At 43.3% G+C, this 70,228-nt stretch overlaps 3 protein-coding genes across 7 annotated transcripts; 2 read left to right on the plus strand and 1 right to left on the minus strand.

Annotated features, from left to right (window-relative positions):
* Positions 1-10,860: 10,860 nt before the first annotated feature.
* On the minus strand, positions 10,861-37,835 carry HEPH (hephaestin). 3 transcript variants are annotated; one of them, XM_084294161.1, is made up of 22 exons: positions 37,703-37,738; positions 37,309-37,391; positions 34,701-34,894; positions 32,236-32,480; positions 31,353-31,565; positions 30,597-30,776; positions 29,921-30,175; positions 29,176-29,344; positions 27,904-28,043; positions 26,706-26,837; positions 25,807-26,018; positions 24,010-24,160; positions 23,483-23,695; positions 22,447-22,657; positions 22,057-22,196; positions 21,133-21,264; positions 20,066-20,172; positions 18,983-19,208; positions 17,364-17,503; positions 16,821-16,983; positions 15,651-15,683; positions 10,861-14,317 (listed from the first exon to the last, which is right to left on the minus strand). In XM_084294161.1, the coding sequence occupies exons 3-22, from the start codon at positions 34,859-34,861 to the stop codon at positions 14,073-14,075; spliced, it is 3,468 nt and encodes a 1,155-aa protein (XP_084150287.1). In that variant the 5' UTR covers positions 34,862-34,894; positions 37,309-37,391; positions 37,703-37,738; the 3' UTR covers positions 10,861-14,072. The 3 variants fall into 3 exon arrangements, with proteins under 3 accessions (XP_084150287.1, XP_084150285.1, XP_084150286.1); XM_084294159.1 differs by lacking the exon at positions 37,309-37,391 and having other exon boundaries at positions 37,703-37,835; XM_084294160.1 differs by lacking the exons at positions 37,309-37,391; positions 37,703-37,738 and adding an exon at positions 36,888-37,009.
* Positions 37,836-38,187: 352 nt separating this feature from the next.
* On the plus strand, positions 38,188-53,496 carry LOC311213775 (heat shock factor protein 3). 2 transcript variants are annotated; one of them, XM_084294001.1, is made up of 13 exons: positions 38,188-38,402; positions 39,285-39,393; positions 41,014-41,141; positions 43,705-43,829; positions 44,675-44,750; positions 45,459-45,520; positions 45,918-45,999; positions 46,283-46,416; positions 47,521-47,766; positions 48,826-48,931; positions 49,313-49,378; positions 50,526-50,592; positions 51,157-53,496. In XM_084294001.1, the coding sequence occupies exons 1-13, from the start codon at positions 38,283-38,285 to the stop codon at positions 51,486-51,488; spliced, it is 1,653 nt and encodes a 550-aa protein (XP_084150127.1). In that variant the 5' UTR covers positions 38,188-38,282; the 3' UTR covers positions 51,489-53,496. The 2 variants fall into 2 exon arrangements, with proteins under 2 accessions (XP_084150127.1, XP_084150128.1); XM_084294002.1 differs by lacking the exon at positions 49,313-49,378.
* Positions 53,497-58,276: 4,780 nt separating this feature from the next.
* Positions 58,277-68,415, plus strand: LOC311213871 (V-set and immunoglobulin domain-containing protein 4-like). Of its 2 annotated transcripts, XM_084294173.1 has the most exons (9): positions 58,277-58,403; positions 60,279-60,635; positions 61,244-61,525; positions 61,749-61,844; positions 62,625-62,690; positions 63,206-63,274; positions 64,024-64,137; positions 65,390-65,411; positions 66,559-68,415. In XM_084294173.1, exons 1-9 carry the CDS (start codon positions 58,349-58,351, stop codon positions 66,668-66,670), a joined length of 1,173 nt encoding a protein of 390 aa, XP_084150299.1. In that variant the 5' UTR covers positions 58,277-58,348; the 3' UTR covers positions 66,671-68,415. The 2 variants fall into 2 exon arrangements, with proteins under 2 accessions (XP_084150299.1, XP_084150300.1); XM_084294174.1 differs by lacking the exon at positions 65,390-65,411.
* Positions 68,416-70,228: the final 1,813 nt, after the last annotated feature.

Raw genomic sequence — 70,228 nt, forward strand, 5'->3', positions numbered from 1 at the left:
AGCCTCCAGCTTGGTCAATCTGTTACTAATTAACATCTCAGACAACAATGATTTTTTCCTCTGTTTTCTATGCAAACAGTTTCTCATAGTTGAAACACAGGGCTCAGAAGGTGTGCTGATGTCTATTCTGAATGCTTTGAAAGCAAAGAAAAGCATGTTGCGGAGTGTTAGTGAGGAATATCTGTGCAAACTGAGATGTTTGATAGCATATTGGAAATGGCTGGACAGGGGTTATCCAAGGCTGGAACAACAGTTGGACCAGAAGCCCCAGACTGAGGTAATCTGCCACAAATGTCTGACAAACAGGAGAGAAGGTTAATGCTTCCAGGCCAGCAGATGTTGGCTTGGAGCCTGGGTGCAGAAAGTCAGGAGTGAGATGCAATTGAAGAGCTTTTGTGGACGACGCTCAGCCAGAATAATGGGGGCTCTTCCTGGTCCACATGGAGTCTACTTGGCAGAGTTGCAACATGGACCAGAGTCCTTTATTACTGATGCCTTTGGATGACTTTTCCTAAATGCTATTTGAAGGGTTAGTAATGATGTTGAAAGTTATGGTATCTGGCTGAGTGTCTGGGGTGAACTCCAGTTTTCTTTTCCATGCTGGCTACTTGAATGAAATAATGTAGATAATGTTTATATAATTATGGGGGAAAAATAAGTAAAAAGAAGATTGCCTGGTCTAGAAACTCAGGGCTTATATTTGATAGTGCTCAGAGAATCAAAAGTATCTCCTCCATGCTACTGCAGCTCTAAAATTAACAGGTTTGTGGGCTTTTCAGTGACATTTGTCACCGCATGCAAAGCTCAGCTCCCACTGTCTTGGGCTGCAGCTGTGCAGATTCTGGAAAGCAGCCCCAGCACCAGGGGCTTGCAGAGAAGGCCGGGCTGGTGGCAGGCTGCTCGCCTGGCCAGGCAGAGCACCCCGGTGGGAGTGGGACTGGAGGCCAGCCCTGGGCAGCAGTGGGGATAGGGAGGCTCTGCTGGCGGCTGGACTCCATCTGAGCCCTGAGCCTTGTCCTGTCCAGCCACCAGGCAGCAGTCACACCCCAAGGGCAGCTGCCACCTCCAGCAGCCAGCCAGGTCAGTAGGGAGCTGCTTTCTATGCCAGGAACATGAGTAGGGGTAATGCTACAGAAACCAAGAGCTAACATGGACATTTTCCATTCTTCTGTTTCTTGTAGCACAATGCACAAGAGAAACACTTCATTGTAAGCAACAACTTAGTACTGTCCAGTTTTGTGTGGCATGGGAATTTTTCCCTCCCAGTCCTGCCTTTCTGCAGCTGAGCTACCTCCCCATCAACATGACTGTGCCTGATAAAACACACTTGCCAGGAAATAGCTTGCAGTTGCCCATACAGAGTGACATATGAGACACCTTATCTCTGCCAGACTTGAATTTTATTTATATATTAGAGAAGTTAGAAAATATATGTAGGAAAAAGATAAAACAGCAATCTGGTAGACCTTGGAATACACGATAAATTGTATCAAAAACACCTTATCTAAGCTATGTTTTTTTCTTCTTGTGATATTTATCGAGATGCTGCCACCCATCATGACACAGGGAATCAGTGTTTGGGTTTCACTCAGTGCCACAAGAAATGCAAGTTGGAGAATTCAGCAGTTTCCCTTAACTCTGTTCTGAGAAAGCTCCCTGGAGCCTAGGAATAGGATAAAACAGTTTTTCTAGAGCACATCCCTCAATATTTCAGTTAATATGATGATAAGTTTTATTCTGTTCCTTGACAACTGTGAACAAACATATATTTGTAAAGTGATGGCACATTTTGACTAGCTGCAAGAATCCATAATTTTTTCTTTTTTCTCTAATCACAATCTTAGTTAAGTAGAAACAGTCTACTCTTGATAAGTGAAATGAATGCTCCCCACTTGCCATACCTAGAAGACTCTTCAGGCACAGGTTGAATACCAACCCATGTTGGTAGGTGAAGGTCTTGTCTTTCCCAAGCCACTCACTGGTGTCTGACTACTATCTAGGAGTATAGTTTTGAAGAGGAATCCTTGGCTCCCTCCATGCATGGTTTGTTATAAGTTTTGGGTACTTGCATCTGGCAGCTCACCACAGTTTGCCAGCAGACAATGGAAGCATGGGTCATCATGTAGGTCTCCCATAGAGGCGTGAGATAAACTAGGATCACTGCTTAAGAGATGTCTACTTGGAAACCACTCAGATGAACTGCAATTCTGATTTATGACTAGGTTTGTTCTGGGAACCTCCTTCCCTGTCAAAGCCCCTGAAAACTTTCATTTGGGTAATTCTGTGTTGCCTCACTAAACTATGCTCTGCAAGTTTAGCTAACCACATTTTGTCATAGCCAGCTGAGTAGTGCTATAACACATAACTGAGGGAATACCAGGGAGGAGCTTCCTCAGTGACAGTTAAACATGTCATTTTTGTATTTTCAGGATGTTTTCGCTACAAAAAAAAATAAATGCCACAGGTAGATGACCTGTTGGAAAGATTCTTTATCACCTAAAACAAATTATTTCTTTTCCAATCTGTTTTCCATTACTTTAAAACAAAATACTCATGAATCAGCTGACTTTCCTCCATTCAGTTTAGTAATTTGTTTATCTTTAGCTTGCAGAAAACTGGGCAACTGCCTTCATCTTGCAGTCTAATTATAGACCCCAGAAAGGTGCGAATGAACATATGTAAACCTTCAGGTGGTGTTCATCAGACTTTAAAATGCCTTATTTCCTTCTCCCCTAAACTACACTTCAAAGCATAATCTCCTGCGTGAGCTTTCATTTAAATTATTTTGGGTAGAGCATTCATATCCATGGCTGGTTTCACAGGAGGTAAATACATGCTAGTTTGTGCAAGTAAGAGGATTCCAGGTAGGCCTTAACATGAGGATCATTTTTAATGTAATGGAACAGAAAATTCCAACCACATGGTTATCTTTTTGGTAGCAAGTATTTTCTACATGTGTTTTTACAGACAAGCAGAGTGAAATCTCAGCTGCCATCAGACCCTGGAAGTCTGTACAATGCTTGTTAGAACATGTGCCTTACAGTCACAGCCCAATTATACAGCACCTGGAAATGGTACGGGCTGAGCAGACAGGGAAGTCTCAGAAGCCATTGCTTTTTGAACTTTTAAAAGACTCCTTAACAGCAAAGAAAGAGCTCATAGCTTGTTGCATAGCTCTTAGCAAAAGAAATTATTTCTGACATACTCATTTGCAGAGTTACCCTTGGGCTGAAATGTCTGAGAACAAGCTGAAGGGTCCCAGGCTTCTCTGAACATTTATAAATGACGTTGGTTTCTGCATGGAGGGAAAGTAATCTAAAAGCAAGTGCCAGAATAAATATATATGGTTTCCAGGTGAGCCGACGAACACTCACAAGGCTTGCAAAGCAGTGAGAAACATGTGAGAAAAATGGCTGATAATACATCCAGTACTGTGGGAGAGAGATAAAAAGGGATGAGTGAATGAATCTGGGGCTTCATTAATCCAATCTAGATTTAAAACTTTCAGTTTAAGTAATAGCTAGATAAGAACTGAGAGCTTAGACATCAAGAGGTGACAAACGGTCTACTTTGCAGACACAGGAAACAGAATCTGTATCAGCAATGGTTTCAGGAATTGTTAGAAGAGTTGGTTGTTCAGACAGAAAGTGGTTCTTCCCTAAAGCAGCTGCGGCACCGTTCTGGAGTACAGGTGTGGGTGTAGGACAGTCCAGCCAGGTACGCAATCAAGTAATGCTGGTAGAGTGCTCACAGACCTTTAGATAGAAAGCACTTAATTAAATGTTATCACTCTAAAAATCACCACAAATATGACCACAGTGCTCTTCTGAAACATGAGAGGGTTGACATTATCTTCAACACATGGCCTGGGCTCCTGGCAAAATGGGGCTGAGGTGACTGCGTATTGCATATATGCTGAAGTTGGCCAAATCTGACAGTAAAGTGGGAGACTCAAAGCCATGCTTTTCTTACCAGCATTGTGAAAATAAGGCAGTGGGCAGTGGAGAGTAACCCTCTTCACAGGAGCACTAAGGAGAGGCCAGGTCTACTTGCCTGCTGCCTGCCGGGCTGTGCCAGGGTGGGGAGCGCCAGAGGGGCTTCATGGAGGAATGGATGCTGGGGTGTGTGAGGGATGGTGTCCCTGGAGGGTCTGTGTGCCTGAGAGAAGCTGGAGGGGCATGCTCTCGGCAGAAGAAACGTCAGGGGAGGCAAGCAGGATGCTGGGCAAGGTGCATTTCCTGGGAAACTGCCCCCTTCTGTTCACACTGCAGGTGCCAACTTCCAAAAAAGGCTGGACACTGAGCCAAAAAATTCAGTAGAAAACTCAGTAGAAGGTGGTCAGAAAGAGAGGCTTGTACTTTTTCATAATTTAGTTGGTTTCTTCAGAGTTGGCAGTATTCATGGCATAAATCAACGATCCTGATTCTTCTGGACATGTGCTTTAACCACTTCCTGGACACCACGGCAGCACACGAGCATGACCTGTTCCATCCAAGCATCATCCCACGCCACTCACTGCAAACCCTCTCAGTTATATGAGGGTGTCTAGTTATGACAGGCACCTAATACATAACTGAGGTCAGCCTCATTTTCCCCTGATAATAACATACACTTCCCAAATATTTACAAGACCCAGATGCAGCATTGTCATGGCAACACACCTTTAAAACAAATACACCATTTTTCTAAGATTCACAGTTTAGAGAGAATAGGCTTTAAAGCTTGACATTACAAATCACCCAAAGGGACAGTTCAAGGTGGAGAACAGGGAGAAGGAGAGGGAGGGAGGACTAGAGAAGCAGGATACCCTAGGAGCAGTGGTCAGTGAAATGAGTCCTGGTGAGTATGCAGGGATGGACCCAACAAACAGCTGCACTCATGAAGCAGTACTGGCACAATGTGGGGTTGGAGAGTCAGATAAATAAAGCAGTAGAAAGCAGCCTAAGAGAAAAGGATTAATAAGAAAGCCATAGTACAGCATCTTTGCATAGCAAGAGAGCTGACAGAGGCCACAGACCTATTGAAGTGGTTGTACGGATCAGGATATGGGCATTAGATTATTGCTGAACTGTTTGCAAGACTGATTAAAGACGGGCAAAATCTGAGAAGGTGTTTGGTTTGCTCAGGTTCTATTTGGGCAAAATGGAATTTTGAAAAATTTGGAATTAAGAATGAAATTCCTGTGTGTAACTGAAAAGCCAACATCACCTATTTCTATTTAAATTCTTAGAAAATCATATAGCTAGTAGCAATTCATACCTGAAGCCTTCTGTAAGCTCTCAAAATGATGACTGCTTCCTTATAGTGCCTTAGGCTACGGTATGTAGGCATTAACTATTATATCTCAACTGGTGCCCTTGAATCTTTCCACCTATTGTATTACCTTGGCTGAGCTGAATAATTCAAGACTCCTTTCCCCACAAACCCTCTAATTCTAATGTGAGCTTTGTAAACAGTCTGCAGTTTTCTAACACAGCTCTGAACACAGTGACTTACCTTCACAGTGATTTATCTGAGTTTCTCAAATAGGTGAAATATGCAGCCGCGTCTCACATCCTGAATCATTGCTGACAATGATTGGATGGTATGATGGATGATGGGCCTTCTGGGAATGTGTTGGCTAATGAAACATGGCAATCAGTTTTATCAAACCTTTGTACAGCTTCACCCGAGGGAAATCACATAACTCAGCCGTGACACCAGCAGCAGATTTCCCAGAGGGCTGCTTATAAAACAACAGTAAAACCTGATATTTATTACATCTACAATTTGCAATTTCACACTGAACCCTCTAGCCTGTGGAACCCATTCATCCCAGGAAAAGAGCACCCATGAGGAAGCCATTTCTGAGCTATGCATCTGCAATGGCATCGAAAGCATCAGAGCCACAATTACAATAGCTGGAGGCATCTCGTCACACGCTGGGCTGCTCAGGCTGGCCATTAGCATTGCCAAGGGATCCTGGCTGGTTCTTCCAGCCTGACTCACAAAACACCTGCAAGCTGAGGATCTCTAAAGTTTGCAGAGAGAAAAACAAGAGCTATGAACTATTCCATTAAAAAGCTTGCAGCCAAGTCTTTAGACGGAGTATAGAAGGACAAGGAGGCCTGTAGAAGCCAGAGGAGGTTTGGGCTCAGGAGAAAGTGGAAGCTGTTGTGCTAAAACTTCAGGATGTTCCTTGGCACTTTGCAGAAGGCTGTCTTGATTCACTACCAATGGCTGCAGAAAAAGGACCAACTCCAAGTCACTGTGGGTTCTAGTCCTGGCCTGACGAGTTCACTGCCTCTTTGACCTCGAGCAAGTCAGGCATTTGTTCCTTTGTAATCTTAGCTATTCAGATTGCTGGCATTTTATAATAACAGACACGCTTACTCTGTAAGTCACAGATGACAGGAGGGATTGGGTAAATCTCCTTAAACGCAAAGGAGTAAGAGATGGTGCAAAGAACTTGCATCAAGACTGTATGATACCGTTTGTTGAAAAAGACAGTTTCAGTTATACCTTGTAAAAAATAAATTAAACATTCTGGTAGCATCAAAACATCTATTTCCTATTGTGAACAGCTCTTGAAAGAGATTTGATGGTTGTGACATAAAATTATCTTTTTTTTTTTTTTTTTCAGAAATCAGAACTGAAATGCATGTTTCAGTTTTATTGAAGCAAAAACTTTCACTCTTTTTTTTTTTTTTTTTTTTTGGGGGGGGGGTGGTGTGAAGCAAAAGGATTACAACTTAAAAGTTTGGCATGTCCCAAGAAACAGATAATGGTCAATGGTCACCATTTTTCAGCTTTACACATAGCTGCTTTTGTAACAGCATGGCAAGACAGAAGTTGGGACCTTTTCATAAGAAAACTGTACAGTCCTCATGCAGGGTGGGAGATCCTCCAGCGGACATGGGGCTGGCAGAAACTCAGAGGACGATGAGAATCCCCCTGTGTGGCTACACAACTGCTTTAATAACATATGCTGTGCAAATGTTGAATGGGCTGCTGCAAAATGTGTATTCATCTGTACATTCATTTACAGATACAATGTTGAATGTTTAGGACAAATTGCAGATTAAAATAAAATAAATAAATAAATAATAACAACAACAACAACAATAATAATAAAGATCTATCCTCCAAAGGATTATTTCTTTTGCAGTGGGAAGAAGAAGCAGAAGGGCAGCTTTCTGGGGTCACGTGCCAGTCGTAACCTAATTATTGTCTGTTCACAAAGTATTGACGAAAGGAGATTGACAAATACTTCAGTTCAATGCACCACAAATGAGTTGCTCTGGATGAGCCAGCACTGCGGTGCTTTCAGTGAGGTGTAATCCAGCTAACAAGTCACACATTTTTAAAACCCATGTCACTATTACACTTTATGTGGTTTTGTTTTTTAACAAATTCAGAGTCTTTAGTCTGTTTAGTCTTGTTCAACACATTAATGTTTGAACTGAAAACTCAAATTTAACTCTAAATCATTCAGCCACCCATCTTCCAGCCATGGCAATAGCTGAGATCTGCAGAACAGCTGACCTGTACACACCAGAGATGAAGCTACCAGAGGGGACATGCAAGCGGCCCCTCCAGCGTGGCAGTGTATGACATGGGCCCTTTCCACACCTTGCTCTGAGCAGAGGCAAGGCGCCGGTGGCCCCAGGCAGGCAGCCCCTTCACGCAGCACTGCTGCTGCCCCTGCGAAGGAGCACAGAGGGAGGTGGATGCCTCACACTCTGCCAGCATCCTGACCTTGTTAGCTGCTTTTTTTTTTTTTTTTTTCTTGGAACAAACCAGTCTGACCAAAAACAGGCAGCTGCTCTGTGCTTACCCCCAAAATGCAAGCTTTCGTTTGAATAAAATGAGCCCTAAATATGAAAAATAGGGAAAGGAAAGTGCCACAGGCAGGCTGTTCTGGAAGCTCCTTATTACAGATTCCAAAACTTCCTGCTACATCAATGGTCTTCTGTACTGGTAGAGATGCATTTTCTGTTATTCTTGATGACGCTGAATAACTTGAAAACTGTTCTTTCCTGTGCCCATCAGGCACGCTGCCAGCAGCAACATCAAAGCCATTTAACTGTCCCTTATCCAACATCCCATACCTTCTCCCACTAGGCTTATTCCTTTACTATTCCTTTCTGGCTTATCACAGAGCAGGTGATCATTTTTTCTCTCTCCCTTCCCATGGATTAAGAATGCAGAATTAAAGCCATCTCTCAAGAACACCAGAGGATTTGAGGTTTATAAAGAACACCTGCTGAGTAATAGATTTACCTTCTCCAAAATAGGAACACATTAACAAATTGATTTCCAAGACAGGCTGTATTTGGATTTTAACACCACAAATGCTAATTCCCTATAAAAGCTGTTTCATCAGTCACACGCCCAGTCCTGCTGTTCTCACACTGCCAGAATAGTCTGTGACTAAATTCATCATTTCTGAGACCGCTGCTTTGGCAGGTTTGGTACCTTGTGTACGCATATTGCTTCTCCCTTTTTCTCCCTTCTTCCTTCTGCAACTCTATTTAGCAAGAAGAAGTGCATGTTCAAGCAAGTTCAGGTGCTTTTTTGCACACTTTGGACATTGTGCTCCTCCACACAGTTCTCACACAGACTCTACCACATTCTTTCAAAGGCAGCTTCTCCACTGAAGCTGAAGAATAAACTTAAGACCTACCATGCATTTTCATGGCATCTCCCTGCTTCACTGCGGTGTTAGTGTGCTTGTTCTGCCTTCTCAGCTGATCCCAGGCAGCTTCATTCTGCATATAGCACCTTGGTTCACAGCAAGAGATTGGTTCAATGAAAGTTCTTGCAAAGCCATAAGAAACATGAGTTTCACCTACAGTCTGTAGCAAAAGGCTTTTTTAAGTATGGGGAGTCTCTGTGTAACCTGCTGGTTATATCCAAGAAAATGTATCCTCCTTATAGTAAGGACAGACAGATCACCCAAAGCTGGACATTCTGGTGATTAGCCCCAACTTGTACCAAAAAAGACCGCATGAATATGGGAACAGAGAGAAAAAACTCCCTGATGTAAAAATAAGTGAGCTATGCAATTCAAAAATGACAACAAACAACAACAACAACAAAACAAAGCACAGTTCAGGTCAGTTTATTTTTAATGGTCACACGCTACAAAATGAAAAGATACAACATTACGTTATCTGAAAAACTAAAGAAATTAATATTCCTTTAGGCATCGAGTTTTAATTCTATGCCAATAGAGTATAGAATGCTTCCCAAAACAAAAGCTGTGCAAGTCATCACAATCAGTGACACAAACCTTGGCAAGCCCCATGCACACATGGCTGTGTCCAAGATGACATCCAGGACTACACTTACGGTACTGAACATTTCTGAGAGGTCTGAAACTCTTTTCCAGAGAAGCTGAAGAGCTTGGAAGGGCTGCCAGCAGGAGAGGTGGGCAGCACAACAGCTCCCTGCCCCACTCCTCCAGCAGCTCTGCGCCTGCTGCACCCACTCAGGCTGACCACAACCCCCACGCCCCAGGCGATTGGGTGCTGCACGTCATCAAGACCATCATTTGCCAGGTGTCCCCCAAGAGGACGTTGTAGAGCCCAGAAAAACTCAAGGGAGCACCAGCTGAAAGAAGAAAGGCACCATCACGATGGTCTTGGTCAACACTTTCTTCTATTTCTGCTTTTCAACCAACAGTCCTAGCTGCCATCCTCCCTTGCTGCTGAATTTTCTTTTTCAAGCTAAGCTTTCTTGGAGGTGCTGTCTTTGATCCAAATGCATTGCTATTCTAGAACTCTTCCTCCTCTGGATTTGCATGGACAGGTAACTACAGCTCTTGAACTTCCCACTGAGCAATAGACAAGTACAAGGGAAGATTTAAGAAGTGGTTACAAGAGAAGATGACACTAAAGATGCAATTTGAAGATAGTTTTGTTAAATCCTCTGCTGGCAGTTATAAGATTGAATAGAAATAAGCTGAAGGCCAGCTTTTACCTTTACTCAGATCCATCCTCTGATCATAATCTTGCAGATCGCTTTCTTTTGGCAGCTACTGTGCTCGAATCCCTTCCCCCAGGCTTTATATATGCACATAGCTCTAGGCTCACAATTGCTCCTATAATTTGCTGTGCCAACAAAATTATAACCACTGCAAACAGTCCACATGATGATTATATATTACAAAGCAACTGCATGTTAAGCCACATGTTATTTATTTCAGAACCAAAGACTGCATTACAACTGAAAGACACTCAAATATTTCTCAGACAATTACCACTGTTAGTCTTATTTTTTATGGTGTGTCACAGGTTAATTTGACATTGACTTCTGTGTTTTGAGAAAAAAAAAATCAAGACAGCACTTAATATTTCCATTTGCAAATCCCAAAGGTATTCTGCTCTTTGACTTGCATATCTCTCATGTTTGTAGTGTAAGTGGGAGTATAAAGGAAAGTCAGCTGGAACATCGGCCCTGGCACTGATGTGGAACACGGCAATAATTGTCCTCCCACTAAAGTACCATAGGGTTGATTATGCCTCTTACTGAGCAAGATGACAGCACTAACACAGGGCTTTTCATTTCAGCCCTCCTGCAAACATCCAGCAGCTGCCATGTAAATGAGTAACTCTGCTTTGCAGTCACCTAAGACTGCCTGGAAGGGGGTCAGTGACTTTAACAGGTGAGTGGTCATACACGTAAATGTCTGAAAAGTTTATCAAGCCTAACTGGGGCCTAGGAATATTACCCTAAGAAGGGTAATATTAGAGCTGCAGACAAAAAGCACTAGTTAGTGAATACAATATCGACTGCTTCTCATGCTTATCCCATACAAAACTTGAGACCAGCTCTTTCACAAAGCTAGAACTGCACTGTTCTCGTATTGGCAAAATGGTATGATGGGGGGGTTGCTTTTTTATTTTTTTTTTATTTTTTTATTTTTGTTGTTGTTGTTGCTGCTGCCTGTTTGTAGTAAGCTCCCTAAAGCACAGTATTTCATTCTGTGCTCACAAGGTAACAGATTACATGAGCACTTCTAATGCTTTTTCGTGTGTATTATCTCAAACTGTGTGTGTCGTCTCCCTCCATGGAGACATTAAACACATGCCTGGACACGGCCCTGGGCAACCAACTCTAGGTGGCCCTACTTAAGCAGGGGATGGACCAGATAATTCCCAGAGGTCCCTTCCAACCTCAACCATCCTATGATTCTGTGATTTATGTCAAACCACTACAGAACAGTTTTCCTTAGCAAGTTTATTTTACACTGGTAAAAGCAGTGGGAGCACCCCCAAGATTACTGCCTCAGCTCAGCAGGGGAACTATTGCAGAGCAATGGTGCCTTACAACTCTGTCACCATTTTTAGGAAGGCCACACCTGCAGGTCATGCCAGGTGCTTCAGGTTTAACCACCATTCGCACCCAGAACACTTTGTGGAGTCACCTACACATGCTCTGCACAGTCATGGAAGGAAAGACAAAACTACAGAGAGCATTTCTCTCGTATTCTTAAAGAGCTCAGAACCCATTAAATGCTACGTTTTGTTAACTTGTGCAGAAGTAGAGAAAAAGAGGAATGTCATCACAGTGTCTCTCCATGGAACAACAGTGCTGAGACTCTGTTCCTGCCCTCCATGCTGTCTTCTAGAGAAGATGACTCCTGGGTAGTCATATGGGCATCAAGGATAAGCATAAACAAGATGCTGTAGGGTGCTCAGATAGAAGGCTTGCTGCCAAAAAAACATTTGCTCACGGGCTGCAGCTCACAGTCACCAGAACTGTGAAACATCTCTCCTCCTCCTCATCCTCCCACCAGATGGAAGAACCAACTTACGATCAGGGGCAGTTGTGAAGCTGCTTATAAACTGTTCTTCATCACATCAGGTTTCGTTCTGACCTCTCCTCCCTCCATCCCTCAACAAAAAGCTTTGTCAAAATGATGGTGTTTGTCCAAGCTTTCTCTTGAGTTTTCTCAGTCTGGGGTGGAATTGCTTGTCAGAGGACACAGTCCTCTTCAGAAGAGCCACGCAGCTGAGGCCCCCTCTAGGGTGTGGGCTCAAGCCCGCCCTACCGGCCAAGGCTGGAGAAGAGACCTCCACCACTCATGGTCCACAAGGCCCAAAGCCCCCTGTTCACTGGAGAAGCTCTGACAGGCCCCTGTTCAGGACGCACGTGCAAGTCCAGATATCCTGCCCCAGTCCCCACGCTTCCCTGCTTCAGAGCCAGCAGGGACCCCCAGGCCTACTGCTGTCCAGCCTAGTGGCCTGGCGCTGGTGCCGGCCTGAGGAAAGGGAAACTTCCTCTTTTCTGCTTTCCTTGAGGAAAGTGAACGGCCTTTAAAACAACTCCTTTATCTCAGAGTGGGCTGAGAATATTTTATCTATTTTTTCCACAAGATGGGATAGAGGTGGAAGGCAGGGGGGCAATAAAGGGTTCCTGCCCAGTTCTTACCTGTGAGCTTCTGAAATTTGCCTAGGAGTGGGGAGCTTGAAGACCTCTGGTCTGCAGCAGCAGCTGAACCAGGGCTGACAATGAGCAGAGTGCCCATGTTCAGAGCATTCAACAGCCCTCCAGCTCTTCACCATTCTTAATGAAGTGTAATGAAAGGAAATTAATGAGCTTTCTCCCCCTTTGCCAAAGTAAAGAGCAGCTGGAAATACGCAGGGATGCAATATGAATTGAGCATGATTAAGCACGTTATAACCATTGCTCTGAATAAAACAGAGCTGATACACCTAAAGAGCCTACAGCAGTCTCTTGTCATTAGAGCCATTTAGCTAGCTCTGCTTTAATTGCCTTTGAAAGCCACACAGGAAGGATTTCTTTTCTACCCTTTCCAACTTAAAACCAGGGACAGAAATATGTAAGCACCAACCCGCACCCATTTAGACAACAGGGATTCAGGGGGAGAGGCAGGCAGATGGGTACTTCACGAGGAACTGCTTGGTGCCTGATGTGCAGGGTAGCATGCCTGCGGTGTGTGGGCACGGCTGCAGCTGGAGGACACGATGAGTGGGGAGCTCTGGGCTCCTGGGGGCTGTGCCACCCCCTGCAGCACTCTGGCTCTCACCAGCCCCAGCCCCCAGCCCCTCTCCCACAGAGACCAGCAGCAGCAGCATGCCACTGCTGTCCTTCACCTTTGGGGGAAGCATTCCTACTTTTCTGCCCAAACACGAACTGCAGATCACACAAGACTTTAGCTCGGCTCATGGCATTAACTTGGCAACAGCTGAACTCCTTAGATAATTTCAGTAAAATGTATTTGAGAGAACAAACCACATCACAGAACACCACAGAACTCTTGCTCCTGCTGCACAAGGAGCTGTACAGATGCTGAGGTGCAGCACTTCACTGGCAGAACTGCAACACAGGAAGGTCACCACGATGCTCTGCAGCACTGGCAAAGCTTTATCTCCCAGCACAAGACACAGGACACCCGGCATCAGAACCCATCGCCCAAGGTACTGAGAGCACAAGGATGCATCAGTGAGGCTGATGGTGAGGCACAGCTGTTGTCACGCTCCCCACTGGAGTGCTCGCAGACACTGACGTGCACTGCTCTGAATTTACATCTGTCCAATTACTCATCAAAAACCAGCAATTCAACTCTAAATTAACATTTTCTCTTCTGCATTCTTACTTGATTCACAAAAAAAAAAAATCACAGATTATGTTCCCCCTTCAGGTTAATTAATTTAAAGTCTCACAGGTCTGTTGGGAGACAATATCCGACTCATCTTTGGCAAAGGAGCAATACTGGAATCTAGACTAAGCTCTTCTGCTGAGAAAGACCAAGTGGAGTTGTTCTGGAGTGAAGAAAATACGGGAAATATTTCCTCTCTTTCTTGTGGATAAGTGTTTTAGAAGGACCTTTTTACTCCTGTTGCTTGTCTTGAGCTGATTGAAAGGGTCCTCATTTCTCTCCTGGACGGATATTTTCATTACAGAGCAGAGTGATGAGGAAGATAAAGAGGCCAGGGCGCCAGCTTTCCCTCCTTAGCTCCTAGAAGCCTAGTGTACAATGGAAATGATGCCCCAAAATCTTTGCTGTAGACAATGATCCAGTCTCTGCTCCAAGCACACAGCCAGGAGTTTGTACAAAGCTTTTATAGCCCTGAATTCTTTTGAGACATGAGTTTGAATCCATCATCCAGGATAGACCTCCTGTTGCGTCTTAGCTTCTTTTGTCTCTCAAGGTAGATGACAACTCCCAGGAGGACAGCAGCAATCAGGAGGAGGACCAAGCCTGCAACAGCTAGACAGATGACTGCAGCTTCTACCTGCCCTACAGGCAACTTTGCTCCAAAAAGCCTGACCTTCTGGGACTCATCCACAGTCTCCGGTGGTGTCACTGAGAGAAATAACAAAAAGAGATGAGAATGCCAATGAGAATGGTGCCAATGAGAACCAGAAATAATACAACTGAAAAGAAGCTAAAGAAAGATGCAACACAATCAAAGGAAGTCAAAGCAGACCCAATCACTGTCCATCCAACAGACCCTCATCCCTCAGGTCACACAAATTTGAGAATAAATGGTTCTTTCCCTAACTCACTCCACCTCAAGATCTCGGAGCTGTTCAGCCCTATCAACTAACCACTGCTAAACCCACTATAAAGGAGGTGGTCTAAGGTTGTGTGAGGAGTCAGTGGCTGAGCTAGGAAAAGAACTGAGAAGAAAACATGCATCCAGACTGAGGCTGCTGCGAGCTTCCCACCCTGCTCCAAGCTCCCCCATGGCTTCTGCAGTTGCCCAGGCCACCACTTTCCAGATTGCACTTGCTCAGCCACGCCAGCAGTGAGTCACTTCAGATCCTGAGTTCTTACTCTTCCACAGTGAGGCAGCAGAAACCTTTTGAGAAAGGCAGCCTGGATAACAGCTGTCAGTCAAGGTTTTTGCTTCATGAGCACACATGAAGATGCATGAAGATGTTCGAGTGTAAAACCAAATTATTTAAATATTGTCAGTACTGCTGTGACATTTCCTACTCCTCTTATTTACACTCATTTTGAGTGAGGAAAACACTGCTGAGAAGAACATGGCAGAACTATCAGTGGAGAGGGACTGAAGACTTGTAGATAGATGGTTGTGCTTTCAGCTGGTGTAAGCTGCCTCTGAAATCAGCTCAGATGGATTTATTCAAAGCAGTTAAAAAAAAAAAAAAAAAAAAGAAGCATTTGTGGAGAGAGATGAAAAGTCATGGGAAGAAATCACCACTATGATCTCTTCAGACTTCTACCTCCAGGAAATAATCTAAGACACTCCATAAGTTTTGATTGAAAAGCATAAGAAAAAATCATCTCCTTTGCAACATTCTCCTTTAAGACCCTTTGAATCTCTGCTTGTATGATAAATCCATACACAGAAGCACAGCAGGATGTGAGGACACTAAACTTTTTGACCTAACAAGGTCAAACAAGCCTAACAAGTCTGTCTTAGTTTTATCATCAGAGCACAGACATTTAGAGGACAGATAAATAAATTCACCTGGAACCTCCCTGTTACCCATCAGTAGCCAGGCCTCAGGCTAACACCCTGCCCAGCATGGCTGAGGAGAAGCTGTAAATAGTGTTTGTGCTTCTCCCTCCTCCTCCTCCAAATCCAGATCTCCACACCGACAAGAGTTCTCTTCCTCCTTTGCCACGCACACACACACACTTTTTAGCAATACAAGGTATACTATACCTTCATCGTAGTTTAGCACTTGAAGCACTGGCTCTGAAAGGAAACAAAAAATGAGTGACAAAGTGTTGGGCCAAACAAATCAAGTCTAGAACATGGCACTTCTGGCAAGGATCAGATCCAGATGCAACATGGTTTTCCAAGGCTTGTATGTTTTCGTTTCTCCTGTCAATGTTTTCCCTCTCCACATCACACCAAGAGGGTTTTTTGCATTACCTGCTTCAAGAGCAGACTCCCTCCCACTGCACAACCCTTTGAGAAAAAAGCACAGTGTCTTTAAGTGTGGGCTTATCCTGGCTGGCAGGGTCATTTGGTCCCCCCACAGCAGGATGGGGGAGAGGACTGGAAAAGCAAAAGTGAGAAGAAAACTTGTAGGTCAAGATAAAGAGAGTTTAATAAGTGAAAGGGAAAACAAAACAAAGCAAACAAAACACAACAAAAAAATCCCCACAAGTGGTGCAAAAGCCATCACTCACCACAAGCAGACTAATGGCCAACCAGACCCTAGGTAATGGCTACTTTGGAAAAAATTCCCCTTCGTTTTATTACTGAGCATGATGTGATACAGCCTGGAATATCCCTTTGGTCAATTTGGGTCAGCTGTCCCAGCTGTGCCCTCTCCCAGTCTCTTGCCCACCCCAAGCTACTGAGAAGTAGAGAAGACCTTGATGCAGTGTAAGCACTGCTCACCAACAGTTAGACATCAGTGTGTTATCAGTGCTGTTCTGCTAACAGCGTAGTACAGGCTGCTACAAAGAAAATTAACTCCAGTGCAGCCAAACCCAGAACAGTGTCACTCATCTTTGAACACCTTCCACTGTTTCCTGATGAAATGAGAAGCCTTAGGACATGCATTCAGATCACATGTAATATTCTTAATAACAACAGTTGCTAGCTGATGGCTGAACATTGCTTCCCAAACTCAAGCTAAAATAAAACTTATAACACCACCCTAGGCAAAGTAATAACAAATTGGTTTGCAGAGTTTAACTCCAGCTGAAGGTGTTACCATATTCCAACGGAATATCTTAAATTAATAGCAATTATCCACTCAATTAACCGGCAGTTTATGGTACGAAACCGTTGCTAAGTATGATGCAAACACAGGATTTAGTGGCATTAGTGCAAAGTGCTGTCATACATTTCGCGGTAACAAACAGCAATATTTCCAACCTGGTTTAGGCAAGACTTCGAAGAGTATCTCCATGCCAGCATGAATATGATCAGATACATGACAATGAAGTAGCCATGTCCCAGGGTTCCCAGCCAACATCTCCACCATTTCAAAGGTCCCAGGGAACAGATCCACGACATCTGCTCTGTAGCTTTTGCCATTCTGTCAAAGGGAAGGGAGACTCAGCAAGCAGCGCTCTGTACGTCTCTTTAGTAATGAAGGATTCTGTCGGTGTCACTAGAGATCACATCAGTCCTATTACAGCTTATAAAAGCTCTACATAAGATTCACAGAGTAGCTCCAGGGCTGCAACTGTGAAAACAAATACAATCTGGTAATGCCTAATCCTGAGAAGGGTTTAGCTAGACGTATCAGCACAATACAGAGGCTCAGTCAGTTGGATCTGGATGTGTAAAACCACATTCCTTTCCTAGTTGGGTGAAGGTGCTGTGAAATCATTCAAGAAGTTCAAATCAGAGTCTCACAAAAAGTGATGATATCAGTGGCCAGTCCCCATTTCGTTATCTACAGGATATTCTTACCTTGTATATGAAGGTTTCAGCATGAAAATGGACTGTGTGGACATCAATCTCCTGACCCATTCCCAGCAGGTACCAGTTCACCCACTCTCCTTGGAGCATGGTCAGCCCAGGCAAGTTTGCATAGAGCCTCCCATTGATCGCTGTGCAGTGAATAACATATGCAGAAAGTAGAAAAGGCTGTTATTGAAATGGTAAAGATCCCAAACCATCTCAGAAGAAGAACATGCTCGACAAGTTAGATGCTTCAAAGCTCATCAAGGAACTACGGCATTGGTGTTTCATGTCTTCCATATGACAGTCTCCCAAGAAGTTTGGTGGTCTTTCTACAGCTCAGCTACTTATCCACTCTGTTAACAGAAGACATGACTTGCATATAAAGCCATACTGTAAGCTCATCTCAAATAAGTCTCAAAAGCTACTTGCTGAAAACCTGGAGTCAGCCAGCAGGGGTAGTTGCTTCTAGAAGTCTGGATGCATAAACTAGATTTGGCTTAGCGCTAGGGAAATATAGGTATATACATATATACACATAAATCTCTGAACCATTTGCTTACTGAACAATGAAAACAGGTAATTTCTGCCAACAAGCAACCCTGTCATTATATACATCTCATGCTGGTTGCACACACTATGTGCTGATCATTTGAAAAATCACTACATAGTACAGCTTTGTTTCATAATTAGCACAGCAAGAAGGAATACTGCTTTGGCTGCAAATGCAGGAAAAGAACCAAAACAGTGAGTGGGTTGAATGAGAGAGTACACAGTGAAACTCCCATGCATAGATGACAGAGGGAAAAAGATGGAAAGAGACATGATCTGAGGACAGGAACACCTGTGTTTAATTCCCAGGTGTGCCATAGGCACTTTCTGCAGCCCAAAACAAACATTCAACTTCAGTGTTGCTTTTGCTAGCTATAATAATTGAGTTGACAATTATAACTTAATGGACATGAGTATTTGGGGATTCTTTGTATCACCTACACAAAATAAGTAGTAATAATAGCATATATAACGGAACTCTGTTATTCTCATCTCATCAAGATGAACCCCTTGGCATTTGCAGAGCATATTTTAGGTAGATCCACACATAATATGTAGGAAAATCAAATACAACATAAATTTAGAGAAATCTGTTCATTCTACTATTGTAGGAATAGTTTTCTTGAAAATCAGCTAAAAGAACTAGCCCGTGTATTGCAACCACACAGCCTGGTCAATTAACTTGAAACCTAACATATTGTTATGGTCCTAAGATGAACAGAACGAAATCAGTCTGACATATTAATTTCACATTTAATACTATTTCCTCTCTGGAGTCACTCAGACACATCAGATATTAACCTCTCTGGCCCATGTCTTGCTATTCCTCCTGAGGAGGACAGCCATAATGATCAGCCTTCATTGTAGATCAAACATCTGTGTCGTGTATGTGCTATAATACTGAGAAATACAGAATTTAATTATGTTTTTGCTGCTGATGAGGGAAAAGAGTGAGGGCATTTATTTTGAGTCAGGCTCTTGTTTTCTGTGCTTTTCTGACAACTTATGAAGGTCACAGAGTCAAGTTCAACTTTGCATAGACAGCAATTAGTGCGTAGGTGCCTAATAAACATTACCATGCATTTTGTTGCTTTCCACAAATCTTTCATCCAGTAGGTCAATATCCTTGTGATTTCCCTTACTGTAACGTTGCACATTCTCTTCCAAGTACCAGGACTGATTTTCATCAAAAACCAGGAACAGCAGAGCAAACTCCCTCTTTATATCCTTTCTGAGCCCGTCAGTTTGCAGTGCCCCTTTCCGGCAGACCTTCAGGGGTCCAATCAGACCACTGTACATATCCTAATCCAAACAAAGGATAAAAATCTGAGGCAAGGATCTTCTCACCCTGACTTTTGTACACAGATCTTTACCATTCAGCAACCATGTTCACTGTTCCCTGCATCACCCCACTTAAAATAAACTGTGCTACTGCATAAGTACTCTCACTGGTGAAAATCAGCTAGCAGAGCACAAGAGCAGTGACTATACATGCTCTTATGAATGCAAAAAGCCATAAACATGAATGATATCAAAATACTCTTCATTCTGTGGCTGCAAAAACATCTGCAACTTGAGATAAAAAGACAATGATCTCTGGATTTAATGTGATGCTTTACTTCAGGATCCATCAGGTTGTTTCCCTGTAAAATCAGTGCTCCTCCTGTATTTTTCTCCCCCTTCCTCTTTGAGGAGAGGGGGAGTGAGAGAGCGGTTGTGGTGGAGCTCAGATGCCCACCTGAGTAAAACCACCACATGTCAGTAGAACCTAGCAATGCTCAAATCTCCCTATTTTACTCATATGGCCTAAATTTGGATAATTCCTGCCTTTCTAAATTAACCCTGTTGATCTCACCAATACAAGCCAGAACTCACTAGGAGATGTTCCCACATCCTGCAAAAAAAAAACCTGAAGGAAGGTTAGTTTCAAGGTGACATAAAATTGCTTTATGCAGGTTTGCATTAGGAAAAAAATAATGGCAAACATAACAAATTCAGAGGATTCCCTCTCCCAGGAGAGTGATAGACATATCACTAGATGGTTCTTCTACCTCTCAGCTGGGCCAATCCCTAAACTGTATTCAACTCGCATTGTTTTCTAGAGGGGACAAAAAATTGGTCTAACCATGCTTTTCTGGTTATAGCTTCTTCTGTTTTACCTTTACTGGGTCCACCATGGAGTAGTAGATCCAAGGGATACAGGCTGAATCATTTGGCCCTGGACCAGACCTCTCAGGAACTTCCCATTGGTATGTCACTATGTCACCTGAGAGACAGAAAAGCACCGTTAACACCAATGTGATAAACCAAGTTGCCAGGCTGCTGAGCAGCATGCAAAGCAGAACAAGAAAAGACGACCTTGTCTCAGAAGTGTAAATACAATTCTAATGTTGTTGGACATTTCGTCTTCCATCCTCAGGCACTGAAAAGCAGGATGGAAGCTCCCCTCTCACAAAAGAAGCAGAAGGGTGACAGGAGGCACACGCTAATAGGAATTGGCACAATTCTGTTTTATTTGCCATGTTTGAAACTAGACCAGACCAAGGGAATTCTGCCTCTCTTCAGTACCAATGGAGCTTGAGATGATCATTCATCTCTTTGAAGGATATTTATGATGCTCATTCAAATTCCTTTTTGAAATTACTGTTTTGCTTATTAGTAATACATTTCAGAAAGACAGGGCCCAACTGAAAGCCTGTCTGTTGCAGAGACATAGCCTGCTCTGAAGAATGTACAAGTTGAAGGGGACCAAAAAATTACATAAATTCGCATCTGGAACATAAAAGAAATTGGTGACCTCAGCCAGCATCCTGACAAGCAACCATGCACATCACAAAACACACAGGTCATAAGGAAAAGAAGCAGATTTCCACATCATGGCTCATCAGCCCAGGGCTACTACCAAGGACTGACTAAGCTGTGAGCAGTGATCACCTTTCTCCTTCTTACAAACCATGCTCAGTATTAAGAACAAGGCCGTACAGAAAACCTGTGCTATGCTTATCACAAAGTCACAGCAGAAATATGAATTCTCCTGGGCTTCCCACACAATTGGTGATCACAGAAAGCACAGTGAACCTGAAAGAGCAGTTATTGTTCAGTTCCAGGTCTCCACCAGAAGAAAACAAGTATCTCTAAGCCTATTTAAAGAAACAAGTCTAGCTGTAGGCTAAAGTTAGCTTCCTAAGTTTGTACAGGAATGAGGCTTGAGAACATGGTGACTTACCGGGGTTTGCTACTTGTGGCTGTCCTGTCTGCCTTTCCAGCACCCCATGTGCGTGAATGGAGTAAGGTCGTGTGGCATTGTTCTTGAACACAACGTTAAGAATCTCTCCCACTTCGGCCCCCAGAAAAGGACCTAGAGACAGCAATAATATGCTATAGCAATAATATGCAATAGCAAAAACTATCAGTATATCTTCTAAGAATATTCTTACCACTTTTTCATTCTCTTCTCCCCAGAGATACTCCTTTACAATATTTATGATGCTTCCCCTCTCTCCTCTTCCTTAATTTCTGAATAGCACTATACTAAAGTTTGCAACATCTTTATCACCCCATGGCATTAGTTTCAAAAAAGACCAGTAATATTCAAATTGGCTCAACAGTGTCACAAATCAGAGCTGCAGCCTATTTCAAGCAACACACTGCCTCAACTTTGCTGCTCTGTCACCACTTGAAGTCCTGGGTTCATAAAACAGCTGTGTCTCCATAGACTTCCATCAACGTTGCAGCGTGCTTGTCCACTTCCCAAAGCCAGACTGCTTTTATCCCAAATGCACTTCTTTTCACAGCTACAGATTTTCAACTACATCTCTCAGACTGCTCTATAGAAGGCAGCAGTTATTTCTTCACAGCTACAGAAATGGCATTGTGAAAAATGCTTTGCTTGAGACATGGAAGAAATCTGGCAGCAAAGGCAGGCTTAAGAACCCAGCTTTCTAAGACAAGCTGTACTCAGGACCCTCTTTATTGCTTTCTCCATGGCTGGCAGGCCTGGACAACAGACAAGTCTGAATTTCTCCTCATCCTTGCACACACAGCAGATGTCTGAGTATGTGGGAGGCCTTCAGATTACAGCCCTTAACCACTGGAGTCCAAGTCCCACTGCTGTGTGAACAGAAAATGTACCCCTTGCACACTTCCTTACCTAGTATCCCCAGGTGTTCGTCACCATTCGTCCTAGCCTTAGGAGTCTTGAAAGTCCCATCAGTGTACTCCCTGTAAACTGCTTTCTTGTACCGGGAGCCAAGCAGTCCATTCTCATTGCTCAAAAATATATCGGCGTAGCTGAGAAATGCAGAACGAGTGCTGTGTTACTCAAATGCTCATGGGAAATAAATAGCTAACCTGTGGCAGGAGTTTTGCCAGCTGACAGTTTTCCCAGAGACCTGCTGCAGCTGCAAAGGTTGAGGGCAGCAGCTCCATCAGCACCCAGCAGCAGCACGTGCACCATGTCACACGTGGCCAAGTTGCCCTGACAGACTTTACCAAGGTCTGCCGAAAATCCTTGCCCAAGGCATCCCCAAAAGAGATGTACCTCTCTGTGGAGTGGCTGTGCCGCTCCCTCTCCCAGCTCCGGTCCGGCGCGTAGTCCCACTCCAGCTCCTCCGCCACGATGTAATAGGTGCGCACCCCCCTGTACGGAGGGGCAGGAGCCACGTCCCTCTTGCCGCACTTGGAAACGGAGTAGTGTACCCTCATCCCAGCCTGGTAGTGATTGCTCGTCTGGCAGTAGATCTCGAAAACCCCTGAGGGAGGCAGCACAAACAAGGAAAACAGCTCCTCTTAAAGATCCCAGGAAACAGCTGCTTCCCACGCAGGGCTTGTGACATGGCTGACATCGGTATGCGCGCTGTGTATAGTGAGTGTTTGTGTAGGGAGCTTGGTTGCCATAGGCTGAGATTAAAAGGGGTTGTTACAGAAACCAATGAGGAATGGCACAACAAAGTCCTACACAAAAATCATCTTGGGAAGCTGTTTTACACACACTATAACCAGCTTATTAGATGTAAAGAAACAAATGAGGTAACAATTGTGCTACCATCGCGGGTTAAGTAAGAAGTCAAGCCTGCAAATGTCAAGGGGAGGAGACGAGCTGCAGCAGCAGAGGCCATCACATTGCATGAAGGAGACATGGCGTTGCGTGTTTAATCCCAAACTGGGAAGACAAGGGTCTGAAATTAACGTGAACCTCTGCAAGCCATGGACAGCAGAATTGCACTGACATCTCTGCTACTTGATTCTGAAAGATGTGTTTGCATGTTTCCATAGATAACAGGCAGCAAAGTCCATCAGGGCTATTACTACAAATATTTAATAGGAAGAAGCAGCAGGCTATAGAATCAGCCTGGGACAATATAGAACAAGATCCTGTATCTCCCATTCTTCTCCAGAAGCAGATGCAAAGATAAGAGTTTTGGGGCTGTAAATGGAACCAAACCCGATCTAAAGCACAGCTCAGCCTGTAACACTTGGAACACACAAGTCCACGTCATGCTAATGAATCAGCCATAGGAGCAAATATCACAACTGGAGACTTTTCCTGACACTAAGTTAGATACACAGACACTTACCCTTGTTATCAGGTTGCATGAAGGCAGTAGCAAATGTGTGGGGGAACAGGCTGGTTGAATCTTTCCGCATCCCATTCATCTGCAGGGTATTTCCCTGAAACACAGCTCCATGTACATCTGCTTCACTGCCCAAGCCCAGAAGGTGCCAGGACACATTGTCTCCTTCACAGACATCCAGCCCAGGCAAGTTACCAAACATAAATCCATTGATGGCTGCAAAGGAGAAAACAATTTACTCTCTGCAGGTAGATATCAGCCTGGAGATTCATTCTGTGTATATACTGTGACAGGGCAGGCCTGCCAGTGGAAAAGCATCTTCCTTGTAATTTGGCCCTGAATACACTCAGGACAGGCTTCCTGAGACAGCCTGTTTCTTGTCCAACATCCCATCCGCTCTGTAGCTTCACTTAATTTGAGCCCAATACAACCCACAACCACTCCAGCATCCCAGCTCTGACTTAACGTGATCACCAGGACGCATTTTGCAGGTTCAGTCCCGCTGCCCACAGAACACCATCAGGCCATACCATGCATCCTGTTTGACTCCTCAAAGCCATCATCCTTTTTCACAGAAGTCTCTTCCATCCTCAAATAGTACTTTATGTTTGCATTTAAATACCAGCTGAGGTTCTCATCAAACACACTGAAGAGAAGGTAAAATTCTTTGTCGATACCTTTCTAAGATACAATCACAATGATGGCTGTTAATTTTTAAAATCAACTATCCTTACAGATAAAGCTGTTTTGTCTGGCTCTCACTTTCCTCTTTATCTTCTAAATTGGTTCACAGAGGGCCAGGGCTCTGTCCCTTTACTCAAATTGAATGTTTTATCTTTCATTTCACAAGAGGCACCACTTATGCATTTGCCCTGATATTGCTCAAGTGAAGTTATCAACATGTGCCCGAGAATATTACAGCATTGCCTCCTTCCCCCACCACCCTTACATTTAGTGTAGGTTTTACCACCCATCCATATCAGACCTAAAACCAGAATTTGGCTGTTGGGGCAGGCCGATGACTATGTTCCACCCCTCCTTTCTCCTACCACAGGCCTGAATTTGTTTTTTTGTTGTTGTTTTGGTTTTTTATTACCTTAAAATCTTAAAAATGTTAATTCTCCTAAGAAATGCATCCCACGGGATGGTGAGTTTCCCCATTAACAGAACATTGCCTGCGCTGTCCAGATGCTCATTTTTGTATCAGCTTCCTTAGCTGTACCCAGGAGGACACCCTGCAGAGAGGGCTAAGCATTTTCCAGCGGGGCACAGAGGCATGTGCAGAATGGCTGTGCACCTGTCCCACTTAACCATTCATTAAAGGGTTGCCTAATATTGTGGAGCCAGAATCACCACCCCAGGTGGTTTTTCCCTGTCCTACCTTTCTGTCTCTGTTTTGTTTACTCCCTTTCAATACCTGTAAATGTTTCATCATTACTACAGCTCCTTCATGTATTGGACTTTATATATTCATGATCCTCTCTGAAGATTCAAAGTTCTACCCTAACGAACATGCTGATCTCTTCTGAACTCTTAGTTTAGCTACATCATGCCACCAGTGAAAGCAGGCAGAAAGCAAACTCCCCTAGGGAGGCTCAGTAGAAGCTATTTTCAGATTTCTCAGCCACTGCCTGATCTGAACTGCTAGGTAGGTAGGAAGACAGTAGACTATTTTTCTGCCACCTACTGTTTTTCACAGCAAAAGTCTGTTAACATCTTGCACTTCCCTGGTATATTCATTTAGATTCTTCCCAAGACTTATTGCAATGAGTAGAACATCCCTGAATGAAATTCCAAGAGGAAATTCTGGTCATCCTTCAGATTTCACCTATCTTTCATCAAATCTATAGAACAAAATGGATTTTCATATGCTTTTTTTGTAGTTGGCTATGCTTGAAAATGAGCCGACCTTGCAGAATAAATAAGGCTCACCCAAACCTCAAAGCATCTTATCATTCAAGCACACCATGTAGATTTTCATCTGCAAGTATGTCAAGATGGTTTTTTTGGTGTTTTTGCGATTGCAATGAATATTTCACATGCCTCTGAAGAAAGTACTTTGTTTTAAAGCAAAGCCCAGGAACTATTTCAAGGGCAGCCCTCAGGAGTCCAGAATGCTAGCCTTTCCCACCAGAACTGTGGCATACAAGTGCCCTGATGTTAACATTTTGTTAACATGATATTAACATGATGTTAACAGACTTTAATTAGACTCTCTGGACTCACACTGTTGCAGATTTATTTTCATTGTGTTCCCTAATGTTTGCTGATGTTTCCTCTCTCTGCCAGGTTGTTTCGTAACAGTGCGACAGGAAAATTCTTTTTACCTGTTTGTTGTTGTCATCCAAAGTGCCTGGCTTGCAGATGACCAGAGGGCCTACCAAGCCCGAACTGGAGTCTTTGACAGGGTCCACAGCAGAGCTGTACATCCAGGTCAGGCAGGGAGGGTCACTGGACGTTGGTCCAACATGCTTTGGCACAGTCCATCTGTACGTAAAGTTCTGCAGAGGTGCAACAGAAATCCCGTGCTGGGACAGACCTTTAAAACAGAGATTGGAGTGGTTATTCTCAAGGTCCTTGTACAAACTAGTTGCAACTTCTCACCAGGTACATCCACACTTGGCTTTCATTCATGTCACTAAAACAGCAGGCATCTCAAGGATGGAAGTGGAAGTATTCAGAGGGCGCACACAGAGCTGCTCTCAGTATCACTGAAATTCTTCCCTGGTGCCAAGGCAGAGATGGGCATGGTGACAGCAAATAACGAAATGGATCCAGCTGCATCTAGGATGATGCATGTTGGAAGCATGTGGTTACCTAAGCTGGAGTGCATTGGGAATGTTTCTCTGCTCACTAGGGTCTCAGACATCTAGAAATAGTTTGAGCTTTGTTTTACCAGTTTCATTCACAAAAATAGCACCTCTGGAACCATGCTCCCTCAGGCACCCTCTCTGGGCATGAGCTTGGCAGAATGACTCCTTTTCTGAGGCCTCAGGCAGGCTCAGAGGACCAAGCAGGCTCCAGAGCACACCCAGTCTCTCCTGGATGCAGGAACTTCATAGCATGGAGGAGACATAGGCTGTGGAGCTCCACCACCAGGAATAGCATTAATTTATGGTCTTGCAGCAAGTGCAGAGCACAGCACTATATGGGCTGCTGCAGGGAAATTTAGCTCCATCCCAGAAAGACCCAGCCCAATTAATTAAAAAAAAAGTTAGCCACAAACCATCATGGTACCGCATCCCTTCCCATGCCTTCCCATAAGACACTCCATGAGGCTGGATGCTGAACGGCCAGGAGGCTTTGTTAACAAACATCACCAGGATGGTGTCACCAACTTCAGCTTTTATCACAGGACCTACACAAACACCAGAGAGTGAGTGTCAGCAGCAGAGCAAATCACAGGACAGCCACATGAGCCAAACAAAGCAGGGCCACCTTTGATCCAAGGCTGATGGGAGAAGATTCAGAGCAGAGGTAGATGGGGGATCAGGTCAAATGAGTTCATGCAACTCCCACTGTGGATGTTGCTTATTTATCTGACCAGAGAATTTTTCATTGATTGCTCTTTCAGTGTGTTTAGTTTAGTAGAAAATAACTGTAATTTGTTTGTATGAAGTCATATCCAAGAATTCGCTCACTTGTCTTCCTATAGGCTGTTGCTGGCAACACCAGTCCTTTTGTTTTCCCTGGCTCCCAGGGTCCAACAAGACTCACAGTTAGGCTGCATCTCCCATTCTATGTATAATTCAACCACTTCACTTACATTCAGCTGCTTAATACTTCCTTGTGTCTCTTTCCCCCCAGATTTGTGTATTAATCCATGTGCTGTTTCCTTCTGTAGCCTCCCCGGTATTGCTGTTGCTAATTTCTGGTGTCATTAAATTATTAGTCACTGTTGATGCAGGGAACTGGACCACACCTATGTACTTCTACTGTGTGTGGCACAGCCTTCATACACGATTCAACTCCCTCTGAAGACTCTATTTTCTTCTCTCATCTTTCTTTACCACCCTCACTGATACCTGGCTCTAATGGAGAGAGCCCACATGGGAGAGGAAGCTTTCTGTGAGAAAGTGGGGTTTGTACTGTGCCTTGAAGGTAGTCAAAAGCATAAAACTAGGGGCTAGTGCTGTGACCTGTTTAGCTCTGGCTATAAACACTGCTCTGTTGCTCTGATTACTGTCACAAATACTATACTGTGTCCCTCAGCCCTTACTACTGACGTCTGAAGACTGCCCCAGCAGAAAAGCAACTCCCTCTGCTTTACCATCCACATCCTAGGCGTGTGTGCCTCAGTCTTAAGTGTAACTGCTTTAAAACACCTCACTGCATCAAGAAACAAAGGCATAGTTAACTCCTGACATCAGCCCATTGTTCTCACTGGCACTGAAAGAGGCTTTGTGTTGCTGGATGATTCCTACCGAGTATGCCAAGGTGTTTTTCTTCTTCTGACTGCTGCTTTTCCTCACGGAAACTCTCATCAGTATATTCCACATACTTGGCCTTCCAATAGACTCCCCCAATTCGGTAGAGGCTACGCTTGAAAAACTTCTCAGCAGGGCTAAAGGCAAAAAGCAAATGCCAGGTTATTTTTATGGAAATCAGTCCTTTTCTCCTGCTTCCTCTCCACAGCCCTACTCCCTACAACATGCCCCTCTGGCAATGCCAGCAGCATCTCCATATTAAGCAGCTTTCTCAGACAAGGGGAGCATCTCTGGTTTAGAATAAGCAGAGCTCATCACTGTGAAGCGTTTTCACCCTCCAGACTCATGTCAGCTGTGTTCAGCGAGCACTGCTGGCACAGGGACCTCTCCCAGCTGAAACAACCAGGTTCAAAGGCACAGGTCTGAACAGCATCTCTCTGTACAATATGCAAAAGAGGGCAATGCAGTAAATGGGAAGACAACACAGCCCAGGGGACAACCACAGTCATAACTGTAAACACATGACAGCTGTAAGGAGGGATTTATTTCCTTTGCCACCACCCTCTCCACCACAGACAGATGTAACCTGCCTTGCAGGAAAGGCAGCTTAGTTACAAGGACAAGTCACGGGTCTAGATAGCTTGCAGTTCTACGGTCTGGAAGAGTTGCTGCATGGTTTTGGGTAAATCATTAACCTCTCTGCATTTCTACTTCTTCAGTCTCCAACAGCTTCCCAGGGGAGGGAAGGGAGAGGGAGGCATGCCTTTCTTTCAGTTTCAGAAACCACTGCTACCACAATCATTTGACACATGGAATGGAAAGCTGTCATGGAGGTCACTGCATTTAATTTCCTAGAAATTGCTTGCTGCAGCAAGGCTACACTGAAGCATATCTGCAGACTAGCTCTGCCACCCTGTGTCTGCTGCAAGATGCACTTGCTTAGTAGCTTATCAGACCTGTGGATTTCTTCCTAGGTCAGGCACACCAAGCAGAAATGAAGCCCAGAGAAAAAAGCAGCAGCTCATGTTCTACATAAACTGGGACTCTTGGAGTCTACAGGTAAGGCCACAAAACACAGCAGCACACTTCCACGTGAAGTACCCTGAGATACCTAGTACTGCTTTTGGTACAGTCCAGCTACAGCAGCTGACATTTTTAGTTGGGCTAATCCATGTGAATTGCAGACATGTCGTTTGCTAAGAAGGAAATCCCACATTTTCTTCAGCAGCCTCCTTTCATACTAGAAACCCCCATCAGCCTTTTGCTTACCTGCCTGCCTCACTCAGCTGTTTCCCGCTGCTTTGGTCATGTCCTGAAGGTCCGTAGTCCCACTGCACTTCCTTTGCAGCTATGTAGTATTTCCGAACTTTCCCCTTCAGGGCAGGTTCCAGAGCTTGCTGAGAACAGGGCCGGACTTCGTAGAAAGCCCCCATCCCAGCTGCCCAAGACATGGTGGAGGACACACAGGCTTAATGCCTCTCAACCAGCAAACAGTCCCACCTTCCTACCACAAACCAGCCATTCCTTTTCTGTTGTCCCCAAAGGTACATGGCTGGGAGGTGATTAGAAGAATGATTTGAAGGTGATTAGAAGGTGATTTCCCACAGAAAGGATTTTTAATGCTGGTAAGCAGAGCTTCTTACCTTAAATATTAGACGCTAGATAAGGATAGACAGAGAGCAGACCCTTCTCTCCTCAGATGTACCATGCCAGGGCCTCTTACAGGGACTACTGTTCTTAGGGCACTGCCTCATTTTAAGTTTCAGCTGTGCCAGTGTTCATCAGTGACCAATGTAGAACATCATTATAAGTCACCCCTGGTAAGCTTAGCATATATATTAATAACTAACCCACCACAATTTATACAAGACAAGGAATCACCCATTCAACTATGGACATTTTTAATGGGAATGCTGCCCAAGGCACTGTCCCCTACCACAAAGTGCATTACAAGACCACACTGGGAGAAAAAAGGGAGGCCACTGTGTGGAACACATTCCAGTGTCTGTCTTACCTTCTATGTGATCATTGAGCTGACAGCTCAGGAGCCATCTCCCAGGGTTACTGGGGATCATGTCTGCTGCAACAAAAGTGGCTGGGAAAAGGCTGGCCACATCTGTCCTGTGGCCTCGAATGTTGAGTGTTTCTCCATGGAAGTAGGCTGTATGAACATCGATTTCATTGCCCATTCCAAAGAGATGCCATGAAATGTGATCCCCAGCACACATCGTCAACACAGGGAGATTCCCAAACACAAAGCCATTAATAGCTGAAAAAAACAAACAAGTCAAAAATCAGAGATCAGAAGAAGTGCCTTCAGAGCTTGTGCCTGCAGCTGACAATACAGACAGGTTTGAAGGATAGACCTACCCAGAACTCATACTCTTCTTCTGGAAAGCTCAGTTCCTGAAGTCATTTCCTAACATGAAGCACATTCAGAATCTCCAAACAACTAAGAAAGGCTCACTCAAGCCAAAGATTAGATCAAAATAACATGTTTTCCCCTGGAGTTGCTGCACTGTCTCTGTGACATTGTTTGCTTAGCACGTGATCTCACAGCTTTCTACTACCCTTTTTCCCTCTACCTGCAGCCTGGTATACAATGGCAGATGTGCATTTCAAGATACTAGAGCACTGGCACACCCAGAGTATCTGGACAAAGTCAGTAGCTTCACAAAGATGACACTGACCGTGCATTTTGTTGCTCTCTTGGAACTCTTCATCTTCTTTGTCTACAGAGCCTGGATCTGTGCAGAATGACGCAATGTTCTCATCCAAGTACCAGCTTAGGTTCTCATCCACCACACTGAACATCAGAAAGAAATCAACATCCACATCCTGGCGTCTTTGAGAAGTGCCAGTCAGTATTCCTAGGGTGAAAGAAAAGGTGAATGATTACCCATCCATGCAGAAAAGCAAACATTGGTTTTAAGGGTTTAAAACACCAACAGAAGAAAAACTTCTTATCACACAAGTCAGAGACAGATGCTTTCCCCACCATTCTAGCATGGCTCACTTCAGAGTTCTAGCAATTGCATCCATTTCTAGTACACTGCTGCTACTATATGGCTCAATCCTATGCAGCTCCGGCTCCGCATGGCTGAACTGCAACTCCAGTGTTCTCACTTCTGCTGAAATCAAACAGTACCCCTAATTTTTTAATATACAAACTAGATATCAGGCAAGATTCCCCCTCCTAACATGAATTTAAACAGCCCTCTCAGATCAAGAAGCCTACAAGCTCAGCTGCCTGGCCACTAGAGGATAAAGACAATGCAATGATCAGAACCCAACCAGAACACACGTACTGTCTTCTTCAGTCATGTCACATTTTCCCATTTGGTTGGGAGCTGCCTCCTGGAGTATCTTCTCATCCTGTCCTTACCCAAGTCACCACAAAAATCTTCACAAAATGAAACTCAGCTGCTTTCCCTGGGAACTTTTACCTTCTTTGCATGTAAGCAGCGGCCCAATTAACCCAGATGCAATATCCTTTGGTGCATCAATATGAGAGTGGTAGATCCAGGTCAAGCAGTTTGGATCATCAGCAGTTGGGCTGTGATCTTCAGGAACAGTCCAAGTATAGGTGTAATTCCCTCCTGGGGGGACAGCATCATCCTTCTTCTGATCCTGGGGGGACATATCAGGATACAGGGATCCTAGAACAATTGAGCAATCACAACATCCATTCAAGAAGAGCAGAGATGTCCAAACATGTAACCTTATACTGAGCCTCTCACACTCAGTAGATAGCTGTGTATATATTTGGGTAGCAGCTTTCAAATCAAGACTCAGCATCCCAAGGTTGAAATAGCACTTAATGTCATTCATTAAAGAGAAACTGAGTCACAAAACCCTTGTAAGGCAACACGCCAAGCAAACAGATCAGCACAGGCTCAAAGGTTATTGCCATTCTGCCTACTGCTGCTTGGCCTTCAACAAGGCCATGTGTAGCTCTCTGGCCTCATACTTTATCATTCCTGTGAAGCTCAATGAAGCTTATCACACTCGTGGCTCTCATACTGCAGCACTTTAAACAATGAATATAATATCTTCTATGCCACTTTCCCACTAGCAAGCCTTGGAAGCTCTACAAAAATCAAGCAATCCGGACTGTGTACTTTAATGTCCAAGTCAGGAAACTACTCCCAGACCCATAAGCCTACAAACCCAACATTGTGACTTAAAGACTGAAATACATTTGCTTTCCAGCAATACAGCTCTGGGCTAACCAAGTCTGTGGATTCTTTACAGACATTTCTCCTCAGTGTATACTCCTCAGTTCCCAACCAGAAAAATCCATCTCCATTATGGCAACGGCTCATTTACCTTCAGAGTCCTTTTCGTAGAAGACACCATGAGGATGGATTGTATATGGCCGACTAGCAAAGTTTTTTAGGTGTACTTTAATGGTATCCCCCACTTCTGCTCGGATGATGGGCCCAAGAAACCCCAGCCAGCCAGGTTTGGGAATCTCAGTGGTGTAGGTGGCATCTGTATATTGCTTGTACACAGACTTCTTGTATGTGCTTCCCACCCTGTCTTTGCCAGACTGTAGGAACATTGAGGCCTTTCTGTTAAATTCAGAAAAGGGAAAGGCACCATGAGAAATGCATTATACAAAACAGCTTGTCGGTAACACAAGAGTAGTGATGACACGTAGCTTTCTCAGGTAAGCCCTGAAGCTTTCAGCATCACAGAGAACCTCCCATGCTCTACCCTAACACACCCTAAACCAGCAGCAAACTTTCTCTTCCCACCTATGGCTGCTGTGACACAGAACACAACCTATTCACGAAATAGTGAGTGATACAACTGTCTGCTTTGGAGCACATGAAATATAACAGGACGCTGGCCAGTTTATACCTCGGTGCGCCTGGAACCAGGGCCACAAGTACAGTCAGATACCAAACTCCAGCTGATACACAAAGCCATGGCCTCACCCTCCATTTGTCATGAAAGGACAAAGTGCACCCCTGAACTGTGCAAACAAAGAATGAGAAAGATGGTGCTTCTCTGACAATCACATGTAAGTGACATGGGAAGACCAAAGCCCTTCCCACTCCCGCTTCCACCTTTGTCGGTCCTTTGGAAACTTATCTCAACACCTTTGTGGGGTTTGCTGCTGGATCACAAGAAGGGATGAAAAAAAGAATCACATGAGCTCTCTGTCAAAAATCCAGACTAAAAGATGCTTTTAGACTCAACGTACTCTTAGCTACTTGTATTATGACAGACAAGTCAGGCAGGTATGTACCCTGCACATAATCAGCTTTCAGAGTTAAAAACTCATACAGGTACTAAAGTTCAACACAGGAACATATTTGCTCTTTATGACTATGTCTTAGTAGATAAGAGATGAGTCATGGTACAGGTATGAGTAGGACAGGCCTGAGTGAGAGCTCAGGTAACTTCTCTCACCCCCTTGGAAACCTACAGCAACATACGTCCTGAAACAGAGAAACTCAACACCTTGCTCCAGAAGATGAACAGTGGAGGCAAAGACCAATTAACATTGCCTTCGTCATTCATTGTATAGCTAGAGCCCAGCCCCTCACCATCTAAAGCTCATGTTTCTGAGGTCATCCCTGGAGCCACTATTATCAAAGTGTATGGACAATTTGTACTTTTTTGCATATCTGCCTCTTTCCCTACATAGTTCATTTCTTCCAAACAAAACACATTCTTCAAGCATTTTACCAATTCTAATATTCATATCAAATTATTTTCTTACTGCTAGCAATTTGACTTCTGCAGTCATTGTACAAGTCCCAATAACTAATTGTGTGCAGTGACAATTTAAATACTTCAAGTTTAATAGCCATTACCTTCATTTTCTTCTCTTCATGTGTTATGAGAGAAAGCAAACAAAAAGCACTGCATTTGTTATCACTGCAGGAATTGGTGAAAACACCTTTATTTAGCCTGAATTTTGGGGAATTTCTTTTCCTGTGAATACTTTAAGTCTATTCAGCATCTCCTGAGAATGGGGAATTTCTCATGCTAAACTGGTGGCCCTTGTTTTTCCTTTGAACCCATCCTAATCCAGTTGCGTCACTTTGAAACAAAATGTTGAAATCCCCAAGTGTTATTCTGTGATTTATTATGGCATGTGAGCATAAACAACAGAGCAAGCCAATAAACACAGTTTATAGAAAAAGGAAAAAACGCAAATATCTTAAAAAAGCTGTGGAAAGCAAGACCAAAAAAATCTAAACAAAACAACAACAGAAAAAATGCCTGGGGTTTTGAAAACCAGAAACAAAAACTGCTTTTGTTGTGACTCAAAGCAATTACTGCAGTTTCTAGATTTACTTTTCCCCTCAAAAAAAAAACATTTTAAAAACAACTAAGGTTTCACTCACGAAGCTCCATCCAGTCTAAGGCTTGAAATCCCATTTACATAAAAAAAAGCCAGCTTCATTAAGTCATTTTCATCAAGGTGAAAACTCATTATGTTTCAGGATAAGTAAGCTGATCTCCAGCTGGAACTACAAAAAATTAAACCCCAGGGCAGAGTATTGCACAATCTGTTCTATTATAGTGTTTGTACTTCCCTCTAGCACAACCAGCATTGGTCACTGGATGCTCCATTAAATTGACCATTCTTTTTCCCACTGGTACAGTTTCGTACAATAAAACAAGTTAACCATTAAGCTCATAAAGACCAGACACTTAATCCTGTCTCTTGCTTGCTTAGATGCCCCAGAATACTTGCATGAAGTTACCCAGCAAATTACTAGTTTAAGCTAGCAGACTTTAACCAGATTCAGTTCTTACAGAGCAAAACATACAGGCTATGTGCAATGCTTTGATTACTGAACATGTTCTTTCCTGTCGGAGCATAGTTCCAGTCCACCTCACGGATCCCCAGGTAATAGACTCGGGTGATGCCTCCAGCAAACGTGGGTGTTGGCAAATGGATGCAAAACAGCAACAACCAGAACAATTCCATTGTGGCCAGAAGTGAATACTTTGGAGGATAAGCCTATTTGGGGGAAAAGGAAAAACAAACTTAGTAAAACAGAAGCAGAATGACCTCATAACTTTATCCTAAATAAGCTGGTTTGAAACTACTGGATATTTTGAGAGGGTGTGAGGACATCAGGTAGAAGTCCTGCTGTGGTCATTAAATATCCATGGGTCTGAGACAACAAGGAAATCATCCCCGTAACACACAAGGTGAATGGAGTTTATGCCAGTAAACCGTGCTTCTCTCATAACAGTTTAACTTATTGCTTTGTCTTTTGAACAATTTGGCCACATTACATGTTCCATAATGTTGTGCTGCTAACTTGGTAAGATTTCACTCAGTAGGGGATAAGGTGAACAGTCACGGTGTTTGTTAGCAGAGCAGGCAGCCATAAATACCTATGCTGTGCAACCATCTTAAGGCCTGGGGGTCCTGAGCAGAATGTGCCACAGGCAGTGGAATTTAAAGTGATCAGTTTTTCACCGATACCAACGTCCCAAATCATCTTAAAGGTCTGCATACAAGGCAAAAGAAAATAATCCTGCACAAGAAACTTGATTGTTAACTGTTGCCTATATCCCTCCGCTCAACTAAGCCACCTGAGAAGTATGACTTAGTAACTATGAAGTAATTGTAAATTTTAACTTTTTTCAAGATTGCTCTTATATTAACTATTTTCTCCACAATCTAGATCATGAAGTAAGGACCTTACTCATAAAACTTGTGATTGACAACAAGCTTGGTGTATGCATGAGAAACATTCTGAAGAGAGATCCAATGCAAGTTGCGGAAATTTTATGAAATTGAACCAGTATTCACAATATTTTACCTCATTGAAGAACTACCTGCATGAAGAAGAAACCAATGCAATATGGAGGAGTAGAATTACACCAGAGGATAAAAAATAGCTTGTGAATAAAATGGATGAGAAAATAAATACAAATCACAAGAAAATGCTTAAGAAAGATCTCATCTGTTGATGTACTTAAAGCTGGATGCAGCCAATAACCAAACTGACATCTAAAATATATGTCCAGCTCTTTATACACATAAAAGCAACTTTGAAAAAGTTCAGCGGAGAGAAACAGGAAATGTGAGAATAAGAAAAATGCGATCTATCAAGGATATTTAAGGTAATCAGCTTTCCTGAACTCCAAAAAGAAGGGGATGGTGACATAGCATCACACCAAGCAGACAGGGTTTTGTTTGCTTTTATAAAGAGGTTTGTCATTATTTATTCTCCCGTCTTTGGTAGTAACAACATGAATTGGAGTTTTATTTGTGGCAAAAGTAGATATTCTGTAAGGCTTTGGCTAGCACGGCATCACACACAAAAGGCTTTCCCAGGGAAGCTGTGAAATCTGTTACCAGATCTGATGCCCAATACCTTGGATTCGACCCCAGTACACTGCAATGGACAGGACACCTACTCACATCACTTCCAACCCGTAATTCTGTGATTTCCAAACACGCTGTCCTATTCTCAAAAGCTAACTATCATTAAGTATTACTGGTTCCAAACATGCATTAAATTTAGAAGTTGAAAGAAAGCCTCTCTCCGCTTGGAAAAAGCTCCTTCCCTCCTTCCTCAGAAGGAAGGCGCGGGGATCTCCCCTGGATTCGAGGCATCCCCGCCCCCCCCGCACGGCTCGGCTCTCTCTCCCGCAGCAGCTCTGTCCGCGAGCCCCTCAGGAGGGCAGCGCCACGTTCCCAGCCACGCACCCGAACGGCCCCGGGCGCAGCCCGGCCCCGGCCCCGGCCCCAGCGCCGCGGGGAAGCAGCGGGGCAGACACCGCATCCCGCGGCCGCTCGCTGCCCGCCGCCCCCGGCCCGGCACGGCCCCGCGGCTGCCGCCGGTGCGGAGCCGGGCGAGGGGCTGCTCGGCACCCCAAGGCCTGGGCTCGGGGAGCTGCAACACGCAGCCAGCGCCAGGGAGACCGAGCTGGGGCTGGGCGCTGCTGAGACCGGGCATTCGGTGCGGGCTAATCGTTACAGTCTCTGATCTTACCGGCTTGGACAGCGGTATCTAATCCTAGGAAAGGGCGAAGCTTAGGCTGCATACCAAGGCCGAGCAGTGACTCTTGGAGCTGGCCAAGAAGCCTGCCTGCCGACAAGCCCCAGCTGTGTCAGCCCGCGATTTCTACGTGCCCGAGTCCCTGCCTCCCACATTAAAGTTCAGCGCTGCATCATCGGAGCCTTTATCTGATAAAACTAGACCAGAAGCCGCGGCAGGCTAAATGCCGTGCGAATTCACTCTGGTGTTGAGCGAAAAAGTCAAGGAGGAAACCTTCCCGACAGCCTAACGAGGTTTTCGCGGCCGCCCCGTCCAGAGCCCGGGCACGGCTGGGAAGCGGCACAGCCTCGCCCAACCGAGGCTCCCCGGGCCGGGCTGGCTCTGTCCTCAGGTTGTCCTCACAGCATCTCCTCACCACTCAGTTACTCTGCTAACGGACGGCGAACAACACCAATAACCTTTACGTCCTTTTTCCAAAAGTTCATTTTTCATTGAAATCTGTGACAAGAAACAAAAAAAAAAAAAAAACACAAATTGTGTGTTCTGGTCGTCAATGAACCTCGACGTTTTACAGCACAGCCTTCACTCCCAGGAGTTAGTGCTGCCGATCCCTTAACAAAACCGGAGCTGCAAGCAGAAGGCAAGCCCAGATTTCAGCACACCCGCTGGCCGATCAGCCCCCGTTCCAGCGGATTAATTCCGTCTGCCCGCGCCACGGGCTCTCCCCCGACGTTGCACCCGGGAAAAGGCACTGCCCGGGGGGACACGCGCGCGGCGCCCCGGCCCCCCCCGGTCCCCCCCCCCCTTACTTTTTGGAGCGGGGCAGGTGCGGGTCCCGACGCGGAGCCGTCAGCTGGGAGCCATTCCCCTGCCGCGCCCGCAGCGCACCGCGAGCAGCCGGGCACGCACCGAGCGCCGCCGGGGACAAAGTCTGGGCCGTAAAGCGGGGCGACGCCTCGCCGCGGGGGGGCGGCCGCCGCGGGGCTGGGGCCGGGGGCACACGAGCCGCCTCCGGGGGCCGGCCGCGGTGACCCGCGCCCCCGGGGCCGCCCCGCCCGTCCCTGCCCGTTCCCCCGGGGCGGCACCAGCCTGCGGGACCCGGACCGGGACCGGCCCCTCCCGCGGGACGCGGCCCCTTTAAGGCCGCCCGGTGACGCCGCCGGCCCCGCGCGCGGCGCTCCCCCGGGAGCACAACAAGCGGCACGCTCGCGGCGCGGGCGGGGCGGGGCCACGCGGCGCGCACCAATGGGCGGCCTTCCTGCGCCCCGGGGCCCCGCCCCGCGCGGCGCGCGTCACGGCGGCCGCCGGGGGCTCCGCCCGGCCCGGCGCGGCCCGGTCCGCCCGCAGCAGCAGCAGCAGCGCCCGGCCCGGCCCGGCTCCAGCCCCAGCATGCGGGAAGGGTCGGCGCTGCCCGGCGGCCCCGGCGCCGCCGCGGTGCCCGGCTTCCTGGCCAAGCTCTGGGCGCTGGTGGAGGACCCGCAGAGCGACGACGTCATCTGCTGGAGCAGGGTGAGCGCGGGCGGGGGCCGCGGGGTCCGGGAGGGGCCCCCAGGGGCTCCCCGGGGGCGCCGGGCTGGGCCGGGCCGAGCCAGCGGAGCGCGGCGCCCCGGGGGCCGATCCCCGCTGTGCGGTGAGGAGCGGAGCGGAGCCCGGGGCCGGCCCTTCCCGTCCCGCAGGAGGGGCCTCTCCGGGCGCGCCTGCCCCGGGGCCGTCCCGTGCCGCTTCCCGGCGTGCGGCCTGCCCTCGCCGCTGTCCTCAGGCCGTGCGGCCCGTGCTGCTCGTCCGCGCCGCTCTGCCTCATCCTCGTGCTTCCCGAGCAGCGCCGGCACCTGCCCGGGCCCGGGGCGCTGGGAGCCGGGAGCGCAGCGGGCCTGGAGCCGGGCCGGGCTCGTAGCGGCTCCGCAGCGTTACCTGGCTATTTTTAGCGGTGACATAGCGCGTACAATGGAAGAACCGTGTCAGGAGCTAGCCCGACTCCGGCCGGCGGAGATAAAAGCCCTCTAGTGGCACGAATGCCGTCGTGCTTGAGCAATATTTCAGTTTCCTCTGAACTGAGACAGAAGCAGAGCCATGGTTGCCGTTTTTTGTTTTTTGTTTTTTGTTTTTTTAGAGCTGCTTTTCTTTGGCTTTGGGTAAAGTCTTCAGGGTTCAAAAAACTACCCGCTATGCAAGAGGAGTGTTCCACGTAACAATTTTTGTTGTTTAGGATTCAAACTTGTTAGTACAGTCCCCAGTGCTCATAAATGACCACATAGACAGTACCCTTTCGCCAAGTGTTTTGCCCTTCCATGTCATAGGAACCGTTTCCATCAGTTTATGGTCTTGGCATAAAAGCAAAACCTTAAAAATGCTGTGCTTGTTCTCTCACTGTTACTTCGGCTTGCTTCCTAGAATGGTGAGAACTTCTGTATACTGGATGAGCAGAGGTTTGCTAAGGAGCTGCTCCCGAAGTACTTCAAACACAACAATATCTCCAGTTTCATACGACAGCTGAACATGTGTAAGCATCGTCTGTTTGTGTAGTGTGTGTATGCATGCTGCCTGCATTGCTGTACTGAAAAAAGATTGTCACCCTGATGGATCAAGCTGGACTAAATCCCTCAACTATGTTTTCTGTGCTCTACTTGTGAGCGTCATAGGCATGTTACATAATGGATATCCTATAACTTGTACAGGCAAAGAAGCTGGAGTGAGGTGGCAATCCAACACTGTGCAGGGCTGCAGCACAGCAGAAGTGGTTGCTTTGGAGCTGATAGTTTATGGGCCGTGTGAAGGTATAAGCTGTACAGGAAACAGCTGCCTCCTTTAGAATTTCCATTTGGAGGAAGAGGGTTAAGCCATTAAGTAAATCCTTTTCGGGAAAGGAGAGGATCTGAAAGATGTTCTGCATCTGCCTGTGTTTCTCCCATGAACTGTAACTATTTGGGAGCTAAGTGGTGACACCAAACTACAAGCTGTAAATAGTCTGCATGCCTTTACTTTGTTCAGTACAAATACTTCTTTTTAAAAAAAATCTTCGTATTTCATAATGTTAGAAGCATGTTTGGCTCCAATGAAACAGAATGATAGAATTCATCATGTAGCATTGGCAAAGAAAGCTAATTAACGGCAATGGATTGATAATAGTAACAGTGGCTTACAGGGAGTTGTTGAGAAGATTTGGAGGAACTCTGTTCTTGCCCAGGTTTCCTTGGTCTCTCTTAGCCAATGTCTATTCAGATTCTATGTTAGACATGACAGAGAAAGTGGTCGTATAATATCCTTGTGCTGCTGTTTGAGTTAAGAGTTGAGATTCCATACTTGTGTGTCAAAGGAGAGTGCAAACAAACAGTTGTCAGTTACCTTATGGTAAGGCTGAACGCTTACAATGCTGTCCTGAATGCTTACTCTTCATGTCCTTATTGGACTGATGGCCACATCGTTTTCCTGCTGCCCTTATCCTAAGCTTTGATTGAAGTTTTCTAATGAGCATGCTGTTGAGGTGCAGTGAGGCTGGAATACGTTAACCGTGTTAAAAACTTGCATGAGGAGAGAGATGCATTGGTCTGTCAACTAATTTGCATCTACCCTTTGGTATTTCAAGCCATTGTGGAAATTGGGCTGGTAATGTTGTATTTCAAGCAGGTAGTCTTTAACGAAAAAGGTACTGCATGTGCGTGTGTTTCCATAGGTCGAGGGCTAATTTCTCCTTGCATTGTTCTGTAGACCCTGGTGGTAGATGACAGCATTTGTTTTGATATGTAGTTGCCTGAGATTGTTAACGTGAAAGGAGAGGTGCAACGATAATATTTTAGTTGTAATGTCCTAATTAATCTCACTTTTGACTGTCTTCTGTGATTATTTGAACATTCTTGTCTTGCCATTGGATACTGGAAAGCCTCTGCCATGCATGCTGCTTGTACAGCCTGCAAGATTATTTGGTGGCATTGTAGATGTGTCCCCTGTCTATGACAATCGGAGCAGTGAAATGACTGAACACCAAAAGTTCCAGCACCTATTAACTGTATAGCTGTAGGTATTTCAGTAGTTCTGGGGTTTTCTTTAGCTATGTTCTATAGCAGTAAGCTTTACACTGAAAGAAATGACTTTTCTTTTTTTTTTTTTTAATCCCTCTCCACAGATGGTTTCAGGAAGGTGATTGCTCTGGAGAATGGTATGATTACAGCAGAGAAAAGCTCAGTCATTGAATTCCAGCATGCATTCTTCAAGCAAGGGAAGGCACATTTATTGGAAAACATCAAGCGCAAGGTATGGTCTATGCATGTATTTACTTTGCCTTTTTCCTTATGAAAAGAAGCTTATCTAGAGGAAGTATGGGGGTGTCAAACACTTTACAGCCAACAAATTCCACGTGAACCAAGGTTATGTGTTGTCAACTCTTTGTAAAAAGAGTCACAGAATGAAAGAAGTAAAAGAAGATACATTGTCACTTGGTGGTCATTGAAAATTAGCAAGGGCTACAGCAAGGGCAGCAGTAATCAGTTCATTTGGACAAGCTTGTATGATTTATATTGTTCCTCAAATACTATATCACCAATAAGCTACATCTGGTTTTAGCACTTACAATTTTCTTTTGTACATTCAGGCCTTGTCTGACCTGTTTCTGCACAGATATTTATCTTGTACTTGCGCATTTCAGCCCATAACATCCTGGCTGCCAGAGAAAGACACTATCGTGGTACATCATGTTGACATTTGAACTTCAGTCTTTTCTTTGGAATGTCGTAATATGGTAGCTACATTGCCCAAGTTAATGAAAGAACAGGGTAGGCTTGAGGATTAGCTGGGGAGCCATAATTGTGTTTTGATTGATTCTTCACTGTGCTGTCTCTGTTCAGAATCACAATTGGTCAGATACAGTTGCACGGTTGCTTCTCTGACACAGGCCTGTGCTTTTCCCAGATGCTGTAACTGCTAACTTGTTTTAGCTTGCACACCCTGCTTTCTGGTATGGTGAGACAGTCAGCTGCTGACGTTATGTATGGCACCATGTATCCCATGAGCGTTGCACTGGGTGGAGTATTCTAGATGGGGAGACAAAAGCTCTAGTTAGTGCCAAAGACATTCACGCAAAATGGTTGAACATGCTGGTGAAACATACTCTTTGTTGCACAGGAAGTGTGATTTTTGCAATGTCTGTTAGCTTTTCTTGCTCTTTACAGCCTGGAATTAAGTAATATTTCAGTTTGTGCTATAAACTGGCTTTCAGGCCTCCAACAGGAGTTCAAGTTTGAATGCAGGGCTTCCTTGACTTACTCTATTTTACTGTTAGGTCTAGGTTTTCTGCTGATGCGCGTCAGTCTTGACACCCTTATTATCTAGTTACAGACTCTGAAAAAAGTAGTTCCTTGTACTCGGCAGAATGGTTTAGTTTGTTGGCTCCTCTGTCTAGAGGCAGGCCTACGGTATTTGAAATTTCTACCTTCTGTCTGCATCTTTTGCATGTCTTTGCCATGGACAGGTGGTATGCTAAGAGGAATCAGATAGTCTTGAATTTCATTTGGGATAAGCATTGTGTGCCTTAGCATAAGGTATTATCTACAACAAACAGCGAAGGGTCCGAAAATGTAGTCAGAGAACTGTTGGGCCATTCATTCCATCCTTTGTAACACTGGACCAGAGAAAACAGTTATATCTGTGCAGTGATTGTTGAATGTTATAATTGTGTTGTTTTACCATGAATTGATGGAATATTATTTTATAACACAGTTTGTCAATTTCTGACCACTTAATGAACTGGGAAAGGGGGGGGATCTGTAAGCCAATAACCTGCATGGAAGCTATCTGACACTTCATTAAGCTAATGTCAGATGCTTCCACCTCTCTCTTGGACTTTAAGAGAATAATAAGTAAAATCATAGCATGCTGTAGGTTGGAAGGGGCATCTGATGGCTGTCTGGTACAACTTCATTTTATTTGATTATGGTCAGTATTTGGCTGAATGTTTTGCAAAATTATGTCTACAAAACCTGTACATACCATTCATATTTGTGATGAGACCTATCATTTTCAAACCCCTGAATTGTATATAAACCATCAATGCCACCACCACAGAGTTACTGAAGGAAATTAGAGAATTATGACTGTGGAAGTGTGAAGAGGCAAAAATGCGCTTTTTGCTTTCTGATTACTATTCCACCATCATTTGAAGAGGAAGCATTTATAGATTTTGCTGTGGGTAGAAAAGCAGTTTGGACCCTGACTTTCTGGAGACAAGCCTCTGTAATCTTGTAAAGTCACTGCGTGGAATTGTAATAGAGGAAACAACAGTATAGGGATCTGTGGTTCAGCTGGTGTAGGACAAATTTTCCAATCAGGTAGGTGTCATGTAAGTAGATTCCTGTTTTTTCCCCAATAACTTAATGGAAATTTGTTACTCCTGTGCTGGCAGATTTATCCGCAGTTAAAAATGAATGTGACCATACCCTCTTTTACTCCTCTATTACTTGTTTTGCTTTTGGCTGGTGGCTTACACTTTGACACTAGAGGGCAAGCTTTCTTCAGACATGTCAGAGAGAACCGCTTCTGAAAGGCAGTTTTCAACCACTGGTAGGGATTTTAGCGTGAATTACAATGGTGCCATTCTCTTGATTTCATTGACATCTTGTTTTTTTTCACATGGTTGAGACTGTCCTAAAGGCTGTCATGTATAACAATTGTCTTGTTTTATGGTACACAAGTTTTATATGATCTTACCTAATATTTTAATGGAGTTTTTACCTCTTCTACAGACTAATTACACTGTTCATTTAGAAAAAAGTATGAAAGGCACTGTTCTTAGTAAAGAATGTGTAACTTGATCCTATTTTAGGTATCTGCAGTAAGAACTGAGGATCTCAAGGTCTGTGCAGAGGATTTACACAAAGTACTCTCTGAAGTCCAGGAAATGAGAGAGCAGCAGAACAACATGGATGTCAGACTGGCTAACATGAAGAGGTACGCTCTGTTTCAGAAGCACTTAGGAATTGAATGGGGTTTATAGCTAATGGAGCTTGACTCTAAACGTGTTTCAATTGAAACAGGTGATGCTATATTCTTTTTTTATGAATCTGCATTCTGTGCCACACAGCATTTTGAATAGTTTGTTTTCATAATTCAGTAACAGACCAGAAATTCAAACTGGGAGTTTCTTGTCTATCTTGAGATGTCAATTTAGTTGCCATCATCTATAGTATTTTTTTAGGGGTATCAAATAATTTCCTGTTCTAAACACAAAACAGGGCTAGATGCAACAAGGGAGAATTAATGTTTGATTTTCTTTCTGATCAGAAATGGAATTTGTGTGTCCTCATCTCTGTTCCTTCATATGCTTTTTGCATGGGCACTGGTAGTTCACTCAGATCACTGGCATGCAAGTGGGTATCAACCAAAGCTCAGAAGATGAATTTACTCCCTCTGTTCATATTGTTTTGTTTGTTTTTTAATATTTTGAAACTTCTGAGGTGGTCTGTGTTACAAGTAGCCTGTTTCCAAACACCAAGTCTTAATTCTAAGCTTTAGAGGCTTTGAAGGAAGGAATAACTCAGATCAAGATTATTGATGGAGCAGCAGAGAATGAGAATGTGCTAATTAGTGAGCATTTGGTCCTGCTTGGTGGAGAATGGAGTTAGTTTAACCCAGGGCTTATATTAGTGGATCTGACTAACTAATTGTTAGTTATCCACAGAAGGAATGTTGCCATTGGTCCTGCAAGGTACTGTGAAAGTTTGAAAGCTGTGAAACTAAATCATATAAAGTAAACTCTGTTCATCCTCTGTCTTCTGATTTATTCTGCATTGCAGAGAAAATAAGGCCCTGTGGAAAGAAGTGGCAGTTCTAAGGCAGAAGCACAGTCAACAACAGAAGCTGCTGTCTAAGGTACCATTGCAGCATCTTCAGTGCTACCATCCTTATTCCTGCCTCTGTGATACTTGATGGCATTCTTTGCTTATGTAGAATGATAAATGACACAGAGCTGAACAGGCTATATTAATACAGCACAAAGAAAATGTTCACAGTTCCTGAGTGTCCAAGAAGTAGCACAGCAAAGAATCCCAAGCAAGGGATTTTTCCTTTTACTAAGGAAAATCTTAGTAAAAACAATTTTAATGTGTTGAAATCTCAGTGAATCTTATTTGGAGAGAAATAATTAAATCAAGTTGACCTGGGGTAAATGTGGGGCAGGAGTCATGGTAATGAGCAAGATATTGCAGGCACACAGAATGGAGCCTGTGAAAGAACGAACCAAGGCAGACTTAGAACATTCAAGAAGTCAACTTGGAACCTGGAAACAAAAGGAGTTGCTGCACTGGATCAAATTTTCTCTGGTTTATCCCTCAGCTTTTTCTGGTCTGGAGTTTTCCATAGTGACTTGCGGTGTTATATTACATTTTTGTAAAAATCTGTGCAAGTGAAATAATTTTTCAATGCCTTTTGTAACTTTTTTTTTCTTTTAACATAAAGGTACAAATGGATATTTAATTTACCTGTTAATTTCAATCACAAAAATAAAGTCTGAGTTAATAATTTAATATTCTGATTGCTAAGCTAATCACTTGGTTTTGGCTCTCTGTTTTTTCTTTTTAGATTCTTCAATTTATACTAAGTTTGATGCGAGGAAATTATATTGTTGGGGTCAAAAGGAAAAGGTAATTACTGGATAGGTCACAAACTAGTGTCAGATGTGCATTATGGGGATGAATCAACTTCTAGAAGCAAGATACTTTTCTCAAGGTGCATGATGAATATTTTTACATAGGATGGGAAGAGAATATACTATGCATTTTGAGGTTTGAAGGGAACGGTTGCCAGAAATGGTAGCTCTTTAAAAAAAAAAAAAAAAAAAAAAAAGTGCCAGTGTTACTGACTTATCGCAAAACAAAACGTGTGCTTAGAGTGTAGTCTGTCTGCAGTACGTTTAAATAAACAATTTCAAAAAAGCCACTTTTAGAAATCAAAGAGTAGTTCTTACTGTTACTGCACATATTTGGCATTGCTACAGCTGTTTACTACAGAAGTATACACTAAAGTCATACTTTGTCTCAGGTCTCTAACGGATGCTGCAGGTGCTTCACCTTCCAAATACAGCCGTCAGTATGTTCGCATACCTGTGGAGAGTGGCCAAGCAGTAAGTCTTTCTAGGGAAGGAGACACTGGGTTGGACAGGATGCTGTACAGTGATCTTGAAGTCTTCCTTACAACTGTTAATATTCTGATCTTATAATCAAATGCACTCTATTTTGAAATGGGCTGATTTAAAACATTGCTCTGTCTGCAAAATCCCACCAATCCATACAACTTGGCATAGATGAAATCTGAACGGGAGATAGAAGCTTCAAGAAGAAAGGAGATTAAACATTAAAAATAACAGACTTTTTTGGTTTATTCATTCTATTTGCTATATATTGCAGATGGCTTTTTCTGAACATAATTCAGATGATGAGGATGGAAATGGTACAGGTCTCATCATTCGAGATATCACTGATACCCTGGAAAATGCCACCAATGGTCTCCTTGCTGTGGCACACACAAGTGGCAGAGCCAGGTACGTATAGGGATGTGAAAGTTAACAACTGAAGCATAAATCCTAGTAGTTATGTTAATGTAAGTTACCCAATATGTTTTGGGAACCCACCTCTGAGTTTCTGCTCTATTTGTACATTATAGGTCTGTTTGTAGGCTCTCTAGACTAAAAAGTAGACCAATTTGAAATTTTTTAGTTCCAGAGACGCAATGTTGTGAGTTTCCCTCCCACTAAATGTCCATGTATTCTTATGCCCTCTTTGGTCTGTCAGAATTTAGTTATGTGAAGTCAAGCTGTTCTTTTCCATATGTCCTATATATGAACTCATTATCAATCTGAAGAGTTACAGAGCCGGTGTTTGGTCTCCATGCTGGAAGAAAAAAACATGAGGTTTTGTTAGCAAATTAAAAAAACAAAACAAAACAAAAAAAAATGTAAGAATTGAACCTTTTTTAAAAAATCACATTTTATTCTGGTCTATTCTGTATAGCAGGTATGAAATAAATGCAAATAAAAGGCTTAAAGGGGGGCTTTTCTTTATAGAAACTGAAAATGCGTGACTGTGACTGTCAGTATATAAAGGGGGGTTATAAGAGATGGAGAGAGATTTTTATCAGTGTCTCCAGTGGCAGGACAAAAGGTAATGGTTTTAAACTGACAGAGGGTAGATTTAGCTTGGATATTAAGAAGAATTTATTTTGTGATTAGGGTAGGGAGGTGCTCTAACAGCCTGTCCAGAAAAGATCATGGATGCCCCATGATTGAAAGTGTTCCACGTCAGGTTGGACAGGACTTTCAAGCAACTTGAACTAGTGAAAGATGTCCCTGCCTATGGCAGGGTGTTTGGACTGGGTGATCTTTAAAGGTCCTTTCCTACCCAAACCATTTTATGATTGTATGAAAATGGGGCGTTCTGCTCTGATACATGCTGTCCATAGAAATTGTAACAACTGATTCTTCATCTGCCTTTAGGAAGGCACTTTCTTTTACAAGACCAGTTGGTTATTTGAGCTCTTAATAGGCTTGACCTCACTAGGTATTAAGATGTAAAATACTAAGCTTCCAGTGAGCACTAACACAGTTGATATTCTCCTGTGTCTTGTTTCTCTGTGGGTTGCATTTTAGAGAGACACAGACAGCTCTGGATCCTGGCTTACCTATTTGTCAAGTATCACAGTCAAATGAGTTAAATTGCGTAGAACCTATCCCTCCAGTTCATATAAATGATGTCAGCAAATCCGGTGAAATAGGAAATGTTGCTGTGGAACTCCATGCTGCACAAGCTAATGCTCCAGAAGACCCTGCATCAGTGATTGACTCCATCTTGAATGAGAATAACTCTGGAAACCAAAGTGATCCTTTACTGGACAGGTATGCAGATCACTATATTCACTTATTTCTGGACACTTACGCAGTTGTCTTGCAGAATCTCATTATTAAACAGTTCTGTGTCATAGTTTTAGAGGATGTATCTAGCAGAACATAGTGAACTTGCTTTTCAAACATCTCCAATGAAATGAGTTTTCTCCCCCTTTTCTAATAGGTCTTGAAAAAGACAAGCATTAGCATAGACTAAAAGCAGGGCAAGTTCATCTGGAATCTGTTCTGTCAGCTGTCACAAGTTTGCCTTGACTTCTGGTATTTCTTTTGGAGCATTAGTGTGGTTGGTCTGTCCTGTCAGCCCCTGTATCGCCAACTACTGATGTTGCCAAGTGTGCTGCCCAACAGCAGATCAGACTAGAGATTTCAGTAGGGAACCATGCACCTCCTTGTTTCTTAGGACTGCCTTGAAATTGTACATTATTTGTAGCTAAGTATTCCAATACAGGAGTAAGCTTGCAGCACAGTGAGAAACTCAGTACTGGGCCACATGTGCCACTTCCTTTCTACTTCATTTATTGTCCCTTGTATCCTGACCCCAGTCCTTACAAACACATACAATTAGGTAACAATCTGGTGTTCCTGTTTCAAAATAGATACCTAGTGTTCCTTCAGATGCAGATTATCTGTAGTCCTTTGCTTATCATTTATTGTTCACAGGTAAAAGCTTTTGGACCTTATCCTAAACAGATACTAGTCCATAGACTGAATTCTGAGAACATTCAAAAGATATTAAAATGAAAGAGGAAATAGTTACATGAGGAGGATTGCTTTTTTGAAATGATAGCTGTTACGATACTTGCTGTACAGATGGCTTTCCTTGCATGTGTTCTGCAAAGAATTGGGCCATGGAAATTGATACAGCAATGTGGTTTTGTTAATTTGGCCATAAGCTGTTCTGGATTGTGAGCAACCCTGTCTGGCTGTCATCTTGCCCAGCAGCTGTAATAACCAACCAATTAGCAGCTTATAAGAGGTTTTTCCTGTCCTGTAGTGTAAAAGAAGACCCTAATTGCTGACTGTTGCTTGTGGTAATTTTCTTTTTTTCAGAGAGGAAATTCAAGATTTTCTTAATTGTATTGATGCCAGCCTTGAAGAGCTTCAAGCAATGTTGTCTGGGAAGCAGTATAACTTTGGCTCTGAAGCTTTCAGCGATGTGAGTGGCTTTTCATTTATTCTCGTTTCTGAAAAGTACAGTTTAGGTTGTGTTACAAGATTTTATGGATTTGTTCCATGTTGTAATGGGCAAGTGAGAAGAAAATCTTGAAAAGCAAATAGTTATGGATAGAATTGTACATAGTCATCCGAGGAGTCTAACAAAATATAAGGTAATGCTGAGAGCCTTTTTCAGTTTATACAGTACTTTCATTTCATATAACTTAAAAACAACCAACTTCTCTCCTTCTTGCTGTTTATCGTCACATCCTGATTACTGATCCATGTGCTTCCTTGGGCGGATGAAGTAGGATCTCTCAGAAGTTTTAATAACCTTATTATGTCATAAACTCTCCTATATATGGTCTGTTTCTGTTTTCAGACATTTAATCCTGAGCTGCCAGCTCTGGATATGAACTTGATGGAAACTCCCCCTGGTATGGAAAATGTAAGAGTAAGATTTGCTTCTGTGGTGGGGAGGGCTAAAGTGATTCTAAGAGCTAAACTTTCCTGATGCAGTTTAAGGGTAGGGACCAGACTGATAGCACAGGATGAAACTGACATTTTATTTAATCCTTATGACTTCATGTTTTCTGTTATTACTGTTGGTGTACAGGAATGTAATAAGGTTCTCAAAATAAGCTTCTTAAATTTCTAGCTGCAGTAACACACTCAGTGTGCTGATTTCAATTGATACTTTGCTTAGAATAACACTTTGCTTTATAAATGTACCTGAGAGCATAAGGAAGAGGGAAACACACTGGTGTTTGCTGAATGAGCTGTCTGCCTGCCCTGAGGAACTTTTTTAATTATTCCTGTCTATTAATTCTGTATCTTCTGTTTAGAAAGAACAGGTTGGAAAATCTAGTCTCTGTTTTTGGTCTATGTGAAAAGAGTTTCTTGTTTTGTCTTTTAGTCAAGTAATAACTACGCCTGGGATTGTAGTTCAGATTGTGTGCCTTCATCTGCTGGAAGGCTGAAGAAAAAGTATTAAACAAAGAAAAAAAAAGTAATGCGGTATGCAGTATTTATTCTAAACATGTCTGCATAAAACTTCCTCAGAGGACATGCTAAAGCTCAGTACAACTTTCCTTTTTTGGGCCCCATTCAATAGAATGTCTTATGTTACAAAAAAGCCTTGCAAGTGTCATTTATTTTGTAACTCAGCAATACTATTTGAACTAGGACTTCTCTGTCATGGGAGCTTACATCACAACTGAGGTAAAATCCTGTTGTGTTCGAGCAGTGCTTGTAAAACTTGATTTTATTGCTGAAATCATGTGTAACAGTGTTATTCCAACAAAGCAGACCATAAGAAAGCTTTGGGCTGGGTGGGTAAACTGAATATTTGCTAATCATGAGATTGTTTGGCTCTGGTAAGTTAAGTTTGTCTGTATTTCATCTTGCACTTTTCTGAGAGTTCCTGTTTGCCGGCCTCTGTGGAATAACGGGTTTGTGGGGTCAGGAGTTTACATTACTCAGCGGTGTCATTCCTATTCCCTCCTCCTTTCACCTTTAATTATGTTAACCAGCCAGTTAAGAACTGGATATTTTTGTTAAGCATTCTGTTTTATTCTTTGTCCATTTTGCTTCAGATTGCGAACTTGGCAGACAGCACTGAAGATCTAGGAGCAAGTGAGAGAGAAACAGCAGGAAGCAAAGGTGGGCAGGAAGGAACAGCTGTGACAATTCCAAACTCTTCCAAAACTATGTATTGAAATGGAATTTTTCTAGCTTGTAATACGGCTTAATTCCTTCTTTGGCCTGGGCTTAAAAAGTTCTTAAAGACTGGGATGTTTCACCGACTTTAATGAAGCTGTACCTCAATCTTACAGGCCCCGTTCTGTTCCCCATGTTGGTGTTAACCGTTCCTCTTTTCTTATATGTGACGGAGTGCCACAATAAGGAGCAGAACTGCAAATGTCATTGTGGAAGTATCTCGTATATGGGCTACAACACCCACAAATGAAGTGCTACTCATTCTACTTTAGTGATGCCAGTGCATGCAATATATTTAGTGGCCTGAAGTGTGTTTTAGATACTGATCTTAGCTGTAGGTCTTAGTCATTTCCAACTGTAGATGTGGTCTTTCAGAGCTCAGCTGTGCAGTTTTCTTTAGTGAACCAAGTTTTGAAGCACCTTTTCCAGTGTTCCTTGCATTCCTTTAAAGCATTTCACTTTAAGTGTCATAGGATCCTGGAGTTTAAAATGTTTGTTTTCCCTCAGATATGCAGCTGATACAGTACAGGGCCAATCCTCTGCTTTCATTATTTGAAGAACTACCTTCCAGTGAAGCCACAGGGAAGACAGAGAATCCAAAAGACCTCCTCTTGGCCCCGCTGGAGGAAAAACCTGCTCTCCAACCTCCTTCAGGTGGTGAAACTGTCTTGCCAGTAGCAGCTCCAGAAAACCAGGCAGAGCCTCCGGATGCTCTGGGAATGGGTGATCCACCTCTCCTCTCAGAAGATGGGAATGGAGAGTATAAACTGTTTCCACTCTTGCTCCTCAGTCCTGTTGCTAACTTCATAGAAGAGGCCTCTGAGATAGAAACTTCTTGAACTCATGTAATATGTATAACTGGTGTAGTGGTGTGAAACAGACAGCAAGGATAAATGGATCAGCAAGAAGTTTGATCTTCTCTCTCCTATCCTGCTTACTGGGTGTCATATTCTATATAGACAAGAGAAAGTTCTCTTTCTACAAGCAAGGAGTGCATGTGGAAAAGCTGAAAACAAGCTCAAAGCAAGAGATAATGGGAATGAAGACATGGGGAGGAGGGAAGCGCAACCTTTCTGTAAACATACCGCAATGTATTCCATAACTGTTTTAATCTGATATCCTTATTGCAAAAGGAAATCTGTTTGTATCCTGTTTGTAAAATCTGGCTGTTTTTTATTAGCTATGTAGTAATGTCGTGTGTAATGTTTCAAACCTGAGTTTTACTCTTTCTGAGATGTTTCAAGAGGTGGCTTGTCTATTGTTTGGATTTTTTTTTTTTTTAATTTGAGGTTTCTTTTTTAATAGTTTGTGGCTACAATTGTTTGCACCTGCTTAGATTACTTTCCTACTCCTAGATTTGCTCCTAGGTACAGGGAACATTTTTTCCTATGGAAAATTATATTTTAACTCTGGAATATTACTTTTTAACATCCTAACACGCATCCATTGCCATGGATTGTAGGTGTTGCAGTAGGAAGTGCTTGCCACTGTGCGTAATGCTGATTTCTCATGCACATTGTGTGGCAGCTCTTCTAGGGTAACTTGCACATAGGTCATTTGTTCTTGAAAATTGTGAGTAGAACTGATTCGTGAGGTGTCTACTGAAGTCTAGCAGCTATCCTTAAAATGTCTTTAAAAAAAAATAAATCCTTAAAACAAAAAAGGTATGGGGTAACTTGCGCTGACATAGGACATTCATTTTCTCTTCTGCTTGCAGTATGTAGTTGTTTATCTGACCTCACATGAACAGTGGACTTTGTCCTGCATTTTCTGCTCATGGGATTTTAAAGCTAAATTGACTAAAATCATTTGACTCCATTGACAATGAATGACAAACTGGTGTCTGCCTAATTAAACTTTTCCCAGAATTCTGTCCTACACTGTTTTCCAAACTTCTTTGAACAGCTGTAATGTAGACATCAGCATTTATCCACTGTGTCAGTGGGACAGCAAGTGCTCTTTCACTGATACCAAATCTTTAACAGTCTATCGCAAGCCCACACAAACCTGAAATTTGCCGTAGTCATACAAAAATGTTGGGGCTTGAAAAGGCCTGGAGACAAGTAGAAAAAGAGCTGTGTAATGCCATATGGTATTTTCTACTGCTGCAATTACTTGGAAAAAAACAGTTTTAGGAAAAAGTCTACCTACAGGCTTTATTCTCTGAAATTTCTGAACTAATAGTTCTTCTATGCTCAAGAAACCAAGTTATTTTGATATACTGAAGCCTACAAGATAATGCATGTTATCTATGCTGGCCTGGCTAGATTGGGTTTGTGCTTCATTTTTAAATCTTTTGAGTTGACAAGGGAGGATCTTTCTACTGAGTGTATGTGTGTGTATACCTGTAACACCTTCAGTATTGTTTTATTCCATTGTTTATAACTTCCTCGCCTCTATGACCCTTCATGTTCGTATTTGACGAAATGCCTTTTGTCAAGTATGTCTTATTCTAGTCTGTCTCAGTCTTTCTTTTTGCTTACTTTTCTTTCTTGAAACAAAGGGCTGAATGGTCTTAAGTTTTCCTGAGCTGAGGGAAAAATGAATTGGGTTCTGGTTGGTTTTTTTGTTTGTTTGTTTGTTTTTTTATTCCCAAAGGCCTCAATTTTGCCAAGAGTGAAACAGTAAAAAATTTAGAGACTTCTTCTGCAGTGTTTTGGCAGCATAGTGCAGAAAACAAAGTTCTTTGAAGGGCAGATTTTCTGTAATGTCCATTTCCTGGATAGGTTAAACTGAAGAATAATTCTTGTAATGGATTAATGTCGTGTTCTTCCATGATGGAATCTGATCTCACTGCATCTTGCCATCAGCTGTTTGATTGAACTGCATAATTTTTTTTTTTTTTTTTAACACAATTCGTCTCTTAAGAAGTTAAGAAACCAAGGCTTAAGAAAGCTTCAAATAAGAATTTGTGAATCTAAGTCTGGTTTATGTACTGGTCTAAGAAACATGTATTTGCAAGTTTGTTTACAAAAATTGCAATGAAAAGGGGAAGGTTGAATAGCAAGGAAAAACACCATCATGCACTGAAGTAATTAAACTATTGAATTGCAAAACTGTTACGGTGTTTCTTGTATGTTACTTTGACGTCTGTTCTTTGTTCCTCTTTTGCCAACACATTTCCCAAACCAGCTTACTGAACTATCTATCTAGAAGGAAGAACGTCAATGCTCACTAACCCATTTCAATATGCAGCTGCTGCTTGTTCAATAACTCGTGTACTAAGGTTAGCCTGGCAGCTGCTTGCAGAGATCTGAGCCTGAGAAAGACGGAAGTTCAGATTTATTAACCCATAGAATCAAAGCTTATGGCAGTAGGACTGACTGCCACTGATTGTGTTAGGTCAGGTCACATTTGCAAGTTTGTTCATTGCCTTTGTATAGTTTGCTGGGTGCCAGCCTTCACATCTTAGCACTGAGGGGACCTGATACTAAGTGATCTTTCATAGACAAAGATTCTTAGGCCTTCTGCCTGTTCCATCACCAACATATTTTGCTGTTTCAACAGTTGGGATGATTCTGAATGTACTTATGTACAGAGTTCAATCATGTTTGATATTTGGGTACATTTGCAACACAAAAAATGTTTCAGCCCTTTAGAGAGGTGCATGGTCCCAGAGGATTCAGGATCCAGGGATTTCTCACCCCTCCTTTGAGTCCAGGTTGGTCCTGTGTTGCAGGATCACAGCTTCTGCCTCATACCTGCTGTGCATGCTGCCTGCTGTGCCTCAGGTGGTATGGGTGGCAGCGTGCTTTTATCAGCATTTCTTGTTGCTGGCATACCCGCATCAGTTCTTCCCATTACTGAAAGCCTTTTGTAAGTCTTCTGTCTGGTCCAAGCTTTCCCAGGTTTCTCAAGTACATTAGTAACCACCAGTTACAATGTCAATCGTGCTGAGTTATTCCTTTTCCCAACCATTCCTTTTGCAGGCAGCATTTCAGCTTCAGCAGGACACCTAGATAATCCTTCCCATTTAACAGCTCACTGAGGTCACTCAGACCAAAGTTTGCATGGCTGCCTCTGCACCTGTGCGTAGGGCCAGCCAGGCACCCACACTGTCTATTCTCCACTGTCCTCTTCTCTGAAAGGCATTTCTCATCGGGACTGTGCCAGCTATGCCAGAAGGAATGTACCACTGCAAGTGCTCATTACAAGTTCTAGGAAGAAAGGCCCACAGATTCCATAAGGTATTGACTGAAATACCATTTACTGGAACTTAGGGAACAGCATAGGTAATTTTACATCACTTTAGAGATCAGCAGACCTCTAGCCTTGATGTGGCACACTGTGGATCCTATTTGTGCCACGGTTAACTGACACTGTAAGGGTTTTTGTAGGATTTTTCTAGAAGTCAAGAACTCTGTTCATCTTTTCTACTGCTGAGAAAAAGGGTGTTTGTATGAAAAAGTGCTGCTTCACTTCAAGATAAAGACAAGGGCTCGCCACTGGTGTTATCACTGGAAGCCACAGGCAGTCTATCTGCAGCCAGCTGATATTTGCTGCACTGCACAGGCCTGAAAGTGAAACCACGTGTGCAGCACAACAGGTGAGACAGTAGCAGATCACCAGTCCCTTGATGTACAAGCCTGGTTAGGACCACAACACCATTGCAACTTTATGCATAACAAGTTCGCGTTACCAATGAGCAAAGTTGCTTCACTATAGTGCAAGCTTGCTTCCTCCCCCAGCACCGATGTCCAGGGCCACTGCTTTTCCTTCTGGTTTTATTCTGCTGTATCACACTGTTAGGGGAAGGAAGAGTTGCTGTTCCCTGCCTTGTCTGTTCTAAGAATTCACAGAATACACCTAGGCATGACAAGCACCGAGTCAGTAAGTCCGACCACATTCTCCTTTCGGCATCTTTTCTCATACTCTTTCAGACTAGCACTCCACACACAGCCCATTTCACCATATCCATCCATTTTTAATTCATGTTGCTTTGTACTTGCTAACGCAGAGCATTTCAGAGTATGAGCTAACTGCGTGATTTGCAAGAGGAAGGATAACAAGCCATGTAGTGCCTATGACATCCCCAACTTCTTGAGGAGAAACACCACAGTCCAATAAAACTTAGATAAATCCTCTTCTGGAGGTTCAGGCAGAGAGGTATCTCAGCTCATGATGGTCTTCAGAGTTTACGGCAATGTTCTGTGATTCCTGTCTCTCCTGAGCTGTATGATGGCACCTCATCCATATCATGCTCAGTGTGTTGTGCTGTCTCCTAAAGCGAGATTGCCATTTTAAAACACAGTATTTGTATTATTACACTTCCACAAAGTAAAAGCAAGAACTCAATGCCAATGTTCATCTCCGTGTACAGGTGTCTATGCCTGCATCCAGTAAATGACAAGAAATTTTTCCTGCCACTGTCTCACATAACCACAAATGTAAATGTAAGTATAAATACATATACCTGTTTGTTTTTTTTTTTGTCAGGTGGTGTTAGTTCAGTCTAAAAGCTTCCAGTGTGTACCCTGCTAGTGGTGGGTTTCCTTATGACTTTTCCTTTCCCCAGGAAACAGTGCAATTAATCTGAAATTTAGCATGTTCCTTTCTCCTCCTTCTTTGAACCAAGAAGTGTGTGAACACTGCAACCTGCACAAGTGTTTCCTTCCTCTTCCCAGCTCAAAGGCTGCAGATTGGAACTGCATCTCATGGAAAACTAATAACGGAAGAATAGAAGGCTACAAGGGAGGAGCATGTGAAATCAGGTCCCCAAAATCTTTTGAACTGCTGTTGAATCTTCTTGTCTGTTTTATCATGTACAATATTTTCTGAAGCATGTACACTTTAAGGTGGTTAGATGTCCTCTTTAATTGCAGGAATAGCTGCAAATACAGTAGACGATAAGAAATTAGCTGAACTGATGATTCTCTGGGCTGTGACTGATGACATCTTGTGGGAAAAAAAAAAAAAAAAAAAGACTTTTCTAACCTAATAAAGGCATGAAAATTGTGTATAGGAAAACCATCATCTTCAGGGAAACATAGATCAGAATGTAATGATCTGAAAAGAAACAAATTCAGACTCATACCAATAATATTGCTATTATTAGATCAAAGTAGTCAAAAATTTTTATATTCATATACATATCCAGGCTTTTAAGCACCAATATTTTGCAGAATGAACTATTAGTGACTCTAAAATATGAATGTATGTAAAAGTAGGATATCCTATTGAAAGCAAAGACCTTGAAAGAAAAGGAACAAGATAATATCAGAGCTCCCAAGACTGCATACACAAATCTCCTGTTTTTAATGTTAAACTACATAATAATCTAATGAAGCTGCCCAGAAATGATAATGTAGGTGGGGCTGTCTTTAAGCTATATATAAGACTACAAGAACTATTTTTTCCCTGTATTTCCGCTACTTCAGAATCAGGTATGCAACATTATTTGTGCTGGTATCCTACACCGTGCTTCTACAGATGCAAACGCTGCCTTATTGTCGTTAAAGGTGATTGTATTTTAGGATATGGTTTAAGATTTTGTTGATTGTTTAATTATTCTGGTTACTTTCATTTGAGGACTGAATGTTGAATTTGGAAGTAGCAATAGCAAAGTGCTTACATCAATTTAGCTGAATACAATGAAGCATAAGTATTTCTGCCATTAAGAGGGTAAGTGAAGAGCTGTAGAAGACAAAAATATATTAAATCTCTTGAACATAATGTTTCCATATGTAATAAATATTTCTTCTATACAGATCTAGTGCTCAAACTACTTAACACTAAAGAGTGACTAGTACTGTCTTTAACAAATAATAACAGATCTCATTAGAGTTAAGAAATCATGATTGCCTAGTCTCAAAGAGTTTCTACTTTGGTAAGTTTCTTTTTTTTTCTTTCTATGTATATAATCGTTAATGTGCTTCCGAAGTAGTCCACAGGGAAATGCAGGTACATATGACCCTAATTCATGACATTAATTGAATACAATTAACCAATTAAATTAAACAGCTAAATCACTAATTAAATTTTACAGCTGAATTGCTATGTGAGAAAGGAGGATCAATCTGTGACATAGACTGGAATGGTCAAACCAGGTGTCTGCAATTCCTGGAAATTATGTGCATTCAGATTTAAATACATAAATTCCACTCCTCTTAAATAGGTTCTTATGGTATTTTCTGTTTTGTGGTGGTAATGTAAAGATTTAAGGTGTTTTATGAATCTTTATTTAAAATACAGTTGGGAGTGTCATGGAAAAGTTGGTAAGAAAATGAATGCTATGGATCTTGGTTTTTCATCTTCTTAACACCTTTTATTCAGTTTCTTAAGTTCTCTGAGCTTCTTGTGTATTATGGTTACATTAAATGTGTTACTTAGTAAACAAAGCAAGGTGGAAAAGAAGAGCAAATAAGTGCTCATGAGGAAAAAAGCAAACAATTATTTTAATTAAGTGGAATTCAAAAAAAGAAGTGGGAAAGGCATATGCAGTAGAAAATAGAGTAGAAGCAATTCTTAAATTTTCTTTACACTGTCCAGTAGGACTTCACTTCAGCACACACCTCTGTTGCTAAAACAATCTTTTTTTTTTTTTTTTTTTTCTTAAAAAGAGGAAGGAAGCACCACCAGTAGCTGTTTTGGATTCTTGATGACAGAGTGAGCAAAGAAAAAAAAGTCACTCCTGATTTGCCTCCTGACTTTGAGAGAGCAGACTAGTTTTATTTGAGGGACAAAGCTGCAGCCTTGAAAGATGGAAATGCTGGTGAGAGCAGCCGTGTTTGTAAGCCTGCTTCTGTTCTGCAACGGTGAGTACGTGGGAAGGTCTCCTGCTCCGAGGCAGTTCCTTCCCTGGCACTGCTGCGTCAGAGTGTGTGTTGGTACAGGGGAGGCTCTGCTTCAGGAATAGAAATATGGCAAAAGAGCCCATGTTTTTGCATGCCGCTCGCTCAGTGTTCAGCTGTTTCAAATCCTGTGGCTGCAGAGTGCAACGGTGTGTAAAGCCTATGGAAATGTTGTCCCTGCACTTCCAGTACAAAGATCCTGTGTATGTTGTGATGGATTACTTCAAAGAACGCAGAAAGCAGCCCAACACTGAGAGTCTGGTTAATTCTTGTGCTTCCAGAGCTGGAACCAAAAAGGACAGTCCATGATGCTTGGAGAGATGCTGCTCTGATGTGACAGAAAACATTTAAAAACAAAAATTTTTATTTGGAATGCTTTTTCTTGCATCTCACCCATTGCTTTGCTGTACTGCGGAGAGGGCTAGTGAAAAAGAATAAACTAATGTGGTAGGCCTTGGAAGGCCTGAGAAAAGCAACATAGCTAGTGAAGGGATTAGAGGGAAAAAAAAAAAAGGCTTAAGAGAAGCAGCTGAGGCAATTGGGTTTGTTTCCTCTGGAGAAAAGGAGACAGGGAAGATCTCATTGCTCTCTACAAATACCTGAAAGGAGGTTGTAGCAAGGTGGGTGTCAGTCTCTTTTCTCAAGTGACAGTTGATGGGATGTGAGGAAAAGGTCTTAAGTTGTTCCAGAGGAGGTTTAGCTCAGCTATTAGGAAGAATTTATTCATGAAAAGGATGGTTAGACGTTAGAACAGGCTGCTCAGGGAGATAGTGGAGTCCTCATTCCTGACAGTATGAAGAAATATAGGCATGTAAGAGAAAGGAACAGGTGGCACTAAGGCAGAACTCAGTAGATCAGGTTGATGGTTGGACTTGGTGATCTTGAAGGGTTTTATCCAACCTAAATAATTCTAAGATTCTACAAGTTTTCAAACAGCTCAGTGTGAAAAGAAGCATAAATAGCTGTTAAATCTGGGCCAAGTGGCAAGGAAGATGGGTATTGTTGTAATCACAAGGCTTGAAACAGCCACACAATTAATTTAGGTCTGACCCTGGTCTATCAATTATCAGTTCTCATGAGAGAAGAAACTTGAAGGCTGAGATTAGATTTGTTGAGCCCTGCAGTTTGACATCATGTGTAACATCTGTAGGATGGCAATGACAAAGAGGAAGTTTGGAAACCAGGAGGAAAGGGTGAAGAAGTATCTCTAGAAACATTGGTTCAGCCCTAAGAGCAATGAAAATGTACTGGGTCAAAAGCAATGGGCCTCTTTTTTACAGGAAAGTTTAAAGAGTTTTATGTCTTCAATCCATTGCTTAAATTCAGATCAGCAAGGAAAAGCAGTGTCTTTCAGAAGAACAAGTAGGCATCGGAGGAGAGAAAAACACTGAAACTGTGGTTTGCTGTTAATGTGTGGTGCTTCCCAAGAAAGTCCCCAGAGTGACATTAGGTGAGAGGGGAGCTGCATAACTGAATGAATCAAACCAATTCCCTCAAGTCTGAACCTCTTCCTAATTCTGATCTGATGCTCTGCCTGGTGCTTACTTGCTTATTTTGCCTGAAGGAATAGGCAGGTAAGCACCAGGCAGAGCATAAGACCAAATTCAGCACAAATAGACAGTTCTGACAATCAGCTGTCTCCCACTTGCCTTCCTCATATCATATAGCTTTTCTGTTACCTCATACCTGAAAAGACCATCAGTCTACACTTACAATGACCTGCCCATGCTTCTGATTTGCTGGAATCTACCTATTGATGTTCTTGCCAATCTCTAGTCATCCAGGAACTGCCTTTACCTTAACTGCTTATTTTTCTTTTTTCTACATTTTTCCCTGCAGCTCTCCCGGACCTGATGGGTCCCAATGAGATGGAAGGCGTATGGAAGGGGTCTGCTGTCCTGCCATGCACCTATGTGCCTGAGGAGGATTTTGTGCAGCACACCCTCACGTGGTCTGTAGTGCATGACCAGAGTTCTGGTACTGTCTTCCGGAGGGATGCCTCTGGGGATCATGTTCTCCTGTCTGAGTACAGAAACAGGGTTGAAGTCCCAAAGAACCTGCCGGGAAATGTGTCTCTCCACATCCTGAAACTGGAAATCTCCGACAGGGGAACCTACACTTGCCATGTCACCTGGACAGCCAGCAACAACAGTCTGATAGCAAAAGAGATCAGCACTAAAGTTGAGGTTGTCAAAGGTAAATTCAACAAGGAAACTATGCAAAACTGGAACTTCTTACTTGGGAAGGTTTTTTAAAAAATTGAACAGATCATGTGCCCAGTGCCCACCTGCTTCCAACGCAGGAGCATTGTGTTGAGAAGTGTCAGACACCCCAGCAAAGCAGAAAAGAGGTCAAAGAAAGGAGTTCAGACCCACCACAGCCTTTGGTTCAGGGGCTGGGGGATAGATTTGTGGCTTCTCACTTACCAGTATTTCCCTGGTTCTACCTGTACTGGATTACCCAGTGTTTCTGCAGGATGTGCACCAGAAGGGAAGTAACTGGGATATTGCATTATAAAACATCAGAATTTCCTTTGCTTGGGTAGTGGTCACTTACAGAGGAATGGAGACGGTGACAACCATCAGAGGAGAAATTCAGCACAGGAGCTGCAAAGGGTGGCAAGGCTGGTGCATGTATAACTGAACCGAGCTCAAACAGCACAGAGCAGTGGAGAGGTGATGCTGCCTCTGCCCCTTTGGGAAAAAGGCTTAGGGCTAGAGCACGAGCTGCCATGGAGCGAAGGAAACCTGCCCCCATCACTGCCGGGGTCAGCACAACCCAGGTCCCCCTGCTTTGTCTTCCAGTGCCAGCAACCAAGCCCACCATCAGGGCCGGCGCGCTGGGGCTGACGGTGCCAGCGGGAGCCAGGACCAGCCTGACCTGCGTGGCCCACGGGTCCCCACCCATCAGCTACCGCTGGTTCCGGGCAGTGCCAGGGGGGACAGCCCTGCCACTGAGCAGCCAGGCCAAGCTGACGTGGGACAGCCTGCGGCCTTCCGACGCGGGGACATACTACTGCGAGGCAGAGAACAGAGTCGGGGCAGGGGTGGTGCAGCGGAGCGATGCCGTTGAGCTGGTGGTGAGAGGTGAGTCCCCAGCCTGTAGCTCCTCACCTCAGCGGCAGGAACCAGTGAGGCAAATGGTTCCCGTTCGCACAGGGATCAGTCACGTAGCACTGAATGTGAATCGTGTCTGGATCGCTGCTCAGGAGGGGAGCCCGGCTCTGCCCTTGGCACATCTCGCTTTTGCCTGGCTTGGAACTCAGGCAGGGCATGCAGCAAACCGTCTGATGAGCAGTCTGTCCCACAGGGTCCCCAGTCACACAGCCACCCACGCCTGGGACCAGCCGGCACACAGGACCCCCACTCCCCTCAGAAGGCAGCGAAGCTCCCGATGTGCTGGGAGGTGAGTGACCTGGGTGGCAGCGACGGGCTGGTTCCACCCTGCTGGCATGCAAATGGCACAGGCTGTCAGTGAGACAAGTCCACATGCTGGCCCTCTGGGGCTGCAGATCCTCTCTGGAGAAGGATAGAAATGGTCCCTCCTGTTGCCTGCAAGCAGGAGCTCCGACGGGGGTGATGGGGCGGAGCCCCCCAACAGCAGCCGAGCCAGAGCTTGGGAGACCATGGGCTGGGAAACCAGGGGTCACACAGCTTCACCGGGAGTCGCCCGGGGCAAGACCTGCCTTAGGGCTCCGTGCCCTGGGGAGCCTTAAGATGCTGCTGCCTGTGGTGAAGCACACCAGGCCAGCCGGGGAGGGAGGGAGTGGGGAAGTCCCGCAGCAACCTGGGTGAGTCCCAGCGAGGCAAAGCTGAGGCATCCCTGGCTGTGGTGTAGCCAGCTGCAGGTGCTAGTGCCGAGAGCCACAGGGCTGCCATTGGCAGGGGTTGATGGCCAGGGACAGGACAGCATGAGTGCCACAGGTAGTGTGCGAGCCTGCTGTCAGAGAACATACAGGATGACACGGCAGAGGGAAAATTATGGCTCGTCAGTATGGGAGCAGGTGAGATGGGTGTTTTCTTTCCATGCACCTCAGAAGTGACAGCCTTAGATAATGCAGACTGCCCAGGCAGAGCTCACTCCCTGCCTCGCTGCAGTGGCTTCACCAGGAAAAGGCTGCTCTGGCTGACACTGCAGGGGAGCTCTGGGACCCCTTGCAGTGCGTTCACCCTTGTGCCTTGGCAGATCTGTCCACAGCAACGCTGTCCGCCAGGAATGATGTCGTTTCAGAGAGGGCTCCCACTGCCACAGGTGAGCAAGCCCCTTGGTGAAAACACACACGATTTGCACGGGGAGGGGCAGGCTGGCAAACACTCTGCAGACCAGACACTGAAACCGACTGCCCCATTTTGCGTTTTTTGCATAGCTGTTTTGAGGAAGGACTTACGGTTTCCAATTTATCTTTGTGGGTTGTGGGAACTCGGAGCTGGATTCAAATAGATCTACTTGTGGAAACTTAAATTCAAATTAAATATGACCCAAAAATTAATAGTGCCCCATCATAGCAGGTTATGCGAATCATCTTCAGCAGCTAGAAGCTAAGAGAAGACATTGACAATTGTTGATTGTATGGGGTGGGGGCAAGAAAAAAACAGAGCTGGTGTTATGTAGTACTACAGTAATCTCTTGGACTACATGGGCTTCCACCACTATTACTGGGGCAGAGGGGGGAATGTACGTGTGTGTATAGGTATTACTTGTTTCTAGAGTTTGCCTATTGATTGAAAATATATTGTGAGCTTTTCATCCTTGTTCTTGTTTTGCAGATTTGCCCGTAACAGTAGTGAATACTGAGAAAGGTGTGGGTTATATGGGAAAGAATTACACAACTCAAAGTAAGTGGAGAGAGAAACAAAACTAGGAACAAGATTAGGGACCCAAACTGACCACTTACTAGCCAGTATCTTCCACCCCAAAATTAGTATTCTGCATTTTAGCTGCAAGTGGTATTATTAGCTGTTCTCAAGGGACCTGGATGTTCTATAGTGACTCTTAAAATAAACTGGATGTTTTCTTGTTTTCTTGTTTTTTTTTTTTTGGGGGGGGGGTGGGGGAGAGGGTGGAAGTTTCATAACTGGAACATCCAGGGCCCTTATTGTATTCCCAAACAGTAGTCCATTCTTGTCTTTTGAGTGTCAAAGTTGGAACAGCAGCAAAGCCTGTGAGCAACTACCTCCTGTACCTCACCTAGGTATGAAGTGCCATGGTAGGTTTAAATGTGATCCAAATGCAATTGGGCAGCATCCTTGAATGAAAAGGGGTGATGATACAGGTTGAGGCTCTGTTTCATGACTTGCGCTGAAACTCTTCTGCCCAGCTCACAGCTGCAGCCTCAGTGTCTCTGAGTAAGAGACAGCATGTCATCTTCATGGCCCTAGCCTCTCAGCAAAATGCATGCGCTGTAAGTCTGACTGCCTGATCTTTAAGTCTGAGCAGGGACACAAACGTGTAGTACAATCTTGTGTGCCCATTTCAAAGGTTGGCTGAGCAGCCTCCAGGAGGTGGTCAGCATCATGCGAGGGCTGCTGCTATTGCAACCTGGGAGGGCTGCTCTATTTGAAAGTCCTGTGCTGTACTGTTCTAGGTCTCCAGAAGACTCACCTGTCTCTGTACATGGTCATCCTGATTGCTGTGTTGTGTGGCGCTGTGGTTTTCCTCGTCATTTTCACTATTGTTTGCGTTAGAAAGCCCAAAGAAGGTGAGTGGGCTGTTCTGGAGAGCTTGAATGTGTTGTGTGTGCACAGCTTGGTTTTAACTGTGAGGGCTTTTGGGGCTGGGACTGGTACAATATTCATGTCTACCTGCAGCAGCTCTGGTACCTGAATCATGAAGACATTTGACCAAACCACACATAAATCAAAATAGGTGGAGGAAGACTGGAAAAGTCAGAGAAATCACTTTTTCCTCAGGGGAAAATAGTCTCCAATGCCAGAAAGTCTCCCAGATACTGAGAGAGTGAGTCCCCAGCATGCCCTCCTTGGCCACTCTCCAGTCCTGCGTGCTGTCCCTGGCTGAGCCTGTGGGCAGCTGTGTCCCAGCAGGGGCTACTCCTGCTGTGCAGTGTCCAGCTCCTCATTCAAACAGGTTTTTCAGCTCCATCTAAATGCTGATTGGAATGGGGGACATCTCCATAACTTCCATTCTGGTGCCATGTTGGTGATGCTCAGCAGGTTTCTCTGCTCTATCCAGCTTATGTTTAAGATAGTTGTTTACCTCTGGTCCTCATGGACATCCTGTAGTTCTCAAATTTATGTGCCCTATTGAGTTTTTTTTAAGAGATCTCTCAAGATTTCTGGTAGTGTGTTGATCTTATATTTTGAAGTATCAAAGCACCTCTTTGTGCCAGATGCTGTTAATACTTCTTCCCTAGTGCCTAGATGAAAAGAAGTCGTCATTAATTCTCCCATTCAGTACGTTATTTTATTTCTCTCCACAACAGTACCAGAAAATTTAAGACTCCCTTCTCACTAGTAACACTGAGGAACATACAGAAGACACACTGAGGTCTTTTTTAATATTAGCTGCCATGGTTTTCTCCTCATCTCTTTTTAATTACCTTCCTACAACTCCTTGATGCTAACTTATAATAATTATCAAATTATTTTTTTTAAAGAAATCCAGAACAACGTCTTTCTAAACTATCACTTTTTTTTAGCTTATAATGAATAGGAAAATTGTGGGAACTGGGAACTTCTAGTTTCTAAATTCAACTTTACCTTTGACTTCTGGCCAGTTCTTCTGACCCAGTTGTGCTCCTTCTTGGATACAAGTTGTTTTAATTTTCTTGGACCGAATTCTGGGAATAAGGATCATGACCCACTTAACATGATCTTTAAGGATCCCAGATCTCAGAAGTTGTTTTCTTATGTCAAGAAGAGACAAAGTAGAAATTTTCTTTCCAGAATATAAATGCAAATTGCTGACACACATTTCTAACTGCTCTCTTCCAGCTCAAGTCTATGAAGTAGAACAGTGAGTATAATCCTTCATTTAACATACAGTCCCCAAAGATTCATTATTATCAGAGCAGGAAAAAACATTAATGCTACTTAGCTGTCAAAATGAAAATCCTCCCAAGCAGTATGCATGAAGAGGTTGAAAGTTAGCTCTGTGGTATGTTTTACTGATGATCTGTGGGCTTTCTACATCAAGGCATAATGTAGGAAGAGATCTTTTCCTTTGCGGTATTGGAATTGTAAAAACAAAGGAAAGCTGTTTAAGCCTCATCTAGCTGAGTTAATATCAATGATCATTGCCAGGGGAAAATTCCCAGCGTTCTTTAAAATGTAAAGAGAAGGAATTCCCATTCCAGAGAGCTAAGGCTTGTGATACACAGATTATACTTTAGTTTATCCCCAGAATATCCATGGCTGAAAGTGCCTATTTAATCATGGATGTGGCAGGAAGTTAGAGCTGTTTCTAAACATCAGCATACTGATCTACTTGGAACTAGCCAAACTGCAAAGACTGTGAATGCAGCCAGAACATGCAAGGACTGTGTGACAACTAAAATGTATGTATGTATATGTATATATTTATGATGATGACTGGAGTGCTGTGAAAGGACATGCCAATGAATTTTACGCACACTCTACTGTGCCAGCACTCTATAAAGCAGCAAGTTCAAATAACAGTTGAACCCTAAGCAACTAGATGGTGTGATGGTACTTCTTTTCAGAGTACTTACCTTTTAATTTTAATGATATTTGATATCATAAGTTCTATGGTGGATGTAGGCTGCATTCAGCTCACCATTTACCATTACTCCAGTGCTTTTTAAAATCTATATCTATATCTTTGTTTTACAAACAGCATTTGTCTGTTTGTGCCATTCCAAGAGACGGTGGAAATCCCTGTGTTGCTTACTTACCTTTTGCTGTCCCTGTCTCAAATCCAGGGAGAGCTTCAATGCTGATATAGTGCTCAAGGTTCTCTTGCTTCATGAAAGCAGAGGAAAAGACTCTCTTCTTCAGGAGACTGTCATAATCCAATAGTCAAGGTTCACATGGGTTTGAATCAGATCACCACCTTGCTCAAAATCTTCATTGTTAGGAGATGCTTTTTGTACTCTACTTGCAATTCTTCTTTCGTATTTTGTATTTTTCTATTTTGATTTCAGCTCTAACTCAATGAAAACAGGGGCTTCTTCAAGGTATGATAGTATGGCTCATTATGAGGAACCACTCTCCTCTACTGAAAACAACTACATGATGGAACCCATGAAAAATTAAAGAAATAAAGAAAATGAATATAAGAATGTTGGAAACGCCCAAGAATCTGAATATGAAGTAGGGGATTCTAAATGAGAACCAACTGTTTTCTACATGTAGTAATCCTGAAGAGTACCTTAATCTAGACAAAATCCTATTCATCTTTGCACAAGCTGGTTTTGCTCCTTTATGAGTAATTGGAGCCCTTTTAAAAAAAAAAAAAAAAAAAAAAAAAAAAAGTAAAAAATCTCTGTAGTTAAAATGCAAGCCTCTTTATAAACTTCTGAATTATACATTGCTGTCTTTCCATTTTGCTTTTCTTGGTTCCTATTCAACAACTTCTGTTGAAGAAAACCCTGTGAAAGCTGGAGCATGCAGATCACAGGCCGAGAGCACTGTGTTGAACTTACTGTTTTATATGACCAAAAGGAATTGTATCCTCTTTACAAACAGTCCTTTTCTGATTGGAGTAGAAATGGCATGAAATGTTGTTAAACATCCCCCTTTATATAAGAAGTGCAGAAGGAAACTGGTGTGGGAAGTGATGTTTCTCTTCCCATCTGTCTGAAGTGCTTCATGGGTGATATTGTCCTTTTAAATGTGAGACAACTGTGAAAGATGACCTGAAAGACAGATTAAAGCTAGGATAAAACCAAGAACCTTATCACATTTGGAGCAGCAGACTTAAAGGAAGAAATTCCTTGTGAACCAACCATGCTGTGTTCAGTACGCCTTCCTGAAGCACTCTCACAATAACATACAGACACACTTCCTATGACAAAGCAAATTCTGTCAGTTTTGTAGCTGGGCAGGTTGGGAGACTCCTATATTGCAACAAGGCATGTTCTTTCAGAAATAACATTCTCTATTCTTTCAATGGATGTTTAGTATTTCAAATAAATTAGATACTTTTCCTTAAGTTTGCAAATTATTTTGACATGAATATTTTGTATGACTCATTTGTCTTCAAAATGCCAGCAAGATCATAATGTTAACTTCTCTGTAGTTATTCATAAAGTACCTCACAGCTTAGAGAGCTTGAAGGATAAGCAGAGAGATGACAAGCTTTCTTATCATAATTTTTACCAACCTAAGTAAGTCTGTGACATGGATACTGCAGACTTATGGAAGAATCTTTTCATAATGGATGACAGGGCAATACCATGTCTGCTGAAAAGCATAGTGGACAGACGTAAAATAAAGAGGTGCTCTTAAGGTGCAAGGGAAATATTATTTGCATAGATGGTGGATTTGTGGGGCTAAAATCTGCTGCTACCACTTGGGAAAGATCTGCATTCCGGTGTACAGTTCTCAGAAGCATCAACTCAAAACTCACCAGCATTAAAAAAGAGGATTAGAAGCTATTAGGAAATGAATCCAACTGCATTAGAAAACACAATTGTAAGACTGTAAAACCCCATGGAATGCTTTCACTTTACGTATGCTTGCAGCAGACTGTTCTGAAAGATACCGAGAACAACAGTAAAGGATGATTAGTGATACAAAACTCCTGCACAAATGCATTATAATTTCTCAGCTTCAAAAAATATTAAAAAAAATAAATAAATAAATAAATAAAGAAAGAAGAATGAGTCAGAATGAGCTGAGTGTACTAAGTCACGACCAGTGGGAGAAGATGAATAGGGTCTGTTTACAGTTTCTCAGAATGGAAAATGAAGCAGACATTAGAAAAAATTACCTGGTATAACTTCTAAAAGGAGAGAAGTACTTCTTATATGCAATATATACATAAATTTGGAGCACAATGCTATTCATTAATTTCCATTAAAAATCAAAGTATATGGAACTCCAATGAGTAATTTGATGAATCAATTACATAAAAGTTCTTCAGAATTCACAAGCCACCAGGGATGCTTTACAGATACAAGTGATATTACACTTTCTCCATGGACTTCTGTCACAAGTTTTATTTCTTGTTGTAAAAAATATACTTAAAATCCAGGTCTAGGAAACCTTGTTTACAAAATTAAAAGGGAAGAGACAGCAATTTTTGTTGGTGATTATGTCTTGGAAAAAAAATGTAGATGTGTACATGCAGCTTCTTGCAAATATGGGGAATCAAATGAAGTTCATTAAACTTCAGGACTGCAGAGTTAGCAGATTTTGTTCTACTTCTCTATATTTTGACCATATAGATGTACATGTACATGAATGTCTGTGTGATGAGGAAGCATATAGTGTTCCTCTACTTAAAACCACAGGAATTATTGTGAATCTGTTGGAGCTGGGATAGGCTTTGGATGTTGTGTTAAGTGATATTTATGGATTTTAGTCAGCCACGGTTTAGGGAATAGAAGGTGTAAAAGTTGCTGCTAGTCCAATCTGAGGTTAAGAGTTAGTGAAAAAGAGTTATTTTAGCCTGTAAAAGAAAATGAGCTTTATTGTGGAGAGTATAAAAAGTCAGTGCAGTCTTATGATCTTTCCTTCTTCCTAAGGAGGAAAGTGAGTAGGAAGGGAAAATTGTTGCAGTAATATTGCAAGACACACAACTATCACCAAAAGGCTTTTCCAGAGGATAACAGAAAAATCATGACTAAATAATGTGTTAAAGTCATGAAAAATTGGCAGCATTGAAATTTCCTGGGAAACTCATGTTTTCTTAACATTTCAGCTCTAGATGACCTTACAGTTTTTGGGACCTTGCAATAATGTTCTCTTTGTTTAAAAAGGGTATTAAAAAATTGTGTATGTGTGTGCATGTATGTGTTTGATGGAGAGGGGCTGCAAAGAGAATGTCACAGTTACTGAAAAGCAGCCCACCTGTCTCAGGTTCATCTCAGAACTCATTGCAATGAGAATGAGGGGAATGTGGGGCTCCAGTGTTATAGGGAACAATTGGAAAGTTGAAGTGCTCCAAAACCAAGTGCCTGTTTTGCTCAACATCTGAGCAAAGAGGTGGGTATAGCCCGTGCTGCTTGGGGAATGAAGGAAAAAGAGCTTGCCCTTTCTGTAAGTGGGGTGGTAGGTAGAGCCAACCAAACCAGAAGACTTGGCTCTTAAAGGTTGGACTAGATGATCTTAGAGGTCTTTTCCAACCTGAATGATTCTGTGATTTAATTTAGATCAGAGCTCTGCACGGACAAAAGAATGACAATGCAGCCAGCACTGCCAGCTCTCCCCTCCCTGCCTGCATGTCTGCCACTGCTAGTTTTAAACTAGCCAGAAAAGACCCTCTGTGTTACACTAGTTTGAGGCAGTTATTTTAAACAATGTACCCCTGCTATCAGTTCTCAGGAGTTAGCTCACTTTCCCTTCTTCTTTCATCTTTGTTTTCAAAGAGAAGGTGTGGACTTTGCACAAGATGGTGAAGCCCTCAAGGTTTTGAAGCAGTTGACAATGCGAGATAGGGTCTGAATATTAGCAGCAGCACATCAGGAAGACGAGCTGAAGTCAAGGTGGATCATCCTACACCAGCATTTGTGTTTACTAAACTCAGAGTTCAAGCAGTCTCTGTGGAGTCACTAAAGGAGGAACTTGCAAAGAGCAAGAATTGTGATAGCAATGGGGCTGCCAAAAGCATCAGTACCTAGTAAGTGCAAAACCTGAAGGTATAGGGAG

The sequence above is a fragment of the Netta rufina genome (assembly GCF_964035555.1).
Source record: "Netta rufina genome assembly, chromosome: 12".
Classification (NCBI taxonomy): domain Eukaryota; kingdom Metazoa; phylum Chordata; class Aves; order Anseriformes; family Anatidae; genus Netta; species Netta rufina.

Bases quoted from the DNA above. Each gene is read 5' to 3' on its own strand.
- HEPH (XM_084294159.1), bottom strand. From the start codon at position 34,861: ATGGAATTGTTCTGGTTGTTGCTGTTTTGCATCCATTTGCCAACACCC. The intron at 22,658-23,482 runs GTAAGTGTCTGT...TGCCTCCCTCAG, and splicing joins CATGCAACCTGATAACAAGG to GGGTTTTCGAGATCTACTGC. The intron at 15,684-16,820 runs GTTGGAAATATT...GTTTCCTTTCAG, and splicing joins CGAAGTCTTGCCTAAACCAG to AGCCAGTGCTTCAAGTGCTA.
- LOC311213775 (XM_084294001.1), top strand. From the start codon at position 38,283: ATGCGGGAAGGGTCGGCGCTGCCCGGCGGCCCCGGCGCCGCCGCGGTG. The intron at 38,403-39,284 runs GTGAGCGCGGGC...CTTGCTTCCTAG, and splicing joins ACGTCATCTGCTGGAGCAGG to AATGGTGAGAACTTCTGTAT. The intron at 50,593-51,156 runs GTGGGCAGGAAG...GTTTTCCCTCAG, and splicing joins AGAAACAGCAGGAAGCAAAG to ATATGCAGCTGATACAGTAC.
- LOC311213871 (XM_084294173.1), top strand. From the start codon at position 58,349: ATGGAAATGCTGGTGAGAGCAGCCGTGTTTGTAAGCCTGCTTCTGTTC. The intron at 62,691-63,205 runs GTGAGCAAGCCC...CTTGTTTTGCAG, and splicing joins GAGGGCTCCCACTGCCACAG to ATTTGCCCGTAACAGTAGTG. The intron at 64,138-65,389 runs GTGAGTGGGCTG...GCTCTCTTCCAG, and splicing joins CGTTAGAAAGCCCAAAGAAG to CTCAAGTCTATGAAGTAGAA.